The sequence below is a fragment of the Gambusia affinis genome, linkage group LG16 (genome assembly GCF_019740435.1).
Source record: "Gambusia affinis linkage group LG16, SWU_Gaff_1.0, whole genome shotgun sequence".
NCBI classification, from domain to species: Eukaryota; Metazoa; Chordata; class Actinopteri; order Cyprinodontiformes; family Poeciliidae; genus Gambusia; species Gambusia affinis.
The window spans coordinates 24,955,011-25,027,099 of NC_057883.1; the positions used below are offsets into that span (position 1 = coordinate 24,955,011).

A 72,089-nucleotide genomic window follows, 5' to 3' on the forward strand; every position below is an offset into this window, starting at 1 on the left:
TGTTCATTTAGGATGAATTCAGTGAACTGGAGGAGTTTGGATCGCTGGATTCACAATCACACAAAGAGAGTGGATGTATTTACTGTCTGTGTCGTTGTTTACCCCGCAGCATATGTCACATGTTTCACAGCATCCAATAGAGAACAACAAAACGTTTCGCATGGAGTTTGATGGAATGCAAAATCTGAAATTTGCAGCAAACTGAAGAAGAAGAAGAAGAAGAGAGGGAGCTGAGAGATTCTGCCCTGCATCGCTTCATAGCCACAGGCAGTTGCACAGCACAGGAGAAATGTGCTTACATCATCACATGCTGTCCCGGCATCCTGCAGAGGGCACTGCGAACAGAGCGAAGGAGGCAGCCAGCCGGCCCAGGAGGAGCTCACACAGGCACTCCCACACAGCTTGGATATCTGACATTCTTGGCAGCCTCTCTGAGAGGTCAGTGGTAAAATATTCGAGCAGAGCTAACCTTCAAGAGAGACCGTGTTCTAGCAAGCTGAGAGCAGAGGCTTAATTCATCACTAATTAAAGTCTACATGCGGTACAAGGATAAATCTTTCTCAGTGAGTCTCAGACTTAAGTATCCTAACTAACAGTCCTCTGATTTGGACAAGATATTTTCCATGTAAGGCAGTGGGTGATGTGGAGGCAAGGGGAGCACTTTGTTGAATATTTTGTTTCTTCTAAGTGATATAGAAGAGAAGTCAGCACCAATCTGCACACATTCTCACGCTGTGACCCAGATATGTGAATTTATGTGTCATAAATGGTGAACATAAGCAGCAGATGTGAAAAAGTTTCATACTTCTGGTTCTCGGAGGCAGGAATTTGACTGTTATGGTCGTAATTCTGCAAAAATGGAAAACAGCAAGCAGAAATGATATGCATTTATCTCTAAATTAGCCTATTTGATCCCAACAGCGCTTGTTAGGAAATACCTGTACTGCATCATTTTAATTATTGATTTAATATGTCAGTTTTCAACAGGTTATCGTCATGAAATGGCTTTAAAAACTAAAGATGTAAAAGTAGTTTAGCAAATTTATCTACTTAAAACAGAGAAGAGATGGATTTCATCTCCAGTTCATGATCAGATAAAGATCCCAGAAAATCTCTGAAAATCTTTATATTCAAATAAATGGGCTCTTCTGATTGGTTGATTCATGAACGCTTAAAGCTAAGGGTCTAACTTATAAAGTCGATGGATGTAAACCTTAGCTGAGCCCAGAGGACGAACAATGATTTTGTTGGTTAAAACCTTATGAGGTAGTACAGTTATCCAACGTAATAAAAACAAATTATTTAAATCTGAATCTCCAAATTGAGATTGGAAAAGAAAAATCACAATAAGAAGTTAAATGCAGAAACCTCTGATGGACAAAAATATCTTATTTTTATTATCTCTGTTAGAATAATTCGGGGAATGGCTGACTGGATCTGTGTGATTAGTTCAAAGGAGAAACTTCTCTAATGACAGCCCAATTACTGCTAATTGGTGATAAAGATTTTTACAGGGAGCATGTGTTTCCATTTAATCAACGTTTTCTTTTTTTCCAGAGAAGGTCTTACTTATTTAGGCAAAAGAAGAACAATGTCACAGGAGTCTTTGACTCAATGTAACATGTGATTAATTTGATAAATGGCCCTGAACAAAATATGCATTAAAAGCAAATTTCTAGAAAAAAATGGAATGAAAACAATGTTTGCACACATGTAAATGGAAAACAGTCGTAACGCATCAGAGTCGTGGAAAATCTAAACATCTTTTCACAATTTTGCTGTTTTGGAACCAAGACTTTGTTTGCAATTACTTAGATGGAAATCATGTTTTTTTAAGTCAACAGATTGAAATGTGACACAGCTGTTTTTTTTCAGTGCATCTCATAGAGATCAACAAGCTCAAGCAGTAATTTTCTGTGTGTTACCAGGATCACACAGCAGATGTCCCGGCCAGAGAGGTGTAAACTCAGCAGAGCTGCATTCTCCTCGCCGTTCCTCTTCAACGCCGCTGCAGCAGCATCTCAGCATCTGAGGCCGGCGAGTGCAGAGGAACGGAGCCGTCATGGCGTCCAGAGGCGTGAGCAGCCAGCTGTAGCGCTGTTTGGGATGCTGATTGGAAGTGAGTGTTGAGCGCTCAGGACAATTATGGAATCATTACTGCCACCACACCGCAGGCATAATATGAACACCGTGCCATTTGTCAAGCAGCCGCAGCTTTCTAATCAAGCCCGCATGTGTTTGCGTGTTACTTTTAGCGTGATGGAGAATACACGCACATGTGCCTGAGCCTGATAGCCTTGGCATGTTGGCAGAGGAAGTGGAATGTTTCTCAGTGTGTGTGTGTGCATGTTTGTTAGAGGCTGGGATGAGTCAAAGCCCTGGCCAGAGTTTTCTGCATGTTTATTTGCCTACATTTGTGATGGCATCCAAAGCACAGCACTTGGGTATGAGTGTGTGTGTGTGTGTGTGTGTGTGTGTGTGTGTGTGTGTGTGTGTGTGTGTGGGTGCATCATTTGAGAGCGAGGAATGCCCTGCCTGTGTGCAACTGTCCAAACATGTCCCTGTCAGCTGTCTCTCTGCTCCTTCATGGAAAAATAACTGAACATGAGTTATTTGTTATTTTCACCACACCCAGAAGGATCAGCTCATATTGGTGCTGAGGAGGGGAAAGGAGGGGGGGGGGGGGGGGGGGGCAAGAGGATGACCTCTGTGACCTCTTTCAGCCTGTAAGGCCTACCAGCTAATCCTCCTCTGAAATGATTATAAGAGGTCTGATGACTGGAGGATAGAGACAAAATGCCACACTTTCCTACTTTGTCTTTATCAGTATTGAGAAGTGACTGGAACCAGTACAACCAGTGATGTGAGGCTCATGAACCATCAGATCCTTTCGAAAGTCTCTGTTGTCTTTATGATAGAACTGGAGTTGGTTAGTGGGAGCCGTTCTTTGATTTTTACAACTCTGTTTGCTTCTAATGCTCTGCACACACTGCAGCAGCTCTTATTATTCCATTTAATTAAAAAAATACATTTATTTAATTGGCGAATAAATAAAGCAGAAGGAAGGGCTGAATGTTTGTGGCTTCTCATCGCTCACCGTTTGTTTTCGTCACGCGCCGCCAAGCCTTCCCTGATTTCTACATGTTGTTGCTCTTTGGTTAACGTTTATAGTTCAGTCTTGTTTACGTTTCTGCGTTGCTTTAGCTATTATATTTAACTGTGCAGAAGAAAGTCTTTATTTCTGCCAAAGCAACTCAAGCAGCTCTACTGTTTTCCTCTACAGTTACTTACTTTTTCCTTTCATTTTGTGTTTGTGGAAGGGCATATTAATAATATGACTAATATCTTAGTCATATTGGAAATATGGCTAAAATAGATGAACTATTTTATTGTAAGAACATACTACGGGTATTTAATTAAGATGATGAGTCAACTTTTTTGTGAACTTGATCCACAAAAACAACTAAAAGAACTATACTGCTAGTGAAGTTTCAACATTTCTTTATCATTTCCGTATTTTAAGACTAAAGTGGTTAAAGATTAGGGTGATGGCCAGGAGGCTTTCCAGTCTTTAAGACAATAAATCATCAAAATGCAAGAAGAAACATGCAAAGCTCTAATGGGAAACTTCTTGACTAAATTTTAAATCTAAATCTGTCTAAGGTCTGAATTTTCTTGGAAATAGTTCAACATGGTCAAAAAACGGTTTATGGGTTCAAAATGGAAGAAGAGTTCAGCGATACAAGCAGGCCATTGTTTCCAGACAGAGGTGTGTTCAGCGCTCCAGTGCAGGTGGTCTGAAACACGTTTATCTGCTTCAGTTTGGTGGTCTGTACATGATAGGACCACCCACTGACCTGACCCGACTCCCCTCACGCAGCAGAGTTACCTTCACGTCTCCTGGTTAAAAATAAACTCCTTGTTTGACGTTGGGATGATTGATCGATCAGTAGATATCAGAGCCCAGTGTGTGAGCGAGTTTCCTCTGCAGCAGGCAGTTTCTGTTGATCTGTTTTGAACCTGGTTGTGTCCTCAGGTCAGAGCTCTGTGCAGTGACTCATGTAAATTCTCAGAAAGTCTCTCTTGGTGGGAAACGACCAATCACTGCCAGGCAGCAATAACCAGGATTATGAAGGTGTAAGGAGACACTGATTTGAGGTTTTGTAGTTCTGGTTGTTTGCCATCAATCATGACCTTGATTTAAACTGAACCCACTGTGAAACAGTTTCATTCCCTCTTTGATTGTATTTTTCTATTTTTGTCATTATGCTTTGGTGTTTGGGTTTTCTTTTGTGCTTTGATCATTCTCTTTCTGATCTTTGATACGTCTAAACTTATTCAGTTTTCTGTGTTTTCATTGTTACAATGCCCTTCATCAACCCATTATTAGTTTATTCCTTCATGCTTAGTTTCTTATTTTATTTTGTTTTTGTGTTCAGTTCTTTGTACATTTAGATTGATTTTATTTTTTTTCTATCTGTGTTAGTCTTGTACTTCCTTTGAGTTTTCATTCAGCTATCTCTGTGTTAATTAGTATTTTCCTCAGTTTCCCTGCTTTCCTTCTGCCACAGCTGCACCACATCTGTTTGGTAGTTTATCCATTTCCCACCCAGGCCTCAGTAACTAAGCTCCTCATTGTCGGTTGCTCCTTGCTAGACGCTTTGCTACAGTTTTATGACTTCTTTGGATATCATCTGCTAGTAGGAGTGAAACAGGAATGAAAACTAAATTAAATAAAAATCAAATGTAATTAAAAGATTTCAGATGATAACATACAATCAAGTTAAAAATATGAGTGATTTTAATGCTCAGGATGATTTCATCGCTCAGATTGGATTTAATCCCGGATGTGTTTATTTCTAAGCTTATTTCTATCTGAATCATCAAATGCTTCATAACACCAGGTCTCTTTTCTTTCCTTCACTACTTAAATTCAAAGTTATGCAGAAACGGCACATCGCCTGCCCTTGAGTAATCCCTGTTTGACATCGCTAACCAAGATCTCTGCAGACAAAAACAAGCCATTACTGCATGTCAAAAGAGTTCAAAGATTCATCCCCATTGAAACTGGAGAGGGGACTGCAGGATCTGACAGCCATCTGCACTGATAAGGCAGCAAAAGGCATGAAGCATTCAGAGAAAAGAAGAAGTTTCTTCTTAGTGTCAGCTCTGATGAATATATGTAAGATCCTCTTCTCTTGGTGTGTTCAAGAACTATGAAGAGCTAGAGAGAAGAAAGTGGGAAAATAATGGAAAGTAGAAGGGAGGAGCAAAGGATAGACTAAAGTAAAAAAAAAAAGATTGTTCCTCAGTGGGAAAAGCTGGCAAGGAGTTCACAGTGGGTAAACATTTTCATCGCAAAGCCTGTGGAGCGATTGATACCCTGGACAAATCAAACTGTTTCACAGTTTGCCTGCATAAAACACATGAGCTTCAAAAACCCTGGTCTTCCCTGGAGCATGTGGGCCGGGCTCTGCTCCTCTGGGTTTACAGAATCAGTCTGAGAATCGATCAGAAAAACATCATTTCAAAGGATTCCAAAAACCATGAGGTCTTTCTCTCTCTCAGACGTTAAGAAAACAGACTTCGGCGTAGACAGCCCTGCAGACACTTGTGGCTGTGGAGTCCCCAAAGGCTGGATGGTCTCGTCTTTTTACTATCAAAACTAGCAACAAAAACAGTGCATCAGTCTAGTTCTACCAGAAAAACGCAGAGATTAAAGGAAACAGAGTGAAAATGATTCAAAACTTCATCAGAGAGAGACAGTGATTGGAGAATAGATGAGAAAGAAAAAAGGTTTTGACTCTGAACAGACGATGGATAACACGTGTGCATCGGTTCTGCTGACCAGGCCTGCAGCAGCTCACTGCAACATGTGTTTAGGCTATCAGAGCCATTAAAGTCCCATTACATAGTGCAACAACAGGGATCATAAGTCTTTCAGAGATTCTTTGGACTATTTATCATGTACATTTGCCATGGAAGATGCATTTACATGTGTATGAAGATGCACAATCACTTAATCTCTTTTTATTGAAAGTGCAGTGCAGAACTTCTGACATTAACTTCCAAATGCTTCACTAGGAGGGATAAAGTGAACAACCTTTCTCCAAACCACGGATACCTCACATTTTCACAAAAAACAGAAGAGGTCATTTGTTGCTCATACATTTGGCAAACCGGTGAAGTCAGTAGTTCAGCGCTGTATTCCTTACAGTGGAGACAAATGGTGCGCTGACCTGCCGGGAAGGAATGCCAACTCTCACCACAGCTGCAAACTGACGCCAAGAGCCTGTGCTGACCGTGGGATCAAAGGTCAGCGAAGATGTGACTCGATCCCACACAGTCTGTACACACGAGGTCCTAGCCTTTGGTGAGTTTGCTCTAAACGGAGCAGAGCGACTGGAAAACATGGTGAAGCAAAAACCTCCAAGAGACAGGAAGCCACGTGAGAATAGAAAACGTTTCACAGAATCTAAGCAAGAATGAGTGAATAAAGAAAAAACAAAGAGGAAATAAACAAAAGGTTCAATAATTAATTCAAATTTTAATTTTCTTTAAAGGGCCAGTATCATGAAAAATATACTTTTTTGCATCCTGTGACAATGTTAGAATGTTATTCCCTCATGAAAAACAAACCTGGAGTGTTGCTTTGATTCCTTCATGCATGAATGAGAAATCCTTTAATCTCCATGGCAACCAGTCAGCTGTGCAAAACAGCTGGATGGATCTAGCCCTGTGGCGCATTCTCCTCCTCACATGTGACTCCTCCACTCAGCTCCTTAAGACTAGCCAGCAGCAATTAGCAAACCCCTGATGGAACTGCACAGCTGCTAGGTTCATTATCTGATCTACTTCTCAGAGCAACGCTGGTAAATCGTTGTTAAAGCCTTGATAGAGGAGCCATGTTGTGATGACTTCCTGAAGGCGGAGCTTCAAAAAGAGCAGGAGTTTCTTAAAGAGACAGAGGCCTGATTTCAAGGCATTAATTACAAAGTTAAAGTCATGCTGGATATATGGCATTTTCATAACAAATGAAGGTAATATGGTTATTTGATTATGCTATAAAATGGCACTGTGTGCTGGGAACATACAAAATACTGGCCCTTTAAGATGACAGAACCAGGAGCCAGGCTTTGACTATCCTTTTGATGGGAGGCGAGACAGGAAGACATTTCTTCTGTTGAAACTTATACAAAATCCATTACAATATATAAGTAAGACAACAATGAAGTAATATAAATACAAAAAAGTTTCAAACATAATTGGCCTTATTATAAAAGTAAGTTTTAAGTAATGATTTAAAAGAAGACAAACTTTATTATAAGAGCAGATTTAGAACAACTGTGATACATTCATGAAAAAATCAGAAACATTCAGAAGCACTAAAGTCTGCTAATTAAAATTACTGCATGCAAAATGGAGCATTTTCTAGGTTTTCCAGTAATCAGTACTTCCTGTGCTCTTTCCTAGCAGGCATTAGACAAGGCAACTCTCTCCACTGATGCCAAATGCAGCTAGCTAACTAAACAGATAATGAGCAATTTTTTGGTATGGAACGTGGACTGCAGAGCGATTTAATTACAGCCTCTGGACACAAAGGCCTGTAAATAACCCAGTCATTTCACTAATGTCTTCATTAGATTCCCGTTCCATCAGCTGGATACAAAAACATTTTGGTTCTGCTTCAACACTGATATAAATTCATCAGACAGAACCAATCACAGGAAAACTTTTTGCAGTAAAAATCAAGCTGTAAATTTGGACTGTAAATGTTCCACAATGAACGACGGATCAGCAAACACAAACGCCTCTGCATTGGTGCATTTTGACACCTAATAAAGCGGTGACATATTTATTCCATGCATTAATACTCGCATGTCCTTCAAAATGGTAAAGACTAAACATGTTGAAATGATTCATTTGCTGGGTTACTTTCCTGCTTCGCTCTGGTTTTTTACTGCAGCCTTGTTTGGCATCGCTTCAGCCTGATGGTTTTTGTCTCACAGTGGGGAATGAACTCAGAATTACCTGTTGCCCATAGCTTCCTTCCTCACAAAACAAACACACACCACTGTAAAGCCTGGCTGTAAACCGCCAATGAAACAGCATGCTAACTATCCCACCTCTGAAGGGGCAATTTGCTAAAGCTTGTAATTCACTTAAGAAGGAACTTATAAACAACTTTATTTTATTCACAAGTTGCAACCTTTGAATGCGGAGGCATTCAAACTTGATCAGAATTAAAATTTGTTCTTTTGGGAGGCATGCAGACTGGAGGTCAAAAGGTTAAGCTTCAGGTATATGTGAGTCAGGGGGTGTATACGGCTCTGCTTCTTATTCCTGTCTGCCTTAATGGAATCTATAGGGGGCTTGTGTTAAACACAGCAGGGTACGTTTAGGAGTGGGAGAATGAGTGCCTGGAGTTCCACTTTAGGCTTCATATAATGACTAACAAGCCCAGCCCCCCTTCGGCTTCAACATGCCACCTCCTTCATTCCCGCTCCTCTTCTGCAGGCTGCACCCCGAAACCCCCTCATTCAGGTTCAGTGTAGGAGAAACTTCTCTTTCTGCTCTGCAGCCGAGTGCAGCGTTGCCAGATTGGAGGAGTTTCCACCCAACGGTACCCAGTGTTGGGTACGGTTTGAAAATTTGATCTGCTTCTCAGTTTTCAGGAAAATTCTTCAGAAAGGCTGAAAACTTTTAATAAAATGTTGTGTTATCAAACTTCTTTGTTAATTTAGTTTGAAATCTATAGAATCTGTTGAATGTGACATCATCAATGTTCAGTTATTGGTTATTTATTGAAAGACAAATTCCAGGGCCTAATTTAAAAGGACGTAACGCCACAAAAAACTCAAATCTCTTTGTATTCAGAGCCGGTTATAACAGTTTTGGGCTTTTCATTATAATTTAGTTTTATTTTGTTGTAACTTTGTCTAATTCAGTTAGTTATTAGTTATTATTAGTTATTATTTGCTAAATATTGTTTAGTTTTTGTTTAGTTACTATTAGTTATAGTAATAGTTTTAGTTTTTTCATACTTTGGTTAATTTTTAGGAGCAGAAATTAAAAATATCAAAGTATTGTGATTATTTTTACATTGATTGGGTTATAAACAGTCTAGAGAAAATGTAATTTTCAAGAGATTTATTCAGTTATTGATGAACGACCAACTGATTTCTGTTTTCTAACAATGTTTGCTGTCACCATGTTGTGGACAAACTGAACTCAGTTCAAAATGGAGCATCATAATTCATAGACAGTAAACAGATTGTGTGGGGAAAAATAAATCTGTTTCACATCAGTTTGACAGACTAAAACTTAAGGTTTATAAAAATGAAAACAACGGATATTATTTCTATAATTTGAAATGTTTTAGTTTTATAAACACTATATAGTTTTTCCCCAGTAATGATTTTATTTATTTCAGTTAACAAAAATGTTTTCTTAATTTCATTTTTTAGTTCATTAGTTTTATTTAACAATAATAACTTTGGTTCAGAGTCCAGTCCCAATGCGATCTGGTTCTGGTCAGAATAAAGGACAACTGAAAATGTTATTAATTCTCCAAAGTCTGAATGCAGTCGATGACACAACATCTACAGCTTTATCTGGCGCATCAACACGAGCTTCACCAGAGGTTGACATGTGGGCTGGTTTGTCAGCTGGACGGGTTTTATATTGTTTTTGGGCTGGAAACTGTCACTCAAACCTGGCAACCCTGGCTGAGCGCTGCCTCGCTCCGGCTGGGGTCGTTTTCAGAAGTCCGGCCGATCTCCCGCTGTTTTATGGGAAGTATTGTGATCTCACAGGCTCTCCCCGAGGAGATCATATCGCTGCTGATTTGATCTTCTCTTTCACGGGCCCTTTCGGGTTTTCATCAAAACTTTTTTTGGCCCTCGCCACATGGAGCCCTGGCAGAAATGTGAGTCTGCGTCCATGAAACGGACATCATACGTGAAGGGCGAGACGCTGGTCGAGAGAGCTTCTTGTGAACTGAACTACATGAAAGAGAGGAACTCTTAATCTCCACCAACTCTCACTTCAAACAGCTCAGCCAATATTTAAAAGCCATTCCTGTCCAACACACATAGCTATTATGGTTATGGTTATTTTAGTTAGCAGAATAAATCATAAATGTGCCCTTGGTGAGCTTCAGTCATTTTAAAGGAGAATTATATGATCTAAAGTTTGATTTTATTTCATTTAGCAGCTAAAGAACTACTGATCTCTGTTCACAGAAGCTTTTTATTATCAGAAATAATCAGCATAATGTGAAACTTCCTTCAGAATGTCAAATTTCTATATCAAATATTAATGTAAAGCAGAGTTTATAAGACCATGTGAAGTCTGTGGGTGAAACTTTATGAAGGCAGTCTTTTTTGTGCCACTGACTGATCGTTTTATTGTTATTATCTACATCTCCTCCGAAGTGGGAAGATTTGTTTCATAATTAGACCAACAGAATGCCTGAAAACTGAAATTTCTTGCCCTTTTTGTTTATTACTGAACTAAAATGCTAAATGTCACTGTAGCCATTAAATCGATTCATAGAGTAATAAAATGTCAATAAAGTCTTTACAGTATCTGAGATAAAATCACATGCTGTTCATGTCTAAAATAAAAGTTTAACAGAGTCAGCCTAATACGCTGCTCAGGCTTTTTTAAAAACGTTTTTTTTCTCAGGATAAGAAACTTGTTATCAGAACAGTTAGCATGTACAATGTTGAGCTCCTACAAAACCAGAGGATGTTTAACATCTGACTGGTTGATCTGCAAGCAGAAACAATTTAAACCAATCACCTTTAACTTTACCAAACGTCATAATGAATCATTTCTTACTGAAACATTAAATATCAAAGTCAGTGTGGAACCAACCAGACATCAGAGGTGACTTAATAAGCCAAATCAGTCACGTTTCCATCAAAGATTTTTAAAGCACATTAGAAAAAGTTGATGAAAATGGAAAAACTCAAAATAAATGTCTTTCTTTTTCCAGAAAAGTTTTGCACTTTCCTGAAGGGATTTTTGGCTTCTGAAAACAGAGTTAATGTGGTAAAATGGAAACAGAAACACATCTGCTGAATAAGTTCGGATGTGATGAACTTTCCCAGTTCAACCCTCCGCCTCGGAGCAGAGGACTCATTTTACTGAGGCTAGTTTGTAACTTCTACTTCCTGTTTATTACAGCCATCCGTAGCGCCAACATTTACCGAACGTGGCTGTGTCACCTCGAGGCAGTGGACAGAAACTTCTTGTTTCATTTGTGCAACATTTTAAATGTTCACTCAACATTTGCATGGAAGCAGTTAGCGAGTTTTATGTTGGAAGTAACACAAAACCTATGAAGTAAAAATCAAAACTATTTAAAATAATCATCCTTAATCATATTTTGTCTTTGACATTTGGTGAAATACTGTGTAGTGTGTTCAACTATCTTTTGCTCTTACTGGACCAGATGAAATTACTTTATGTAATTTTTAATGATAAATTAAGAGAATGAAGATCACATGTGGAGTTCCTCAAGGCTCAATTCTCAGGCCAGTTTTTATTTTCTTTGTTTTTACATCTACATGCTCCTTTTACGGAGCCCCCTAGGGGACATGGGGAATTTTTCATGTAGGCTCTGTAAGAGCCATATGAATGAAATAAGTAATTATTGATATGATAGGAGCACGCGACTTTGACACTTAGGTGGTGGGTGTGTCGATGTGAGAGTGACATCATCAAGTATGAATGGGAAGGTTACTGGCCTGCTGGTTTGTGTGTATGAGGAAACGGTGAGCCGGTTGGTCAGTTCTTGCAAAGTTTGGAGCATAATAATCAAAATGGAATAAATCGATAAATGTGACAGAACAAAGAAGTGGTTTGGAGCTAATTGATACACGGACAGATGAGATTCCCCGAGTTAACCCAATACGGCCCTTTACCATAATTAGTTTGTCGTGTTTTTAATAATAAAACGTGTTTATTATTATGAAGTCTTTGGTGCAAAAAACTGATTGAAAATCGATTCATTCACTGCATATTTATGTCTGTTAAGGTTGAGATGGAACTGAACATAAAAGCAGCTCTTTAAACCATTTAGCTAACCAACACAACAGAGACACAATCAAAACTGTCAGATGTCAGATTATTACGCCGCGATAATAACTCAGAAATATAGTTTGGATGTACAGTATTTATATTTCTTTCCTACTTACGGAAGGTTTCTGTTTATATCATAGGTTTGTGGTGCCTTGTATCCTAAAGAAAGATATAAAACTTCAGATATTTCACAACAAGATATTAACATTCATGGAAAAACCTTACATAACCTTATTTTAAATCAGAAAGTACGGCGGCCACCGTAAGAAAGTCTTACAGTATTCAATTATGCCGCATAACTGATCAGTACAGTTTTGCGAGGGAACGCAAAAGTATTGCGAGGGAACGCAAAAGAAAAAAAAAGTCTCCATGTCCCCTAGGGGGCGCCGTATCCTTTAACTCAGATTGTTGAAAAAACAAGTCAAACCACAACTGAGGCAGCTTTTATTCATGTCACATGACCAGAACAACCATTTACTGTTAATTATTGTTAATTATTAAATCAAGCAACAACCAGTGTGAAAATATGAGCAGAACAAAGTGTTTTCTATCAAAACATGACAGAAAAACTGGTGTCTGATTTTATTTCAGTGTAGAAGTTAAACTGTTTATAGAGCTCAGCTGCATCTCATTTATATCACATCTGTCCTTAAATTACATTTGTGTTTTAATGTGGTCTGTCAATTTGACCAGTGCTATGAATGACCTGGTATATTAACAGTGTCTTACAGATGAATGTGGGTTTAATATTTTATTTAATGAACAATTAGTTTCAGGTAGTTTCTGTGGAATCTGATTTTTGACTAAATTTTCTGTGACATTGTGAATAAGTGAAACGACACTTGGTTGCTGTGCTGTTCCAGTATCCTTCTGGGTAACAGCAGAATGCACAAGTTATTGTAAACTGATAGGGAGGGCTTATGTGGGGAAATCCCAGTGGCACGGCGAGCATTTACTGGTAAACCAAAACACAATGCCAATAATCTCTGTGTCATTAGGAGTGATTTTCCCCACTCAACCTAATGTGATGACAGAGATAAAACCATGTTGGTCTAACTGTACATGGGAGACTGAGAGAGGCCATTACCCGGACTAATGATGGAGCACTGACACGGAGCGACTTACAAAGGTATGTTGGAATGACAACATGGTAGCAGCAGAGTGATTAGCCTTCTAACAGGAAGAGGACTTCTGCCACTGAATGTCCGCTGAGAACTTTAAAGCTTTCAAAAGTTGAATTTTAGATTCAGGAGCAAAGCTGCCAACAGAGGAACGTTCGACAACACTAAGGTTTCACCCTTGCTTGATTTTCTTGTAGGCTAATTTAATGGGGTCACATAAATCATCATGAAATCCCAGCACAACGTGCAGAAAAAGAGCTCTTGGACAGCACTTTCACAAAGATAGCTTTTAGCACAGCAATCAGCGCTCAGCGACATGAAGGGGTGCCGTTCGGGTCATGCATTCATTTTAGAAACGAGAGGAAAGTTGTCACATGCACCAGAGAGAGAAGCCTGCTGCTGTAATTACAGATAACCCTGCTATCGGCAGCGATAGCGAGACTTCTGCTGCCGCTCACAGACCTGCAGGAGTGTCTCCAGTTTTCTCTCCAGCCTTGTTAAACATGTTTGTCGAGGTTTTGACAAGTTTCTGTTAAAAACAGACAGACAGACAGACTCTGGGGTTTGTTTGGTTTGTTGAAGCAGATTAATAGCTTCCTATAATATTTACTTTGTTCACTGCTTTTTATTTGTATTCATCCTCTGAGTCAGTATTTTGTAGAGCCATATTTTCCTGCAGCTACAATAGTTTTGGGATAGAAAGTTGTGTCAGTACTTTTGTACTGTCTTGTGACAGATTCTCAGTTGGATTTAGGTCTAGACTTTGACTAGGCCAACGGTGTCCAATCTTGAAAGAAGAAAAAGAAAAGAACAAAAATCAGGCTAATAAAGTGATCAGATTTTGGGGGGAATGTTTTAGTAAAGAAATGTTCATCTTTGTAGATACAAAACTTTAAAAGGAATTTGCACATTTTGCTGTTTTAAAAGAAAGGTGTCTAATTTCATATTTTTAGGCTCAACTGGACAAATTTATTCTCAGTAATCAGAACAGGATGTGGGTCACTTTCTTTCTAAATGCTTGCTATATTTAGCTAAGTTTAATAAATGACAGAAGCAGCAAAATTCTCTGGATAAACATTATTCTATATTATACAAGTTTGATTTTATAAAAGAACGAATCATCTCAGAAGGGAAGGAGAGTTTGGATAAGAGATGAAACAAGTGAAGAGTGAAACACTCCTTCCTGGCTGTCGTTGTCAGGAAGACTGGAAATCGACACACAGCAGCCTCCCCGCAGCATGATGCTGCCACCATCCTGTCTCACTGTGAGGACGGGAATGTGCAGCGTTAGTTTTCTACTATTTTCAACAAAAAAAAGAGAAAACATGAATCAGACGTGTTTCCATCTACAGGGTTAGAGAAAATCAATCAGGCTGACCAATCAGAACTTTATCAGATATCGATGCAACGATTGGCTCTGATAAACAAAATGGAGACGATGTAAACTAGCATAAAGCTCAGAAAACCGAGGAGAGACCCGGAAACCTGGATGTTTCATGTTTCCATCTCTCCTTTAGCTCATGAACTCTCTTACAGAGAAGTTGAAAAACTCAAGTGAAAAACAATAATTTAAGAAGTAGCATGTGAATTTTATTCCTGCTATCCATCAAACTGCATGAAAACACGGCCATCACTTTGCAGCAGATCACCTTCTACTGTTTGCTGCGTTTCCTCCACAGCTTCTGCCAAACTGCAGACAGGACTTCTTCTGGTTTCTTCCAACAACAGCTTTTTCTTGTTACTCTCCTATAAAGAGCAGATTTACGCAGTGCTGGCTAATAGGTGTCCTCTCCACAGAGTTTTACAGCTGAGCTGTAGATCTCTGCAGCTCCTTCCAGAGTTACAGCTGAACACTTGGCTGCTCCTCTGATTAATGCTCTCCTTGCCCAGCTTGTCAGTTCAGGTGGACGTTCATGTCTGCAGTCGGTCCGTCCTCTCTTCATGTTCAGATGATAGACTGAGTCCAGCTCAAAGACTGGGACATGGTTTTAGAAACTAACTCTGCTTTAAAATTCTCCACAGATTTCTCTTCATGGTGCTGATTGTCTAACAAACTGTTGGACCAAAACCAGCTGCACTGTGATGATTTATACTCCTGTTTTTATGAGGTTTTATTTAGGGGTATCCCAACAAACAGGGCTGCCGAACTGCTTTTTTCTTCACAGGATCAGTTTTAATTGTAAAAATCATGAAAAAATCTCCTTTTTTATGTGTAACATTTGAAAAAGAAGCAGAGGAGTGACAGTGTTTAGGAGGCAGTGTGCATTTAAAGTCAACATGTCAGAACAAACATCAGCAGACAGGAGGCTTCTGCTCGCTGCATGCCGGTGTTGTGCTGCATGTCAAAGTGTAGCGTAATAAAACCGGAACGAGTCACTGCCCCCCCACGGAGCTGCAGTCGCTTAATGTTTCATAAACGTCATTTGGAGGTAATTCAGTAAGCCCCCTCATGAAAAAGAGATGAAATACAGATTGCCACTGGCTATATTAACACCTGTCACATCAAGCCAATATCACATTGCATTGTTGTAGTTATGGGGCTTTCTATTATTTTGTCAACTCCCAAAACGTCACCTTGCCCTCTCAGTCTGTAATTACCTCATCAAATAAAGGATAAAAACCCAAAAAAACTAAAATGGGATTTGTGGAAGAAAATAAAAATTTCAAAAACAGAGAAACCTATCATCACACCAAACATGTGAGACGTGTGACGGTTAGACGTTAGGGGAGCGAAGCCTCGGGGGCCTACAATCAATATTACATTTTCCATCGCCACCTTCATAGCTATTGTAAATGGCTTGTGTCAAAAATAATAACAGGTTGTATCAGGAACCTTGGGTTTGCAATTTGGCTCTTTGTGCTTGGAGGCCCCATTTCTGCTCTGCACCACTTGGTGTTAATGGAGCCTCAGTGGCAGAAAGTGTTGGCACCACACCTCCCTTCGCTTATTTTTTCCTCCTCCTAATCTCTTCACACATGACAGTTGCATGAAATGTGCAGAGAATGTGCACATGTAAAAGCAAAATCTTGCTGCTAAAGATAATTAGCCCTTTGTGCAGGTTTCAGCTCTCAGCCGGTGGAATGGTATTATTAGCAGGGCGTGAGAGATTAAATCTAGTCTCACTTCTGTTGTCATAGCACTCAAAGCAGCAATAAGCAAGATGATATGCAGTAATATGCACACTGGAGGGACAAACTCCTCTTCACTGGAATCAGAGCTACTTCTGCTCAGAGAGGGGTACTTAACTAAATTCCTCTTTTTTTTAAAGACGCCTTGATTGCTTTGTTTTTTCATCCAGCTATTTTCTGGTGTTGATCATTCACTTTCAGTCACACAGACAAACATCTAGAAAATCTGCTCAAGTCTCAAAAATCCCAAATAGATGTTTTCTTTCTGCAACCAGCAGACGTTTGTGTACAGAAGATCTTCAGATTATTTATTTTTACTTAATCAAGCTGTAAATTTAGTTGGTTTCAAATACAAGAACTATTCCAGAAGTCCTTTTCTCTTCAGTACTTTGATAAGTACTTACTGAAGTACTGAAGTGAAACCTCTTCATGTAAAGACACTGAAGCTTGTAGCAATGATTTACTAATTCATTGCTGCAATGATGCATTTGGACAGTTTAAAATCTACTGGTGTCCTGTGTGTTTTCTGCCCAAAGCATTTCTGTTGATAATGTGACAAAATCAGCAGCAGATTTAGCAAAACTCAACAATATGAGTGAAAAGTTTCACAAAGAATCACGTCCTGCAGAGTAAACCGTACAGGAAGATCAATTTGACCTTGTTGACTGTTTTCGCTTTGTTATGACATGTTGTGTCATTGCTATGGTGACTATCAACACGGCTACAGTTAGCCTCTGACATTAGCTTCTGTTGGTGTACCATGTTAGCGTTAGCACTAGTTGTTAAGCATTACCACCACCAACTGAACCATAAACAAATGCATAAAAATAAATACATAAAAATAAAATGTGATCTATGTAATTTAGAGCACATGTAATTGTGATATGACTTATTTTATCAACACTTACATTCCACAGTAGCGTCTCAGTTCACTCTTCATACTGGAGCACATCGGTGATCAGCGTCTTATTGTGAAGTGCAGAAAATGGCCGCCAGGTTCCCTGAAACACACTTCATTAAAATACTGACTGCTTATCACATAAATGAGAATGTACCGACATATTTCAACAAGTGATGTGTATATTTACCGATTTTCTGCCAAATCTGTCTCCCACAGATAAAACACGTACAGTTCACATCCACGTTCAACACGTAGCATAGCAACACAGGAAGACAACAAGATGCATTTCCTGCCCCGTCTTGGGAAACAGCAACCACCTTGAAACACTGCTCTCTGGTGGTCAAAATGTGCAGCACCCGAGACCAACTATATTTAAATGTGAAAAACAAATAAAATTACGTTACTGAATCAAAATAATTCAATAGCATTGTTACTGTAATATAAAATAAAACCAACACTTTATAAAAGTGTTGGTAGCCCCTTCTGAAGCTGCTACCCCCGTGACCCGACCCCGGATGGATGGATGGATGGATGGATGGATGGATGGATGGATGGATGGATGGATGGATGGATGGATGGATGGATGGATGGATGGATGGATGGATGGATGGATGGATGGACTTTAAAAAAGTACACTCAGTCAACCAAACTTTACCTACAATATTATAAATCTTCCATTGTTTAGAAAATCAAACAGTCTGATATTCTATAAATCATAAATCAACAACGTCCAATTTCATTTTCATATTACCAAGGTTATTAATTAACTAGCCGGTTGCACTTGATTTATTTAGGAGCGTTGGAGTAAAAAGGGCTGATTTTGTTCAGATTATTTTTTATATTATTTAAAGCAGTTAGGTACAACTTTGTTTCAGTTTATCTGATCAAATCCACATAAACATACTGAGGTTTGTTGTGTACAGTAAAAATATATATAAAAGAAATTCAAGGATATGAAAAGTTTTACAAGCACCACTAGTTTCAGTAGAGATGCCAATATAGTTATATCAGCTATAAGCAAAGATCCTGCGACTAATCATCCCAGATCAGCCTGGTGGCTGACTTTTTCTTTTTTTAGCTTCCTGCAGACGCTCTTTCGTTCTCGTGCTTCTGTCTGTTGGGGCTTTAAACCTGATTTCTCCTTATCTGAGGAGGAATCTGCAGGAAGTCAGAGTCCCTGCTTGTCTCAGCTAATTGTGCTTGTGTGTGTGTGCGTTGATGTCTGTGTGTTGTGAAGAAGGAGGCGAGTTGAGCGTGTGCCAGCTGCCGCAGGATGCAGCAGAGCACGTCAGGACAAGAGAGGCAGACACACGAACAAAACCGACAGACACAACAGCAGCATCTCACAGAAACAAACAACCAGAGTGCAGACACAAACACAGAGGGCAGAGGTGACATTTAACCCGCTGTCATATGTGTCAAGAACGCTCACGCTGCGTGTGCTGTAAACATCTTGTCAAACGGGCATGAATGAACTTCTATAACATCCAGATGTTAAGGAACGTTTGTGAAGCAACGTCCAGTTTCTCCTTTGGGCTTTTTAATAGCCTGCAGAAACGCTCAGACCTGCTCCAGCTGGAGGTTCGCTCCGTCGTTTTGCAATATGAGATGCGGCTCCAAAGGTCGGCTGAAGTAGATGACCTTCCCTAAATGAATGCTGGCCCTTTATTTCCAAGCCTGAGAGTGTTGTCTGCAGAAGTGAGAGTGGGTGGTCTGCTGCTCGGTTTATACACATCTCTCCCCACAAACAGCTCAAATTTACATCTTTTTAATGGCCGCTGTGTTCACTGGCTATTGTAAATCAAGAGAGGAGTTTTAACCTGGAGGACTCAGTGGGGGGTAGCGCTGAGGGCAGTGGCTGCTGCGGCTCAGTCTGTAAAACACCCTGGAGAACAAAATGCTTCAGATTTCTAAAGGTCACCCATTGAATTTTGAGTCATTTTAGGCTTAGGTTAAGTCTCAGTCTCAATCTTTAAAATAGAACGAAGGCAAACAAATAATGTCGGCTTCCATCCACCTTCCATACCTGCTTAATCCCTGTCTGCTCAGAGGAGCTGCTGCTGTCCTCCAGCAGCCTCTGGCTTTGCTTTAAAACAGACCGGTGGCCAGTCCGTCACTGGACAGGCGACTGTCCACATCTACACCTGATTATCCTACAGACAGTCTGTGCATGCCACAGGAAGAGCATGGAAACTGCACTCTGAAAGACCCTGGTCAGGAATGAAAGGATCTGTTTATCCACAAAGACAATCCTTGTAAATATAAAATTAATAAATCTATTCTTCTCATGCTTTCCAGTCTGCTTTTGGTCAAACTGACACACAGAGACTGTATTGTTTTGCTGCATCTCAGTAGCTGCATCCCTTTACTAATGTGCACCAAACATTAATATCCTGCTGTAATGAAGGTTTTCATTACTTGTATAAAAACACTTAAAAGGGGTTGAATGATGAGACAAATACAAAATTGAAGTATTTTATTGTTTGTGTTTTGTGCAGTGGCACCTCAGCTGGAACTGATGGCGTCCTGTTAAAATAAAACAAACAGATGGATGGGTTTTGTAACTGTCTGAAATACACTGAAATGTTTGTGGAAATGGTTTACCTCTGTCTCTTCCTCTGCAGGGTGTTCAGGCTAAAAGATTCCCCCGGGGGCCTGAACACCTTATAAAGGTTCCAGAAGAGACCAAGTGCAGATGGAAGAGGGGGAGCGATGAAACTATGTATTTTAGAAGTTTAATGATTGGATTTATATTTATAGAAAGGTATTTTAGAGGTGAAGTGGCAGCTTAAAAATGAAGAGTGTTATTATTATGTTGAAGATTTAGTTGTTTTGTCAAGATTGTCTGTGTATAGGTATTTTGTCCTACCCTGTTTCTTGGTGGGGTTGTTAATGGGAGCAGCCAGGGACTATAAAAACCTGCATGTTGGCCACATTGCAGGTTGGTAGGTGTGGCTGCTGCTGAGACTCGTGGCCATTGTAAGCAGGATTGTTTCTATGTTAAATGTTGGAGAATAAACACCTGGTTCGTCTGCACTATTTCTCTGCCTCAAGACTCCTCTGTAAACCAGCCGCTAAGGGCCGTCCTAACACCTGCTAATATTAAAAAAATGGTGCCTTTCCTACTAAATAAGAAAAACCATTAAAATCACAAAAATGTCATCTTCTTGGTATGTCTGCACCATAAATGTAATCTATTTTCCACCAGCAGTAACATCTGTCTGCTGATCACTTGACTCTTGTTTCCAAAAACCTCCTTCTGCAAAAACGTTTTATGAAAAAATCACAAGTTTTTTTAAAATTTCGAGTCTCCATTAAGCAAATTTATTTTTGTAATTTCAGTTTGCCCATTTACATGATGAGTAGAAACGCAGCTAGTGCTAATCTGTATGCTGGTTCTCATCTCACTGGGAAGACTGGGTGCACTGTGCAGATATCATTTGGCAATTATGAAATTATGACAAAACAAAGATGGCTCCTCTCTCTGGTCACTAAAAGCTAAACAACTGAAAACAGAAACGTATTCAAGTCGGTGGTAATGATTCTTTTTACATCAATATTGTTGTTCTAGTTTAGCTGCATCCCAAGGTTTTCAAACCCACCCTCAACTGGATTTCAGTATTTACTTTGACTAGACCAATCCCAAACCTTCCCTTTGCTTTTGCAGCCATTCAGGTCTGGACTTGCTGCTTGCTGTGGATCATTGTTCTGCTTCATGACCCAAATGTGTTGAGTTGAGAGACACAAATTGATGGCCTAACATTCTTCCTCAGGAGTTCCTGAGAGCACAAATTCATGGTTTCATGGGTGACAGTAAACTCTCGGAGTCCTGAAGCAGCAAGGCAGCCAGACCATGTTTGAAGGTGGGTGTGATGCTCTTTCTCTGTTTGCTCTGTCAGATTTGAGCTGGATGGTTTCTGATGTGGTGTTAGAGTAATTCTCAGAGGCAGAACTCGTCTGCAGTTGTTCACCATTGTTCCATGGATTATGGTTCCCACAGCCTTGGAAACAGCTTCCTAACCCTTTCCAGAGTTTCAGGTATTTTGTTTCACATCTGTTCTTGAATTCCTGCAGATTGGGGCAAAACTTTGTACTGTTTGACAACTCATTAAATAAATTCTCACTGTTGGGTTTCTCTTTTTGAAAGACATTGTGCATAAAATACTGTCAGGGAGACAGTATTTTATGCACAAGGGGCAAGTGGAAGCAGAGGTCAGTGAGCCAACGCTGCCGTCATGTTGGGCATTTATACAAAGTAGAATTTATTGGCAAAAATAAAAAATCAGCAAAAGAGTAAATTGCTGAGAGAGTTCTTTTGGGTTGTTGTTTCCGCTGGATTTTAGTAGTTTATTCTCATTTGATTGACCAAAAAGATCCATACCTGACCTACTGCTGCTCGAATCTGTCAGGAGCAAAGTTTTATTGAATATTTTAAAGGCAAATGTAGATAACATTACAGTTTGATGAAAAAGTAAAGGTAAAGCAGTAACAGCAAAAATACAGCTGACTTTACACTGTAAAATGATGGAGGTCGTGATTGAAAAACATTTTTTAAAGTGTCGGTTTTCATCCGTCATCAGTGTTGATGAGATTATTTCTAAACCTGTTTCCATAGAGTGAGAAATATGGGCTTGACCTTATGCAACCGTAGAAAACATTGTTTCCACCCCAGTCTCATAATTCTCCATCTACATGTAGTGCGGCTGCAGTGAGGATATCGATTATGCTCCTGCAAATATGGTGAGGTACGGTACGGCACTTAGGAACCGCTGCACAAATCCATCCTAAATCACAAAAAGGGAGAAGGGCTAGTTATTGGCAGACTGTCGGTCCTTGGAAGGGTGAGTACTTGTGCATTCACTCAGTGTTTAATCAATGGATAAAACTGTCTATCCATCCAGTTATTGATGTTTCCTATGACAACTGCTTATCCACGTGGAGCAGGGAGACACCAGAGGCCTTTCAATCATCTGCCAGCTGGAGGAGGACAGAGGAGAGCCGGTGAGGTGACACTGGGTTTCACTGCATGCTCAGTTATGCCACTGCCACAATGCAAGCTAAATCAGAGGAGTCAATCACTGTACACACACACACACACACACACACACACACGCACGCACGCCTGCACACACACACACGCACACACACACAGGGTGTGAGAGCACGGCTTGGTCATTCCCTTTTAGTGGCAGTTAATCAATATTGCTCCACTCCGTCTGATCTGCAGCCTCTGACCAACAACAATAACTAACAATGGAACGATTGCAGCCACCATAATGGAGCCCATTCTTATCAGAGGAGGAGGGCCAGGGCCTAGGGCCGGGGATGAGGGCCGGCGCTGAGGGCCGGGGCTGAGGGCCGGGGCTGGGGGCCGGGGCTGGGGGCCGGCGTTGGGGGCCGGCGCTGAGGGCCGGCGCTGAGGGCCGGGGCTGAGGGCCGGCGCTGAGGGCCGGCGCTGAGGGCCGGCGTTGGGGGCCGGCGCTGAGGCCCGGCGTTGGGGGCCGGCGCTGAGGGCCGGCGCTGAGGGCTGGCGCTGAGGCCCGGCGTTGGGGGCCGGCGCTGAGGGCTGGAGCTGGGGGCCGGCGGCGCTGAGGGCCAGCGGGGCTGAGGGCTGGCGTTGGGGGCTGACGCTGAGGCCCGGCGTTGGGGGCCGGCGTTGGGGGCCGGCGTTGGGGGACGGCGTTGGGGGACGGCGTTGGGGGACGGCGTTGGGGGCCGACGCTGAGGGCCTCCGCTGTCTGAATCGCTCGTCTGCATGTGAACACAAACAGGTACAGTAAGGACTCGATACCGCATCATCATGCAGAATGTCTGCTCACCTTATTAATGTCATGTTTAGACGCGTATCGACCTCGCTGCAGAGCTGATCAATCTGTGGTCGGGAAATACAGTCAGCCAGATCTGATTTCTGAAGTACATGAGTGAGGAAACAATGTTTACGTCGGCAGACATGGAGTTTACTGCTGAGCTGTACCTGCAGAACCAATCTGCTCTGTTTGGTAAAAATCATATTTTTTGAGGTGAAAGAGCAAAACAAAGTAGTGTATAACTGTGAATCTGAGCATTGATCTAAAAACTTTTCTAACTGCTTTTATTAAAACCAAATTTACCTTAATATTCATTAATATGAACATCTTGCTACGGCCACAGACGTTAGCATCCATGGCTCATCCTGACTCTGCGTTTGAGGCTGTAGCCAATCAGCAGCAACAAATCTGAATGGTGTTTCTGGATTGGACGGTTTGCGAATGCCAGCCAATAGCCTGTTAAGTAGCATTATGCTAAGTACTTTAGCTTTCCAAACTGCCCTTTTTTCAGAATATTTCAGATATTCATGGAAAAAAATCTTAGAAAAGTTCATGATTCAGTGAATCCACAAATACTGACCTGTTAATAATAATCCAGTTTATTCCAGCTGTTTTCAGAAATCCTCAATCTGTTACCCCTAAAGAAAAACCACAGCTTGTCCTGAAACAAGATTCAAACCCAGGAACTTCTTGCTGCTACCAACTATTTTCTAATTGTCTCATGAATATAAATCACTTTCTGCTTCTGTCTTTTAGCTGCTAACATGATGATGAAATCCTGTATCCATTCCACCAGCATCACTTAACATTTCATGAGTAATTTTGCTGTTTAATCTGTGCGATGCTGTGAAAGATCTCTGAGAGGATGGCAACACAATGAGGGCACAAATCTTCTCACTCAGCATCCATATTAATATTTTCATCCTGTAATAACTAAAAGTCATTTCATTACTCATTAATCAGCATCTGAAGCTTTTCAGTACACACAGAAATATGATCCTATGATTTCACAGGAGGAGCAACGTCTAATGTGACAACAGCTGGCAGGGTAATGAAATGCCTCGATCATGTTGTCTGTCAAGGTTCCTTTCATGAGCGGCAAAGCAGCAGAATGGGCAAAATGATGAAGTGGCCTAATTCCAAGCTGTGGGATACAGACGTTGCATCAATGCAGTGTGTCTTCCAGGCCTTTGTGACAATCAATACTTAAAACAACAGCAGGAAAATATGTGGAATCAGCACCTTTGGAATAAAATGGCCTCAAAATTGATTTGCAGAAGGTTCATTCAAGCATTCAAAGGGATTTAAACTGTGCACAACGTCGCCAGTCTTATTACTCATCAAACTCATATCAACCTGTGGGGTGGGGGGGCTCAGGGTATATTAAAGTGAATAAGTGGTAAATAAGACAAGTCAGCATAAAACAGAACATTCTGAACTAGTCGAAGCGTTTACTCTGATTTATGCCTGTGGTCATCTGTGTGAGAATTTGTTTGTGTGGGTGCATACATGTTTGTGTTTTCTATGTGTGTTTAAATCAATGGTCATCCCCCTGATGCATGATGGCCTCATAAATCATTGTTTGTTGATCACTTGTCAGGAGGCAGGAGCCTTATAGCGTTCTCCTAATTATTCCAGCTCACAGCCCCGGCGGATGAATAAGGACGGGAATGCCAAAGCAAATCAAGGCAGACATGCGGCCGTGAAGGTAGTTCTGGTTTGAACGTGGGAGGCTGGGGGGGTGGATGAGAGTTTCAGGCCACTGGAGGAGGAATGGGACCTGAGTGTTTCTGCTTGGGTTAGGGTGCAGCAAGTTGAATTCTGGGATTCACTGAAGTGAGAAATCCACAGTATAAGATATCAGTCACGCAATTTCAATGTCCTAGGGAACCCTGTCACGGCAGGAACAAACCGCTTCCCTGATTGGCCGAGCAAAGAAGCAAATAATCCATTCCTGTGACATTTAACCATCTCTTTAAAACTATTATGAACAGTTGTTATAGCCTGGTTCTTCTCTCTGCAGCCTCTGTAACGCTGGGCTGTTTCTCCGAGTTAAAAGGAAACATGCAAAGGCATCACTTTTTAAGCAAGGAAGTGTGCAATGACAAATCCTGTCAAATGGTTGGACTAAGTGGTCAGAGTGTAGTATTGGCTTTCAGTGTCATTAACTTTTCCAGCAGTAAGCACGTTTCTGTCACCACTGACCAAATTGCTTTAAAGGTCCAGCAATTAGGCGGCTGAGGCTGAAGCTTCGAAGCTGAGCAGAGAGCGTCTACAGTAAGTCGTAACAGGATTATTAGAGATGTTATGTGAAGGCAACTTCCTTCTTACTCTGATATTTGGAATTACTGCATTTTTCTGTGTCAGTCAACTGATCCACAGGTTAATTAGTGGATTACACTTTATAATTACCAAATCTGTAACACAGAGTTGAAACATTCATTTAATAACAGGTTATTTTCTACTATTCTGTTTTCTTTAAGATGTTGCGTCTCTGCAGCCATGGAGAGTGAAGCCATGTTAGCTTCAGGCTTTAAGGGTTTTAGCATGTTTGGGTCCAGCTGAGCTCTGAGGGTCAATGCAGTCTCTGCTTTTTCATGATGGTTTCAGCATGATGTGTGTTTTGAAAATAAACGAGCAGAAATCTTTTGATCTCATCACTTTGGTGCAGAGTTTGAGCGGACCATCTCTGTTGATGCTTCTGGTGTTGAAAAATCCATTTTGCCAGCAGTTGGGAGCAAATGTTTACTCACATACTGATTTTATTTTTAACATATGCAGTGCATAAAGTATTCATACGCAACATTTCTCTGACATTAAATCTTTGAGTTCCAGTGATGCAAAATATGCAGTGATTAAAGAGCTTTAGTATAGATGCATATTTTATATACTTATCCATAACATCTGTTCAATGTGAGTGAAATTTCATTTTTTTTTTTTTTGCAGTAAATCTTGGCCCATAAAGTTGATTTTGATTTTAATATATGAATAATAAGTGAAAACATTTTTAAAAAGACAGCAACCTTATATATATATATATATATATATATGTTTAGTTTTTTCTTTTTCTTACACATGAGTGTGAAGAACTATAGACATTTCTTGACAGAGCTGGACATAGAAGGCAGCTTTCCTCATTTACATAAAAATGCACACAGACAAAGAAAAAGGAGAGGAAGTGATGAAAAAGAAGAAATGTTTGTATAAGGAAAAGACAAAACAAAATATCTACTTTTCTTGACAGAAATGTATGTTTAGGAGAAATGAAAAAGAAAATATATACATTTCTTGATGGAAACTCATGTGTAAGGACAAGGAACAACTACTATTAGCCATTCAAGCTAGTTAGTAGCTAATCTTAAGCACTTTTGCAACATGTTGCTGTTTGTGATACATTTAATGAGAAGCATGCCATCAGGACGGCTAATAAACTGATTTAATTGCAGGTTATCGCTGAGCTTATGCTGGGAAGCCATGATGAATTTTCCACTTGCTATGAGGCAGAAATCTGAACTTACAACTTGAGAATCTTGACTTGTGAGTGAAAACAAACTCGAAACTTCAGGCTTGAGTTACTTCTGCATTGCTAAAGGACAAAAACCTTTTAGTGTCTTTTGTTTTTGATTTCCCACTTTTATGTCACAATAAACTGATAAACTGCAGTTCCTGTTTTACTGCTTTTTTGAACGCCTGCTAGTGTTGTGATGCCAGGAACACTCAGTATTTTATCTGGTGATACTTGTTATAATGGTTTAAATCTAAAACAATGTGTATCAAAGCAGTATTTATGTGAAGGAAGGGCCCAGTCAAAGCCCAGAATCAAATCCAGTTTAGAATTTGTGGAAAGACTGGACAATTAAAATCTGCTTTAAATTAAGACCTGAAAATGAAGATCCAGTCGGTGCGTTTAGAGACCAGAGGTGGACGAGTTCCCAAAAATGACACTCAGGCAAGAATAGAACTACTTTATGTTTTTACATAAGTAAAGTACAAAGTAGCTGTTCAAGAAATGACTCGAGTAAGAATAGAACCATGTCTGGTAAAAATACAACTCAGCAACTGAGTAACTGATCAAAACATCAATCATTTAATATTTGAAAATGACATCATCATACGGACCAAAACTTGGGTCAGCGCCTGCAGAAGCTTTGGGGAGTCTTGATGCTGGTTGCAGAGCTGCAGCCTCTCCTCAGAGGAGATGCTGGTTTTGTTGATCAGCTCAGCCTCCAGCAGAGATCTGCTGTTCCTGAACACACTGACGGTTCTTCCCAGAAACCAGAGACGAGGGTCTGCATCCCGTCATTGCTGCTGCAGCACCACAGCTTCCTGGGTGACCTACATTTCTCCCCAACACCATATTTCTTAATGTCCCTTCGTAAATCATATCACCAGAAAATGTTGATTCATTTTGTCATCTGGCAGATGTCAGAAATACACAGACGTATCCGTACTGCTGCAAAGCTAAAAGCAATTTCACAAACTCAGCGTCACAGCAGGGCATGCTCTCTAACACAGCTGCTGCTACTTTTCATGCATGGTTCTGTATGTAAACATGCAGCAGGATGCTGTCATCCAGCAGACGAGTTCAGAGGTTTTTATGTGGGTCCACATGCAGAAAATTGATAATTTAACAATCTGAGTTCCATTTCTGACTTCAGTTTGTTGTGCAGACGTCATTCTGGACTCGTTCTGACACGTAACATAAACAGCTTTACTCAGACATATTTCACAAAGGTGATCACCCAAATGCTTTAGACAATGGATGGATGGATGAAGTAGAAATATCTTTATTGTCCTTCAGAGGGAAATTAAAGATGGATAGATGGTGATGGTTTCATCTCACCAAGTTGGTGCACAACTTCACACAAACACACACTCAGCCCCGCCCCTCTCATTCAATCACTGCAAGAAAGGGGAGGAGCCTAAAAACAAACCCTAAAACACAAACATGACAATAAGAGGGCATCCTTTAAACCTGCATCCTTAAAGAAAACATTTCTCTGAATGTTTTCTTTAAACATTCACATGCTGTTATTCACATTAACAGCATGTGAACACATAATCCTTTAAATTGCCTTTAAACTCATTCAGTGAGAGCAGCACCTTCAGTTTTGTTTGTTTGCAGTTGATTAAAAGAAGACAAACAGCAGGTTCCCTGCTAAGACATTAGTAGCATGTTTTGTAACATCCAGCATCATTGAGCTCCATTTTGTTCATGAGAAATTGGCACAAAACAAACAAAACCACAATAATGGAAAAGCAAAATGAAAATCTCACAATACATTTACATGGATTAAACCCTGGTTTATGTATATTAATAAAACCAGAGTAAACACATGACATGCAGTGCACTGGATGATTAGCATATTTAGAAATATAGCAAATTTGTTCTAGAAATGAACTGTTTATGCACTTTAATGAATGCTGTTGAGCAATTTGCATTTCCTGGTGTTTAACAAGAGCAGTGAAAATAATTAGGGTTTGTGGTTGTGGGCGGGGCTTGGAGCGCCGGCCTCTCAGATCCTTACAGGAACTCTGAAAGTTTTTGGGCTCCTCTGGCTGGACAGCGCCGGTAAAACCTACAAGCAGTTAATGGACTTTTTGGCAGGAGTTGTCATGTTATAGAGGCAATCCTGAGAGAACATTAATGTGTCTGAGTGTCTCCTCTGCTAATCACTGAGGTCAAGCATCCAAATGAAAATTGTTTGATCTTTCCATTTCAGCGAAATATGCATTACTTTACCAGAAAGTCCAAAGAATGAAGCTGCAAATGCCATCATGGTTTGGACTAAAAGTTTTCTAAAACTACTGACTCAGAAAACACAGTTTGGATTCAGGTGGTTGTGAAAGTTGCAATCATGATTTACAGCATATGAATCTCAGTTACAGTGAATAATAATTCCTTGTGCCTCTTTGAATAAGTAAGATATGAATAACTCAAAAACTGAAACATGGGTTACCTTTCTGGAACTGAACTATTTCATAAACAGTTCTAAAAACTCATCAGTTCAGGAGCAGGTTTCATGGTTTTACAATCTCAGGTCAGGAAAATGTAAAAATCAACATTAGAACGACTTCTTCCTGTTATCCAAGTGCCCTAACCATAATAAAAACATAATCTGCTAGAACATTTGTGGTGAAAAAACCTGTCAGGAAGAACTGAGTTGACAAATCTCGACACTCCTCAAAATGGCTGCTGTTGAAAACTGAATCAAATCAGCTTTACAACTAAAATAGAAACGTCTGTAAAGCATTAATAGAACTGTAACAATAAAAAACCCAGTAAAGTTTTCAATAACATTTAAACTCTTCTGCAGGTAGAAGGTCTGACTTTAACCAAGTTCAAAAAGTCACTCTAAAGTTTAGCTTCTCTGCACCGGAGAAAAAACTGACCTTTGACCTGACATTTAGGGAGACCAAACCCTGAACTCTCTTACTAAGATTTGTAGTTTCATTTCAAGAGGACAAATGCATTGCTTTATCTTCTTATTTCATATATCTTATTTAAAAATATATATATTAGAAAAATATTATCATAGATGGGAAGATTCTTAAACAGCAGAATGATGATCAGATCCAGTTGCTGCAGCTTTTCTATTTTTAATATTTTGCATTCTTCAGTTGAAAATGTCAATTTTAACAAGGGTGTGTTCATTTTTCTAAAATGTTTATTACAAACCAACAGTTGGGCTTCGTCTGGACTGAAATGAACTCCAGCAGGTCAGTGGTTGAGTCCGTCCTAAAGAGGCTGCATGGAGGAGCAGCGATAGAATCACTGCAGTCTCAGGCCCAGTAGTAAGCAGGCCATGCTTCCTGTTTGGCTCCCTGGAGGATTCTGTGTGCTAATTATTTACCGAAGCCACAAAACGGATCAAATGGGACCCAGTGTGGAATAAAGAGGGGGTACGCTGATAGGGCACGCTGGGTTACATGGGTTACCAGGCGAGAGGGGGAGGGGAGCAGAACAGGCAGGAAACATGAGGTGTATAATGGTGGAAGTAAAGTGGAGGAGTGTCGTTCACTGGTGAGTCAGGAAAGGTGGGGCCACTGGAGGACACGGCGGTATTAGATTTCAGATGCATATGAATGACCAACTGCTGGCTTTGCTCTAGCTTTAGGGGGAAATTGCATTGGCCATCCTTCAGCTGCAGTGCAGAATCTGGATGACTGCTTGTCTTAATCCCCGGGTGGGAGGCAGGGGGTCATGAATGTCTGTTGTTTGTATCATTAAAGTGAAGAGTTCCAGGAGACTAGGCTACCTTTCTTTCTTTCTGTCTTTCTTTTTTGTGGGGGTTGGTTTCAAAGCTCCCTGCGTTCTCCATAATTAGAAACATTACCCTCATGTGACTGGCTTCAGATCTGCAAGGAGTTAAAATGATGTTCAGTTTCTTTAAAGTGGATTTGCTTCATTGACCTAAGAACAACTAAAAGGTACATACAGTGGAGGCAGGCCAAACAAAAACACAACTCTGAGCCTGAAATAGGTGGGGGAGGGGCAGGCTGCTGCTTTAAAACTGTGGGTTTGAAATACAAGCAGACTCCAGGGAAAAAACCCACTGGACTGAGACATCCCTCAGTTTTTACAGTTTTTAGAACACAAACTAACTAGTGACGCTGCATGCAGAACCTGATCACATTCCATGGGTTTTAATCTGATTCCAACAAGCAGAATGTGCAGCTTCTGGTATTTTGAATGATCAAAAATCCTAAAAGTGTTGAGTGTGTTTGTGTTCAGAGAGAAAACACTTTGTAGGAAATCTTGTAAAACTGCTGAGGTTTTGTCAGATTGAATGGAGAGCTTTCCTTTTTATGTCATGCCACTGATTCTCATTTGGACATGGACTAGGCCATTTACCTCTGCAGTCACACTGAGGTAACAGAGTTCCAGTGAACAGAGTTGGAAAAGTCAGGATTTGAACAACGTTCATAATTCCTCTTTCAAACATCGATTGAAGCCTCAGCTTTAATTTCTGAAAGCAAACAGCACTTTTAATTTGTTCAATTTCATTTTAGATGAAATCTTACATGTGTATTTAGTGAAACAAGTTTCCACCACAGATTGTTGATGTGAGAAGTGCCCATATTGCCAGTCAGCATTGCAAGTTGTAACTGGGGGAAATCAGAGTTTGTTTGGAAAATGCACCTTTGTGGGCATTAAAGGTGAAGTTCTGACTCCAAATGGAAACCACCTCAACAATATGCCTTAACATTGGAGCTCTGGCTGCTTGTTTAGGCTGGTTCTCCTGTGGGAAGGTGAACCTCCATCCTTCTGTCAAGTCTTCTGCAACCTCTAAAGGTTTCCTTCCAACAGCTCCCAGAGTTCAGCTCCAGTCACTTAGATAAGAAAAATCTAAAAGATTTAACAATCAATACAGGAGAAATCCACAAAGACCAGGAGGATCAGGAGACACACTGGGGGTAACAATAGAACCTGACTTGACTGAGACATTTGAGCTGCAGAGTTGATTACTCAACAAGGAGCAGGTGGTTGGTTAGAAACTGGGTGCAGCTGCGAGGGAAGCAAAGGAACTAAAGCTGAACTGAGAGAAAGGAAGAAAATTCACAGAGAAACAGAGAGCAGATTATAAATCCCAAAACAAAGACCAAGCAATAAAAAAGACATTTTATGGCTTTCTTCAAACAACATTTTTATTTTTGCCACTCTTCCAGAATGGCCTCATGCGGTTGTCTTGCCAACAGATTCCTCCACCTGAGCTGTGAATCGCTGCAGCTCCTCCAGATCTCCATCTTAGAAAGGCTCTCCTTGCTCAGCCCGTCAGTCATGATGAACATCTTGGTGAGTTTTTGGCTGGTCTATTTTCTCCATATGACCAGATGATGGGTTGACCTCTGTGGGATTTTGAATGTTGTTTTATGACTTAACTCTGCTTTAAACTTCTCCACAGTGTTCACACAGCAGGTAAATGTCATCCACATTGGACTTTTTCACCACAGTCTGAACGACCCAATTCCGATCTGTTCCACTTCCATGTATGGAAGTAATTTGGATTTGTATCCCAGAGTTTCCTGACTGGTCCTGAAGACAAACTGCCCTGAATGTTTTCCATGTTTGAAAAGGAAACGGTTGGGAAACGTGTATCCCACAGTTTTCAAACGTCTGCAGTCTGAACAGTTATGTCACATTTTATCCGACTTTTACATCATTGACGTGAAACATGTGTCATAATTCTGCGCCAGAAAAAGGCAGATGTGGTAAACCAGGATGTAAACAACTGCTGAAAATGATAATTATGAATTTATGAACTGTCTGTGTCGTCCCAACCCCACCACTCATCTCTGACTGCACATCCAGACAGACTGCTCTACTCAAACCTACACACACAAAGAAATGGGATTTTAGCAAAGAATCAGAAGCACCAGGTCCTGCTGTGTGAACGCAGCCTTCGTCTTCATGATGCTGGTTGTTCTTTAAGAAGCTCTGGGTCCAGAAACAGAACAGCTGCATTTACTCCGAGCTTAAATTACACACAGTCAGCCTCCACATGCTAACTGGTTGCACTGGACTTTAAGGACATCAATTTAAAGAGGTTGACTGCAAGAGGAAATCACACTATACTTTTCTTCTGTTTGTTGAAAATGTGTTAAAGTGCTTTGAAATTTATGGTTCTAAGCTGAATAAATGTGAAAATGTTTAGTTATTCTGACTTTTTTGCGCTACAATGCAATTTTATAACCTTGTGATGCTTTTTCAACACTCTGTTTGAGAGTTTCATGTGATTTTTTTCTTGGAACAGTGTACACATTGTGATTTAATTGGGATGTAAGCAGTTTTCGACCCTTCACTTACATAAAATAAGTTCCTGCTGCTGTAAAGCTTTAAGTTAAATATGGAGTTCAGAGTCCCAATTAAATCCAAACAAGGTAATGTAAATCCTAAACTGCCTGCAATCAGGCAAACCGGCTTATGTGATTCCACTCTAAACAGAGCTTGATGTCCTGACAAGTTGGCTTAAATTACACTGAAAAGGGAAAAGGCCCCTTTCATTTCCTCCCACTCCCGGAGCGGAGCCAGCAGCGGCTCGCAGAGGACACAGCGAAGGCCCCACCAGCACAACGTCACAAACCCGACTCAGCCTGAAGCCACTCAAACATGCAGTTTAGTTCAGAAAGAGAAGCAACCCAGTTTTTGACTTCAGCGCCAGATAAAGTGCATGAGTGATGTGCGACCTCCAGCAGCTCCTCACCAAACAATAAGTGACCTTCTCCCGATGAGGTCTTCCCACGTGTCAGAAGGGATTCTACTGGGAGTGACTGAACTGTTTGTTTCCGTGTCGACGGGACAATGGCGCTGCCTGCTTCAGCTGCGCCCGGCGACCTGCTGGGTGTCCTTTCAGCTCCTCCAAACTCTTCTCAGCTCCCTGTTGCTGTCTGTGAAAAAATGGAAGAAAGATCTGGAAACAGCAAACCATGCATCACAGCTACAGGCCTCTCATCCATTACTGCCCGTCTCTTACAGAACAGAACTCGGGTTTTACACGCGGGGTGCTTCTCATTGTGTTTATTGCGCTTTTCTCCCTCTTCATTTGCTCTCAGTCATTACGTTCATGGATGTGTGTGTGTGTCTGCCGTGGTGCTAAAACACCATGAGGGAATTAGGGCTTTTTGCCACCCCCACCTCTCATAAATGTGAAGGGATAGTAAATATCAGGCAGCAGATGGGGCTGATGCTCCCCCCGCCGCTGGAGGAGAGGGCAGAGCAAATGGAGAGCCATCAAGAGCAGCAGGAGTCGCCCCGGGCCAAGATGGGGGAGCAGAGGACACGGACCGGACTGCTGCTCCGCCAGACAATTTTAGAGACAAATTCTCCCCATCAACAAGGGAACCAACCACACCCCATTAGGAAGCAGCGCCCATAAGGTCATTTTCTATCATACACAGGCATGCCAGTTATAAACAACACGACTTCTCTGACGTAGATTTACCAGACAACAAATAACAATGATGGTCTGCGTAGTTTTTATTTGGAACTGGTTTCCCACTGGAACTAAAACCACCTGTTATATTTTACTGATTTAAATCAAAACAAAATACATTTTTCTTGTTTTATTCAGAAAACCTTCATATTATGTCTGACAAGAAAAAAGTGTGATGCAGGAATGTGATATAAATTTGTTCTGTACTCTCTGGGCTCCTTCCAGCCTGTGTTTCTGCCTCCAGCTCATCTTCATCGTTGCTTCTGGAGACTCGTCTTCCTCCTGACAGCCTGCAGATTCTCTGTGGTACATCAGCCAAACTCGAGGCCCGCGGGCCAAATCCGAGCCGCCAAAGCTTTTTCTGTGGTCCTCTAGAGTGCAAATAGAACTTCAAAATAACAGTTGTGTGCTTAAATATAATTCTTTCTGTCAAATCAAAACCATTTTTATTTGTATATTGCAAATATTATTTCACTTTTAGAAAGTTATAATATTTTAACAGTTTCTTGTTGGTACCTTTGGAGACATTCATGATCTCGGTGTGGCCCGGATTGAAAGCATGTTTCACGCTCCTGCTTTTTGACGTTCAGGTCAGGCCAGTTTGCTGGTGTTACCATGGTGACCAACGCAGGCGGGCCGGTACCATTTTCAGCTTAAAAAATAAACCAGCATCTTCATGAAGCTTGTCCAAGCATGGAGTGCTCTGAAATGTCCTGGTAGACGGCTGCTCTGCCTTTGGCTGTGATGAAGCCCGGTGGACCAGAACCAGCATGAGGTAACTCCTCAAATCACCGGTTTTGTGTTAGCAGGAGAAATGGCTTGTAGTTGTTGTTTGTTTTACTTTTATACCAAAGACAAAAAGGGAAATCCTACAACTGCTAAAATCTGACGCCTCTCCATTTTTGTCTTCATTTCATAAAGAAGGAAGTTTCACTCAGTTTCCTTCAGTGGTTCTTGGTGCAGCGCCCCCACAGGTGAGGAGGGGAACAGGTTGCTCCAATAGTTTGTGAAAGAGCTGAAATGTAACAAATGTTGCAAATTTGGTCCCCAACTGAACCGAGTTCACCAGACTATCAGGTGGAAAAACAAAAATAAAGGCTTAAAATATCAATTGGAGATTAAATTATGCCTTATTTTAATTAAAGTGATGAAATAAACAACTTTTAATGGTTTAGTTTATTGAGATGCACAGCAAGCTTCTGATAGTCATAACTGATTATATAAATGTTGCTCTCTCATCAATTAACAATCTGTAAACAGGTCTAAATTTATGCAAGCTGCTTCGTTGTTGTTGTTATGAAACCACAAGCATGGAGAATATATGCCAGTATTCCCACAGCAGTATTAGACTGTCTCCCACTGGGACAGGAGGAACACATGTGGATCAACGATGACACAACACGGGATCTTACTGCGCAGCGGCATGAACTGAGCGGTGATGTAATGCATCCACGCTGCCTGGATGAGAGGCAGGAAACCACAACAGGCCTTATTATTACTGGATTTAGCATCTAGTCTGAGATAAGGCCCGGTCACAGTGGGGGGTGGGCAGAGCGGTTCTTTGGATAGATCTCACGTCCAACTTTTCACTGCAACATCCGTGCTTGTATGAATGATTTAAGCGTTCAAGAGATTGGAAATGACTCTTTTTTTCCTCTGCAGTAACCCCCAGCTGCTGAGTCGCACGGCTTGGTGACTCAGTCTCAGACCTCCGACTGATCTGCATTTGCATTTATTTATTTCAGGCGGAAATGGAGGCAAATTTCAACGGGTCACTAATTTCATTTCAATGTGTACCGGTGACATTAGCCCCGAGCCAATATTTCAGAGGAGCACAAAATCAATGCACAGAACCAGCTGGGAATAGTCCTGGAACCCATTAGCAACTTTGACCAATAGGTCAGGTAAAGTAATAGCTAGATAAATGTTTTATTACAGATTTGCAAACTGACTTAATGTGGAGGTTACTACCTGTGCGGCCACGCGTGGCCAGCATGTACCGTTGGACTGTGTGTCTGCTCTGCGTGAGGCGGATCCGCTCCTGCTGGCCTCATGACACCCTGAAGACGTAACCGATGGTAACCATTGGCCCTGCTGCTAATTATATTCTGCATGACATCATAAACGACGGGATGTCTTATTGATGTTACTGAGAGAAATCACAGGCATGTCAGATCAGCAACATCTCTCCACTGATGATAGAAACAATCTGAATCTAATTTGATGATCATGTTTTGCATTAGTTAAACTTGTAGTATTACTGCTTTAGCATCCTCAGAACTACTTTCATTTATTAAGGGATCGATTTGGTGAGGAATAAAAAGAAAATGACTTAAAATTAATTTAAACTTTGAGCAATTTGTTGCTATTTAAATTGACTAAAGACAAGCAAGAGCAGAGAGCCATTTCTGACCTCAACCTACTAAATGAAATTTATCTGTAGTCAGAAAACCCACATGGATCTTTGAAAAAAAATTACCTAATCCAATTTTATTAATACTATTACAGAAAGTTTAATTTTTTATGATTACAAAAGAAACAAGTTGTATGTTTTATAGCAAAATAAGGGTTAATGAGAATATTTTCTTGGAAAATGAAGGGCAATGCTAACAGTTTTTGTGCTAATAATCATAAACGATTCTTGACATCTTTTGATCTATTCTTTAAATATATTTCATGACAACAACAAACAGCTGAATCTCTTCTTTTCCATGAGCTTATATGTAAAAACAAAACCTGGTTTTTGCTATTTTTATCAGGAATTATTTAAAAAGAGCTTCTGCAGGAGGACTGAAAAGCAGCAGATTGCAAAACCTTGTCTAAAACATGATTATCACTGACTCAAAATTAAGAATGAGCAGATTTAGATGTCTTTTAATTTTTTAAGCAATAACTAAACATCCATTATTTTACATTTTGCCGAGAGTAACCAGCTTCCCTTCCCCCAGAGCTGCATTCAGACATTTCCTGGTCTGATGTGAAGCTGCTGTGTGCTGAGTGCTTTAAGAGTGGAGGGCTGGTTTTCTGAATGAAAGCCAGACAGACTGAGAGCAGCAGCTCCTGTTTCCAGCTCTGTTTCCAAGGGGACCGCCACGGCAACCAATCAGAGCTCTGACCACTTACAAGCGGGCAATTCAAGTTCTTAAAGAGGCCTCGTCTGTTTTCAGGCTAAGTGAAAGAAAGAAAAGAGCAGAGAACACCTCAACAGTTCAGTTCAAAACATTTTTTTTGTTTTTTTTTCTCCTTTTTATTAAATGTGAATTCACATGTTAGTTTGAACCCATCCATTTAAGATTTCTGCCTACATACAAAAACAGGCTTAATTCTGTCGTCACATCCTTTTCAAAACCGCAAGAAATAACATCTGTGTACATATATTCACAAACTGAAAAGACAGTGGATGGTGGTAGGTACTTATTTATTAAAAAGATGAGTCAAAGACAGATTCACACTTGGAATGTGAAGTAACTACTGCCCAGAACTTCCAACAAAACGTCTCGGCATATAATTAAGCCATATTCCAAAAAACTCGTAATTAAACAAACTTCATATGTAAGAGCCACATAAAAAATAAACAATATCTGCTTTTTTTAAGTGCAAGAAATAAAAAATACAGGTTTGTGGTTCATGTCTTTAAAAAAAGAAGGCAGTCTTCAGTTTTTAAAATAAAGTTTCATTTCATGAAACAGGACTATGGAATGTTCTTTTTTGCTTGCTTGGTAAAATAAAGCCAGGCCACCATTGAATCAGACTTTGCCCCTTTTTTCTGTGGAACTCTTATTTCCCCTAATTTGCCATCAAGTGTGAGTTTTTTGCTGTCAGTTCTGCCCCATGATGAGATCCGAATAACATTCAAATTGATGTATGTGTTTTATTAGCATGCATCACACCACCAGGCCACATTACAGTTGTTTTGTATCAGTTCCAGCTGATTCTGTTTATTTCCCTGCCCAGAGAGGCTTCAGCATCATAATCCGAGATGATGTCGACAGTGCACGAGTCTGTTTTTCCATCACTTGCTACAATTGTTGATGGTCTGTATCTCAAGAGTATATATTGCACAAAAAAATGAGAAAGGGGGGGAAAAAACAGTATGTGCCATAAAAAATACCAAAAAGAAATCCAGTTTCACACCTGCGATCGGGACCCATCCACATATCACGAGTATGATATACATAAACTCCTAACTTTACTATATTACAGTACATATACAATCTTGAAACTAGTTCCAGCTCTGAGGTATGTGTTCCCCATGATGCCATTGTATCGTCTACAAATACTCAACAAATCTGCTCTACAACTGTACAAAACCTAGTTTAAAATCACAAGGCATTTTTGATGCAAGTCTTCTGTTTAACTTAATCCTTAAAAGCAGGACTCACCTTGCATGCGTAAAAACAAAGGATAAAGGGAAGAAGTGCCTGAAACTCACTGAAAGCACAGTAAGAACATTCCCTTTTCAACTGTACAAAAATATGCCTGAAAATATCTTTTTCTTTTAAAAAGATGAGGTCTGTTATGTATCAAAATGTTTCCTCCGCACCTGCATACTCTGCAGAGGTTTTAGGCTGCTTGATTTTTCCAAACCAGGAGGTAAAAGGAATCAGTTACAAAAAGGAAAAACCGAACCAAAAAATCAAAAAATAAAAACCAAACCATTTTTGCGGCATTTAGAAATTACACAAACCGTTGAAAAGTAGCATCCTGAACAATCTTCAGTTCACAGATTTGCTTTGAGACAGTCCACAGTCCGAGTTCAGCTCCCTGCAGTTTGTTTTTGTTTGTCTTGAAGAGGATAAGATGCATAGAAGTTCTTCCCTTTGTGGTCTGGTTAAGCTGAGCAGTAAATGCAGACCTATGAGGGAAAAAAATCCAGAAAACCCTGTCATGCTGTCAGATAAAAAAAAAAAGTCTGCAGACCTTGCCGTTATTTTCTCCTCTTTTTTTTCTGCTACCAGCTTCAGAAGCATCTCACTCCTCAAACCTCACCTCCGATCACGGTCCTCCTCTTCCTCTTCCTCTTCCTCCTCCCTCTGGTAGAAAACCCACAAGAGGCAGGGCTAGGGACAATCTGACCAGGACATATAATTTCATATCTTCCTTCTCTGTTATTACTAGAGGAACAGTTTCTGTGTTTTTCTTCAGTATGTGAAGACTAAGTCGGAAAAGTTCGCCTCCAGCCAGTCCCCTGCGATCATCTCGCTCAGTTCTGGCGTGCAGTAGTCTGGGAATTCAAAGTGGGAGCCCAGGCTGCCCTCACTGAACGAGTCCAGGTCCTTATCCACCAGAGACAGGGACAGGTTTCCTGAATTGGGGTTGCCCAGCTCGGAGCCCGCGGCGCTCGGAGCGAAATTCAAACTAAAGTCAAACAGCAGGTCGTCCGCGTCCTCCCCGGACGAGGAGCCGCTGCTGCTGCTGCTGCTGGAGGAGGAGGAGGAGGAGGAGGAAGAGGTGGACACCGACCTGGAGGATGCTGGTGAGACGGAGGCAGCGTGCAGCGCGCCCTGCTTGGAAATGCTCTTGATGTTGTAAAACAGTCTGTTGTGGCTCCTCACCTCTTCATACATGCTCGCCCCCTCCGACTCCGCCGAAGAGCTGAGAGTCGGGCTCGCCGGAACTTTGGCGACGCCGTACGGCCTCAGGCGCTCCTCCTCTCCCGCCTTAAAGTCCATCCGGTAGTCCTCTTCATACTCGTCATCGTCATCCTCATCGGTGAGCTCACTTTTCACAGTCTTTGCAACTTTTATGCTGGGAAACACGCAGTCCTCCGCGTAGCCGTGAGCGGTCTTGGAGCCGCTCTTGGTCTTGATCTTGGAGCACTTCTTGCTGGGAGTCTTGGCGATCTTGCCGCACTTCTCCGGTGACGGCGCCGAGGGTTTGGAGCTGTCCAGCTTTGGTTTTTTCTTGGGTCTGTACTTGTAGTCGGGGTAGTCGGCCATGTGTTTGAGCCGCAGCCGCTCGGCCTCTCTGATGAACGGGATCTTCTCGCTGTCCTTCAGCATCTTCCACCTCTTGCCCAGCCGCTTGGAGATCTCCGCGTTGTGCATGTCCGGGGACTGCTCCATGATCTTCCTCCGCTCGATCTTGGACCAGACCATGAAGGCGTTCATGGGTCTCTTGATGTGGCCGGTGGCCGTCTTGCACCAGTCCGGGTTGATTGCCACGGGGCTGCATGCCATAAACTCGCTCTCCTCCGAGTCGGTGGCCTCCCTGGACATGCTGCCATCCGTCTCGCCGTGGTCCGTGTGCTGCACCATTGTCCACAGTTCGGAGTCACTTTGCAGTCTCTAACAGCTCCTCACCGCCAGGACGGCTCAGCTTTCTCTGGTTCATCCACGTCCTCTGCTTAACGTGTCTCAAGCTCTGCACTCTTTTTCCAGAGTTACAAACTGCCTTCTTAACTAGTTATCAGCTTTTTCATGTCCCCTGCGTCACAGCCCAGTCCTCCAATCCCGCTCCTTCCACTCCGCCCAGCAGACTCCGAAGACTCCGGTTAACCCTTTTGGTTCCTGCCTCCTCTGCTCTGTGGAGGCAGGAGGCTCTGAGTGGAGGTGGGGATTTGTGCTACATAGTGTCTGGGGCAACACGCCGGGCGAGACAAGCATATTAAACACCCAGTCAGCGCCGCGCGCTCCGCACAGCGGCTTTACGCACCGGAGCGTACACAAGCCTGACTTGTGTTTTCTAATATTTTTCCTCATATAATATCAGGAGGTTATTTTTATGATGACAAACCATGTTTTCCACGTGAATTGTGGGAAAATATTGACTTATTGTCCTTCCCCCTCCTCCCTCAGGTTGAAAACTGAAGGTGGCGCTTGGACACTGTTCCAGGCGCCTGCTGCGTCGATGCGTCTGCTTGTCTGCTAACCAGTCTTATATTTTTACAGCTGGAAACAGCTTCTTATCGGCGCTGTGGTGTCATTACCGCCTCATACATTTTACTCATGCATTAATGAAGAGCTCCGCATTCTGAACCTTCACAGAAACTGATATAAAAAATAAAATAAAAAAAAAACTAAAGAGGAGTGGTTTTTTTTCCAGATTCATTTTAGAATACAAAATGTAAAAGTATTTTCTTATTCAAAATATTAAAAACGTAAAATCACTGACCTTCCCTGACCCCTCCGGCGGCCGGCTCCCAGTGACGTCACTGTGTTACGTGCATACTTTCACACTTGGATGCTGTCATCAAAATACAGTAAAAAGCAAAACAAAAAAATAAACATATATTTATTTTACTTTCTTATTAACATAAAAACCATTCAGTTGTCAAACGGGCTGCTTTGAAAAACAATTCCTTCATATCCAGAAACATGAAATCTTATCATTTCAGTCATAACGACAGATTTTAATTAAACTATTTAATTCCAGTTTAGTTGCTAAATGTATCAAGTCATTGACTTTGCAGCAATCCCTCCACCAGAGCAAGCATGTGGTGACAGTGGAAGGAAAACGGATGAGTTGAACTTTAAATCAGGTTTTTATAGTAATAGAAACAGAAAATCAAAATAAAAATCTATATTTTTTTCATTATGACTCCACCCACAATTTAATGTCTACTGTAGTGATAAGGCTCCACATATTTACAGTAGAGTCATAAATTTTTTCTTTTTTTCATTTCTGGGTCAATTTGATCATTTGTACCTTCACATTCCTATTTGATCATTTTCTGCCCACATTTTACCCTTTTAAGGAAAGTATTTCTTCCTCATGCACTTAAACCATCTTATTTTCACTGTGGTTAAGTGTTTTCATCAATTATTGAAATATAATATAAGGCATGACTCTGGTCAAACCAGGATAACGGAGCAGAATCCTGCTGTGGGTTTTTTACTGGAGTCATAAAGCATCATTTGCCGAAAGCAGGATATGATTGAAATATGGAAAATTACTTTAAGTTGTCATTTGTTGAAGGTGATATGAAATGTCCAGCTTTAGTCAGCTGCTTTATTTATAATAATAAGTTTGGACTGAAATGAGTGAAACTGTAAATATGGAACATGATGAAATGGAGGAAGAAGCAGAATAATGAGTCTTTGGAGGTAATCTAACATTTTTAAAGTCTTTATTACAAACATAACCTCCTGCAGTTACCATGGTTGCAGAATCAGGTGTTTGTTAAGGAAGATGAAAAAGGTCAGATATTTTTGCATCTTTGGAGGTGATTCTAAGTTTTGTGTTTCAAATGCTAATATAGTCAACATAAATGTAAATTTCTACTTATTTTTTATTTCAATTCAATATTTAACAATAAGCAAAATCCAAAATATATATTTTTTGTTTGTTTTTTAAGGGTCAGATTGTTCATTAACGTGTTCTGACCATGAGGCCAGCTGGTGCCTCATTTATTCATTTGCTTTTTTTGCGGGTTCCTGAGGATTTTCTCCTGTTTGTTTCCATGCCTTCATTTGAATGAAGAAAGTAGGTCAGTAGCACATTCTGCTAACTTCCTGTTTACAGTGAGCAAACACCTGCAGCATCTCCTGGAATAACACGTCTCATAAAACAGATCACCTCATCCAAATGGGTGATTTGTGTGAACTAATTGAGGCAATGGATGAAAACCAAAATTACAAGATAAACAAGCTGTTATTTTTTATTTATTTTCTTTACAATCTGGACGTTTTCTCGTGTGGAACGTAAAGCAGCGGCGCTCATTCAGATGGCAACGTTTGCCTGTGCAGCCGCTATCTGAGCCTGTGCTGGCAGGAGGAGATGGAAGGAACCCTGCTGAGTCTGCTGTGTCAAGAGGCAGTGTAGCATCGAGCTGGCGTCTCCTCCATCCCCTCCACACGCCTCCCCCGTGGCTCTGGGTGGGAGCCAGCAGTGCTATTGGAGGCTTGGGCGATAAGGCGTCCTGCTTTTTTCTCTCTGCTTCGTCCCCTAGAGGGCAATCACTTACCCTTTTGAAACCCTCCCCCCACCAAGCCGCCGTATTCTCCCCCAGCTGGGGCTTAAGAAGTGCCTCAACTGATACAGACCGAGCCCAGAAAGCAGAGACAGGATAGCAGGGAGAGAGAGGAAGAAAAAAAGAAAAGAAACACGAGGCTAAAAGAGGCATGGCTCAGGAAAGTGGTTCAGATTAAGAGAGAGAGACATTTTGGGGAATAAACAGGGGCTTATTCCTCTCCATCCTGGAACGTATAGAGACAAACCTCTGACTCACCCACCCAGACCCAGACAGAGCTGAAATGCTTTATCATGGCCACCCTGTACTGATTAAACTTTATCAGATGTTTGCTCTCAGGAGGTTCCTTCATGCAAATACGAGTCACAGTATTTTCTGTCCTGATGGATGCATCAGAGCAGCGGTTCTGTTCCTTTTCCAGATGAACTGATGGTTCTGTTTGGACTGGATCCAAACACAGCATTTTAGAACAGAATGGAAATATCCTTTATTATCCCACAGTGGGGAAATTCAGGTGTCACAAAGTAATTGTGATCATGCATATTAATGCAAAGGTACAAATTAAGAAGAGACTGTACAGAAGATGAAACTGTACTGTTATTAATAAAAGTGTCATACTCATATTAAAAGAAAAGTTCAGCTGATGAGGAAACAAAAATGTAATATGTAGAAGAAACGTCTCACTGTTTTCAAGAAGTGGAAAAACTGCAGACAGGGATGTGCAAACAGCTGCATGAATGTTGTCTGAAATGAGAAAAAGTGTAAATAAGAGCAGATTCAAAAAGATTTGTTGAGTTTGTTTGGGGCAGTGGAGGTTGTAAAGTCCAACAACAAGGAGCTGCAATAAATCTCTGAGCAGTGATGAGAGACTCTGATCAACAGAGACGTTGTTTCATCTGGAGCTTCTTTTGTTTTCCCTGTGAAGGGCTGCAGCAAAACCCAGATTATCAACTCTTCTAGAGATTATTCTGATGATTCATTGATTAATCAGATAAAAAAATTCACACATTTAGAAAATTTTTCACTTATCCTTTTAAGCCTTCTGTAGCTATAAAATATTAGAAATACATAACATGTGCAAATTAACAAGTAATACAACTCCTTCTTAAATAAGAAAATAAACATTTTACTGCCTGGAATACAATAACATCATCCTTATAATCAATGCCTGACCGTTTGGAGCAAAGGAAGCATCTGGATCTAAAATACTTCTTACATGTGCAAAGCTCAGATCTTACTGATTGATTCATCAATACAGAACAGATCTGATCTGTTGACTATTTTTTGAATTAACTGATGAATAACTGGATAGCAAAATGTAAAAAATTTTATATATATATATATATATATATATATATATATATATATATATATATATATATATATATATATATATATATATATATATATATATATATATATATATATATATATATATTTTTTTTTTTTTTTGCAGTCTTTCAACAAGATGCTGCCAAAACTGCCACTTCAACATTTTACTGACAATTTTTGTTAATCTCAACATGAAAAATGCATATCTTGTACTAAAAAATGTCCTTTTTCTGAGTCTGCATACTCCAGTTCACAATGAATCAATTGCTAAGTTAGTTGACGATTATTTCAGCAATCGAATAATCAGAATGAATGTTTTCAGCCCAAGTCGTAGCACAACAAAGTAAGGCTCTGAGTAGAGAGTAGTCCACACTAACAGAGTCACGCTGTGGAAGGTTGATACAGAACGGGATCAACTTCACGCCACCTGTCCTGACATGAATCACAACGCTGTTTAATGATGAGCGCTGCGGTGGCTGTCCCACTCATTAGCATGCCTCATTATTGGCTGGGAATGAGGCGCTGCTGCGGCTGGTGAGTCATCCAGGGAGGGTCTCACGCTGACCCCCCATCCCACCCCACTGCACTTTATCTCAGCCCCAGTAACGCTGCTTCATTCAGTGCCTGGAAGTGTAGGCATAGCAACGAAGAGAGGATAGTTGAGCAACACTGCAACATGTAGAGTTTTCCTTTTTATTTCCACTCTGGAGACTACAGATGATTAAACAAGAAAATCCAAAGAGCTGCATATCGTTGTCTGATTTCCAAAACTCGTTCCAGTTCCCTGAAGGCAGATGTTTTAATGCTTATTTGCTGATTTTAATGTCAGGGGAAAGGACATTTTGTTCTAGAGCGATGGAGTGTTGAATTAAGTGATGGTTTTCATGTGTGCAGGCTGAAAAAAAAGAGGTTTTAGGAGAAACAATTCCCTTTGCATTGCTTATCTAAAAGCCCCCGAAAGCAGCTGCTGCTCTCACAAAGGCCCAGTGAAGCGTTAGATCAATACTAACCCTTGCTAGCGGCTATCTGATGCTCAAAATGCATGCATCCATCTCCTCTGCATAGCCCTGAGACAGGTGTGGACCTCTGGAAGCCACTATCTGATGGCTTCACAATGGGGCGGGCCAAGAGGAGGTGGGGGGCTGAGGGGAGGAAACGGGGGTGTTTTTGTGGCACATGAAAACGCAAATTAACTTTTCACCTGGCATACACATCCTCAACCATCCTCTATACTCAGGTTGCAATGTTTACTGCCATTCTGTAAATTGGAGTCCTCTGGCCCATTTTGAGGAGTCACTCAATGGTAATCTGGAGCTATACACAGGATTTATGTAACAAGTTCCAGCAGCAGGTAATTTAAGACAAATCCACCCCTGTCTGCTTCCCAGAGCAATCTTTGTCCAGGCTTTTTCTGAAGGTGAAATCTTATATCAGCTCCGACTTTGAGGATTTATAGTTTGCACATGTATGCCGGTTACTGAAACCCTTTTTGTTATCTTAACTTGTGAGATGATACCAAAACGAGCCTCGTCAGCTGGTCCAGCATTTGTCTTGCAGGCTGCCTGTAGCTACGTTGTCATTCCTCAAAGATCTGCCTGTCCTGCCTCAGATAAGAAGAACTTTGACAATAAGGAAGATTTTACAGCCGTTTGGAGGCTGTTGTTTTACCACTTAGGTGTTTGCTGCCTCAAAGGCACTTTTATGCCCTGCTGTTGCTTTACATTCTCAACTCAATGCAAATGTATCTCCTGAGTGTCGGGTTCTTTGTTGACCTCCTTGATGTGGCCTCTGTCTCTCAAGGTCCAGTGCTTAGCAGATACTTGAGAGCGGAGGATCTTGTCGTGAATGTAAACAGCTGATGTTTAAGGAACTGTGCTGCTGGAACTGTTTATCTCAAGGATACAAACAAATGGAATCAGAGGCCAAAGTTTATGTCTGCACAGGCAAATCTCGTTTGAAAGGAACAAACTGGAATTTAAGGCCAATGCAAAAGTTGAATATTTCATTCTGCAAAAAGGACGTGCCATGCTGGAAGTGAACTGAAGCATTTGAATAAATTATAAAGGTTGTACATGGAAATAATGTACTTTGAAAATTTACTCAATTCGTATCATTTTAACACGTTATAATCACAAACTTAATGTATTTTATTGCAATTCTATATGACAAACGGACACAACGTAGTGCATGCTTCTGATTCTTGAAAAGAAAATAATCATTTGCAATTGTTTAACGAAAATGTTTTTGTCCAGCAGGAGCAGAGCATCTGGACAGTAAAATGAGAAAAATCCTGGAAGAAATCTGAGACTGAGGTGGAGGTTCACCTTCCAGCCCCCGAGCAGCCAGAGACACAAAGGACGGCTCAGATCTAAGAATATTCTTGTGCTAAATGGCCCAGTCAAAGTTCAGACTTCAAAATAGATTTTTACAAATCCTCTGTTCTTAAGCTACTTTTTGGAGTAAAATGGGAAAAATCTTCAGTCTTTCTAAAACTCCTGTAGACTTAAAGATGTGCAGAAGTTTCAACATGATGTGGTTCCTCAAAATGTTGACTCCAGCAGGATGGATGCAAACACAAACATTTAGAAAATAATATAGAGTTAAATTATATGGGATTTTATTACAGTCTATCTCAATAAACAACAAATAAAACTAAAGTGACGTAGAATCGGTAAGATAAACAACTACAGAATGGTTTGTTTCTGGGAATGAAATGGAAGTAGGAAGAAACTAAATGGTGATACTGAAGTGTGAAATGGGAGAATGGATTGTTGGTCATCCCAGGATGAAACAGTTTCAGTTTCACTGTTTACTGATACTAACTGACGCTTTGTGACTGCTGGACTAACGCCACTTATTCCTGCTTTCCATCAGTCTCTGACATCAAGTTCCCACTCTTTCAGCTGGATTTTTTTTTTGTTTCATGTCACTGTGCAGAAACTCAGGCTTTGACTAGACCCAGGACTTTTCATTTTGTACGTCTCAGTCAGTCCTCAGTGGATTTGCTGAGGTTTTGACCACATGTCCTCATGTTGGCATTTATTTTGAAAAATGTTTCAATGTGGACTATTTTCTACGCAGATTTCTAATGTCTCTTTAACTTCAAGAAGAACTCATCATTTATTCATATTTTAACATTTGAATTTATAGCTTTATCAGTGTATTTAGCTGTGATTGGCTCTTTGTGTTCATTCTTGATACTGAAGAGGCCAAAAATAAAAATGAGTTTGACTTTCCCGCTTTATAGAATCAGATGCTGTTTAGTTTTCCTTTCTGAAGTTCTGAGACGTTCACTCCATCTTTTGCAGCTAGTAGCAAAAAAAGTAAATGTCTGACTTCTAAATTGGATAAAACTTGAAAATTGAGAGTAATTGTGTCTTCATCATATGATTTCAGTCATTTCATTTCATATCCTATTTTTTTCACATCATTGAATGTGATTGTGTCATTTATTGTTTTCCTACTAAATAAATGTGCTGAAATTAACGGGTATATTTTTCCACATTTTTAACATCATGTGAGATTATGCTGTGAAAAAATGAATTTATTTTCTGGTCTTCTTTTCTGCTCGTCTTTATACAATAATTGGAGAGGATGCTGGCTCTTGATTTATTCCCGCCTTTCACTCTCCTCACACCACAGACGTGGGTCCACAGCGGCCTGAAGAAGATGACGTCATGCTGGAGCAACTCTTCTACACACGGTACAGCATGTTCCACAGTAATCATATTGCCATGTCATTCCCAATAAGCTCAGGCCATTTAAATCCTTTAATTATATACCAGAAGCACTGAAGGGATGTTTACTGTAAAAGTCCAGCGTACCCAGGTTTGGTATTGTATTTTGTGTCTTGTGTTAATAAACCTGTGTAGAAGAGGAGCCCTGTGGGCACGCGCAGCCACTGTAATGAGAGTGTGTTTAGTCTGGGGACTGTGTAGGACTAATGCTGATGGATTGTATGGCTGCAGGTCAGGTCTTGCTCTCTCACACACTGCTGGAAATAACAGAGAAACCAAGGAAAACTTTGCATTCTTTGGAAACGCAATGCTTCATGTGCCAAGGTGTAATAATTTTTTTACCTTGTTAAAGCAAACGAGATGAAAAACACATTTTTTCTGGCACAATAATGAATAGAAACCATGTTTATAGTTGCTTTCTGCTTGGTGCTACAAAGATAAATTAATGAATTAGTCGAGCTGCTGTGTTCAAACAAGCAGCTTAAAAAACAAACAAACTCCTGATAAAGTTGCAGTCAAGGACTTGATTCTTAAGAAGTGCAGAGCCGTTCCCACTGAAGCCACCCCAGCAAGCCCAGACTTGCCTCCACTTGAGATAAGATGATTGACTGCTAGCCAGTGTGTGCAGAGACTCGCCACTGCATATAGTCACCCTCATCTGTATCCTGTGCTGTGAGGTTTTCCTGGTTTATGGGGTTAGCACTACCATTTGAATGGTGACGGTTCAAAGCAGCATGACAAATTGAGAATCCATGCCCTGTGGACACATGTCAGGCACAACACGGTCAGGTCCAGTAAAACTGGACGGATAACCCAGAATCAAAGTCACCAGCTGTAAGTTGCACATTGATCTTATTTATTTGTTTATCTTTTTTGTCATTTAACCCTATCATTTTAAATATTTTACATTTGATACAATAACTTTTGGAAGACCTCTCCCTTTTTGACAGTTAATATTTTCTTCAGAGACCTGATGTATCAAGTTAATATGTCGTTATGTATATTCAACACATGCAAAATGTTTAAGTGTACCATTTGTTGTATTGCAAACAAAATCTATGTTACAGGCCATGATAAATACTTGTCCACAAAAAATACCAATAACAAAACAGAAACATTAATAAAATCCAGGCCATAGTAAAGAAGTATTTTCTGTGAAAAGCATAAAATAAACATTTCAATTAGTAGTTTCTAATGATAGTTTCTTGTGTCAGCTTTAAAGGTTAAGTGTGTATAAAAAAATAACTAATTTTATGACTAAAAACTATTGTGCTGAAAAAAACTCTGATAAACTTTAACTTCCATGAGCAGCAACAGAACTGATATCAGTAATAAATTAAAACTACAATTTTAAGATCTTCTAAAGGAAATAAAAATATTTAATATTTAATATTTTAATATAAACAACAACAAAACATGAAGTTTGATAGCACTCATAATTAATACTCTGTGTTTATTGATGTCATGTAAACTGGAAGTGAGAAGTTGTGACGTTACAAACGGTTCCACAGCTTTTATTTGATGTTCATGTTTAATGGAAAACAAACGAACTTTGATAAACCATACAAATGTTAGAAATGCTCCAACTGACAACACTGAGACCAGCTAACGGTTAGCTGCTAACAATGCTAACCGTAGCTTGTACACATGAGCTTCTTATCATCAATTAACGACCGTTTCAAAGTATTTCTCTGTAAAGAAAAACAATAAAACACAATTTTACTGACGCAGAAGAGACTATTAATTACACCTGAGCCAGTCAGAAGTTGGTGTTTCCTCTCTGTTTCATCTAAATACCTTCTCCTAGCAGCTGTAAAAACAAGGAGTCCTGCTAATACTTTTTATGTTTCATGCATATTATTTTTACAATATGTGAATCAAGAGTTTTTACATTTTTTTTATTCTATGGTTTGTCACATGATCCAACAACAGTTTTGCCCAATCAGTCAGGTTTCGACCTTGAAAACAAGAACAGGAAGAAACGGACACATGGAGAGACAAACACCTGAAGCATTCACTCTTGTTTGAGCAGAAACCAGATAAGATAGCTCAAAGTTATCAGCATGAGATGGATCCCTGCCAGTGCTTCCCCCAGGAGGGGTTTCATCAATGTAGTAGGAAGGAGAAAATCAATCCCTCCAATCACATACTGTGACAAATAACCTCCTAAAACTGGAGCAAAATTAGTTGAACCTCCAACAGTTTCACTTTACTAGAAACCAGTGAACTGAGAATCATTCAAGTGTCATTACTGAGTGATAAAACAGGACAAATAAAACTTTGAGATCATAATATACTGTAACATAAGTCAAAAAATAACAATAATAATAAAAAAAATGTAAATATATAAATTTTTTATGTGACAGAAATGCACTTCTGACAGAAAAGTCCAGACTAACACAAGATATTCATTTAGATTTTTGTTCCTGTTTACACTTAATACTTATATACACAAAACTGGATGTGTTTAAACTCTGTGGTGAAAATATGTGGTGTAGTTAAAGTAAAATTATTAAATGTAGTGAAATAGAGGCCAGCTGTGCACAAGTATTTTAATGCTGTGGTCCAAATGCACTTTCTGCCTGTGCATTCACAGGTTCACTCTGGGTACTTTGGCTTCCTCCCAAAGTCCAGATGCATGTTGGATTGATTGATTTGTCTAAATCTCCTTTAGGAGTGAGTGTGTGCATATGTGGTAATTTGTCCATTTTTTAACCTGTGATAGACTATTGACCTGTCCAGGGTGTCTCTTGCCCAATGCTGCTGATAATTTACCCCTTTATCTCTGTCATTAACTTCCTTCTTCCATTAGAAAATTACAAATGAACAGATGTGGAAACAGTATTAAAATGTCACTGGTGTTGTGGTTTCTAGCAGAGAAAGCCGGACTGAAGCTCCAGGTGGTTTGAATGAGTATTTTGTGGATATTTAGCTCAGTGTTTACACCATAAACAAATATTTTAAATGTTTTCACTTTTAGAATCCTTTCTGAAAATCACCTAATACTGATGGTATGTAGCTGTTTGCTGCAAAGGAGAAAAATATTTGCTTTTCAAAATATGCACAGTAGTGAGTTCTCACCATTTTATCAGTTTCTTTGTCTAAACTCTTTACATTTTACTCTCTAAGTTTGTGTTGCACCTCCTGCCTCCGTTGCATGTGTACACAGCCCTCAGCTGCTCATTGAAGAATTTCAAACCTTCACTGACGACTTTGCTTCAGTGGTGGTTCATTAGCTTTAGCATCTGGGATCAACACATCTGGGGAAGAAACAAATAGAGTTTATGTACAGGAGATAGGATATTAACTGCTTCTAAAATTTAAACCTCACCTTTAGACTATGAGGACTATTTCCTGACCAGTTGTTCAGTATCAGCTTTTATAAACTAACTGAATCACAAGTTAATGTTCCCAGCTGTGTATTTATATTCTCAGTGGACGTCTTGAGACCCAGAGTGCCACAGAAAGGTTTTTTTTAATGGACTCCTGTGACTTCCTTTTTACTTTGCATTACATATGCACATATAGACTGGTATTTTTCCCAGCATTTCATCCATATTAGATTCTCAGTATGTTCCTTCCATATACCGACTCCCTGTCCTTTCCTTCATGTCTCCTAAGGATTTCTTAGGGAGGCTTCAGGATAGATTTTCATAAATGTCCTCTTTTACAAATCCTCCACATCCCTCAGTGTGCTTTGAGAGCTTTCTTTATCTTAACAGTAAAGGTCACTGGAGGAGACTTAGGGATGTGGGAAGGCTAAGCTGTGTGCATGGGAGCCTCACTCCCACTAAAATCCATTTATCTATCTATCTAAAAATCAATAGCAGAAGGTTTGGTAATGAATGTGTCAAATCACAGCCCCAGATCCAGTCAGGTAGAGCAAAGCTTGATCACACTTTGGTCTCCTGGCACCTTTATGAGGTGAGCAAGTTAACGATGTGACTTTTAGAAACTCTCCTCACTAACAGTCACATGTGAAGTAAAGTGTCAGAATGTCAGTAGTCACAGCCTCTCACCCTGCAGCTCCATGATTAGATTCTGATTATGCTAATAGGTTTGTGTGATTTTCTTTACTGATTATGTTAATCTGCCGAAGCAGAGGGCTTTATCCCTTTGTGTAAATTATTATTACAAGACTGATATCAACACAAAATCTCTGATTGTTATTAATTCCAGTCCTTTTTTGCTTGTTTTTGAGTTCAGGATTACAAGATGAGAGCTGTAAAACAATTCAGATAATCAGTAGGAAGGCAAAGTTTTGCAAAAACCATGTAGAGAAGAAATTTAGTCACAAATCTGTGAGCGGATTAGCGCTTCTCTTATTTCCAACATTTCCTCTTTGATACGTAGCTACACTAATCTCATTATAAGCGTCTGTCAAGCATACATGACAATTCATTTTAACAAGGTAGAATTTCCTGCCCTCTTTAAATTCAAAGAGTTTCTGCACAAATGAAAACACATGAGGGGGCTCCTCGGAGCTGGCTCTGACTAACAAGCAAGGAAGAGAGGAAAGTTCAGAGTTTCTGATTAGCTCGAGTCAAATCCAACAAAAATCGTTAAAACAAAAGAGCTTGACTTGAAAATAAGTTCAGTGCAGCCATTACATGGGTTAGTGCACAGGAGGACGGAAAAGTAAAATTATTAAAATAAGGTTTTTTTCCCATTTCTTGTCAGGTTACTGTCAAATAAAAGGCCAATAGAACCACAAAATCTTTAAGTGAATAGTCAAACTGCTTGTAGCGCCCCCAAAGATGAGCCGCCCTGGGTAGGTAGCCAAATGAAAAACCTCTAATTCTTACTTTTCAGACTTTTATTTTAAGATGTGCTGCAGATTAAGATTTTCTCTGCCTTCTTATTTATGGAACTATTATAATAGGATAAAACATATCAGGGTAATTCTGCAGGTTTCGCATGAGAGTATTGGAAAAAAAAAATCAATAAACAATAATAAACATTGTCCTCCAGATAAAGCTGTAGAGAAAATGGCAGATAATTATTGTCTTGTTAATTACTGAGAACTATTAAAGCGTGTTGAGTGTGATTATAAACTAAACTGTTTGCCAGCGTAAAATAATGACTTTCATTAGAAAAGACTGTTTTCTTTAAATAAAATGTAAAACATAAGCCAGAGTATTACACTGACAGCTTAAATATTACATTTGTTCTCCATCTGCAGTTTGTTACACCCCAGTTATGCCGACTGATGCAGCTTTAAAAACTTTCCCTTGTCATCAGACTGGCTGCCTAGAAATATTGCAACCTCTGCGATCTTTATCGGTCGATCAGTCGGTAATCTGACCGTTGTGAATAAATACTCTGAGCTGTTGAAGCACCAGGATCTTAATCATGTCTAATCCCTGTTAGCTAGACGTGTCTTAAGGGGACACGGGACTGTACACATCACCCCAATTAGCAACAGCTATAGCTTTAAAAACCATCATTAGGAAAACATAACCTTCCTGTCACTCAGCGTAGCGGCTGCCTCTGCTTGGCGCCCCGTTCAAGTTTTCACTACAGCAACGTGGATGTGAGCACATGGCAGGAAAAACACCTTCTGGCTCACACTCCTGATAGAAATGCATTCATATGAAGAGTACTGACAACAAAGCAAAAACAGAAGAAATCTGTATGGGGGGCAAATACTTTTTCATAGCAAAATAAAGGAAATCAATGCAGATGCAGTATTTTAAATGAGGTAAATTAGACCCACAGATAAACTGCTTGAGGGCATATAAACATGACATGCTGATTTATGTTTGATGTTCCTCCAAGTTTGACTGAAAATACACAAGGAATATATAAATGTTTGATTTCTATATATCCTGACAAATTAAAGTGATGCATGTATATTCACTGCCTTTCTTTTGGCTGATTAATGACAGAAGAACATATAGAGATACATATACATGTCAGCGTTGCATGCAAATAATGTCCCTGGTGTTTTATTCTAACATAGTTTTCTGCTTCAAGACAGTGAAGCATTAACTGTTATCTCAGCAGAAGCACCACCATTAAGTCTGTAACAATAAGACCAGGGTCAAGGATGAAGTTGAATGACAGCTCTGGATGAATATATTTTCCGGCGAACTGATAAAAGGGTCTTGTACTCGCACTAAAAAGCAGAATAATATTTTTTTTCAGCAGCTTGTCCATTCTTTCACATTTTAATACTTTGCAGGGTTTTTGATTGAAGAGGTCAGATATGAGAGGACAATGACCAAGACAGTGAGATTGATGGTGAAGCCGAGCAGCTCCAAACTAAATCAAAGCCATTCACTGTTAATGAAAATAAGAGAGAGACCGCACTGTAAATCATCTTATGGGCTAATGTATTAGTGATAATGAATTCACGCTGCCACGTTTAACCTTAGTTTTGCAATTCATTATATTTGAGATTAACAAGGGAGGGAACTTAAGTGAACTGTCTGTGGGGAATTACAGCCAGGGCCTCATTGTCAATCAAGGATTGTGTTTCCATGTCTTTCATTAGGGCTGAAGGAATTAAATAAGGCTTTTCTTTTAATGGTGAACGGCTCTGCCATTTAACGCTCCTCTTGCTCTCCCAAGATGGTTAACTCTTCATTACCCAAATTAAAGGCATCCATCTCTCTTGGCTCCTGCCACATTGCCGTGACCTCTACCTGTCAAAACTTTCATGTAAGCTGTTGAGTGATGGATGACACCCCCCCGAACTCTATTGTCAAAATTATCCTGTGACTGTCCGACTCTCTCTGATCCATTCAATCCATCTCCCCAGGCCACACGCCACCAGCCACGATTCAACAATGAAGCCCAGCTACTAATTTACTTCTCATAGAAATTAGACGCTACCTTTTAATTATATGGCTGGGAGTGTTTTAAGAGTTCACAAGGATCACTTGGAAAGCTTTTAACTTCACTTTGTGGGGGCTGATCATCTATATTCTCTCAGCGCATTGTTTCAGGGGTCTGTCAGCATGCTGTGGTCTGGTGGGAATGAAACCAACCAGTTAAAGAAGAGAAGGAAAGTGTTGAAATACTTGTTAACGTTTGAAGGTCGTTGCTGCTGTTAAATCATGTGATAAGATGATAAAGTTCAATTAACCAGAAAAACAAAATGTTTCAGAAACTGTCCTCATCATATTTGAAAGAAAAGAAATCGGTAGGTTATAATGAAGTGGTTAATAGTCTCCAGAATGTTAACATGCACCTGCTTAAGACGGATCAATAGATTGGAAAGTTGCCAGACTTGCAGGTTGAGCTACAACATTGCATCACACTGTTTACCCAGAGACTTTGTTGACAAAAGGAAGCAGAGTTCTCTGAACTTCTTCCCCTTGTTTTCCTGACTATTTGCATCACCTTCAGACACATGTAAATATTCAAACACATGCCACATGTCATACATAAAACATGATATAAGTGGTCCCCTACTTGTCTGACCTCTTATCCTCCTGCTTCTCACTCGGAGAGATGTAGATAACGCTCCAGACACACCTCACTTCCTGAGAGGAGAGTTATGGCTTCCTGGGAGCGGCGCTCCGTCCCCGGAGCCCCCAGCAGTTCGACAGCTACCTATGGAGAGGGCACAACTCTGACTTGTAGACCTGCTCCGAGGCTTCTCCTCTCTCTTTGAGATCCTCCGTGTACCTGTCAAGGGGTCAAAAGGGTACACTCGCTGGAGACAACAGAGCTGTGTTTGTGCTTCTGAGTGGCTGTGTGTGTGTGTTAGGCCCTCCTGCTGTGACAGATGCCAGGCTGTTTCTGGGTGAGATGTGGGAAGTGTTGTGTGGGCAGGAAGGTTGACATGCACGTGCATGTGAGAGGAAGTGTGTGTTTGTGTGTGTGCATGCGGCCCTGTGTGAATTTGAGAGACTGTACCTTGTCAAAATGAGCATAAATGCATGAGGATGCATTTGCATACACTGGCATATGTATTTGCATGTGTCTTTCTTGCACATACAGGGTCTGACTGCAAATAGACTTAAATAGGTGCTCATTTTCAGGTCATGTAAACAACATTTGAAAAATATGTCAAGCTTGAAGCAGTCTAAATTACAATGAGGAAAATAAGTATTGGACACATCAGTGTTTCTCTCAGTGATTAGTTTTCCAATGTAGCTTTTATGAATCTCACACCAGATGTTGGCAACAAACCAAGAAATCCAAACAGTGAAGCATTTGTTGGTAGCCTGGATGGAGAAACTAGTTTTAGGCACTTCTCAAGTTTAATTTCACACAAATTCTCTTCAAATCTCAAAGGTTCTGGGTTCCTTAGTTTGCACTCTGATCTGCAGTTCATTTCTTTTCAATTGATTTTTGTTGGGCCATCCTAGCAGCTTTATTCTCTTTTCTTTCTATTTTCTTGAAGCCGTCTGAGATTTTCCTTTCCTGTGTGCTTGGGATTGTTTCCTTCCTGAAAAGTCCACCCTGTAGAATATCTTGGGACGGTTCCCGGTTCATTATCGCTTCAGCTTTCTGAAGTCTGCCGGCACTACATGCTGAGAAACAGCCCACATCAGGAAGGTCTGACCTCCTGACTGATGGGATGGCTTTCTCTAAACATTAGCAGCAAATGTAAGACACATCAATATTTTTCTTCAGAAGTGGAGTTTTGTGTGGTGACTTCTGCTTAGAGGCCATTCATTCATCCAGATTGATTTGCTTTATTAAAACACCGATTTTGAAAAAAAAAAAAAAAAGACAAAACAAAATGCATTGTTTGATTAAAACGTTTTTGTGCTTTAATGATATGGTTTTTCAGCTGTATCAATTTCTGTATTTTGCAAAACTGCAAAGGAAACCATTATTTTGCTTCTTGCCAGTTTGCATACAGCAGCGATGCTGTTATTTGTGGACACTGGTCTTTTTGGACGATGCACAGCTGGTTCCTCCAGCATCACACAGCTCATCAGAAGCTGCTACTGTGGCAGAAATATGAATATATCTCATGTAAGTGTCCTGTGTGATTTCTATTTCTTGTTTAATGAAATCATCATGATTTCATAGTTGTGTTTTTTCAACATTAGCAGAATATGAAAAAACAAGGAAAACATTTTTACACTTTCATAGGGAAAGTTTGAGAGAGGAAGCAGGGGGAATCCTCGTGTGCCCAGGCCTCGGTTTGGCTTTGGACGTTTTGCAGCTAAGCAACTGTGCTACCAACTGCAGGACTGTGCAGCTGTGCTTAGAAGCCATGGCATTTATGGTTCTTGGCTCTTACAGCACTCTTCCAATTATCCTGTTGAGTCGTCTGTCAGAAACCTTGGTTTGAGCACCTGGTTGTGTCTGGTTCACAGTGAAATGGTGTTCTTTCCACTTCTGCGTGTTTCAGACGTGAAACAATGCTCACTGGAGCATCCAGACGTTTAACCAATGCCATCAGTATGTATCCCAACAATAAGGTTGTAAATGTCTTGAGAGAGTTCTTTACTTAACCCATCATGAAATTGTTCCTGTGTTACCTTGTTAATGAGAAGCATTTTTATTGTTCATCAATTCGGACTAAAGCATCCAATATTAACTGGGACCAGATTAAGAAAGTAGGAATTCTTTTTGAATGCTAACAGGTTTCAGATGGTTTCTATGCTTCTAATACCTTTTGTGCTTGTTTTTTTTTTTCCTCACTCTTCCAGTACTGGTGTGCCATTCCACTTTCTTACCCATAACTCGATTTATTAATGTATTTGTTTTGATTCCTTTTTCCGTGTGGATTATTTGGGTTGTCACCATCACCTGGTGGTGGGAATTTTATGTGAACGGATTCATTAGAAGGATGTTACTGGACAAAACCACAGACATGTTCAGTGATTATTTTCCCCAATGCCTGGGCTGCAGACCGTTGTACTTGCATTCATGCAGGCGATGAGCTAATTGCAGAGAAGGAGGTGACCACACAGCTTATTTAGGATTATGACTCAATCATGGGAGATTATGGCTCTTAGGTAATTATATAATCAAAGAGTGGACATGCTAGTAGAATTTAACAAATGATTAATTGTAATTTGGGTCTGACTTAAAATAGTTGTCTTACTGGTCTTACTGGCAGACATGACAGGATCATTTGGAGGGTGAGTGACTGCTCTGTTGGAGCAGGAATAATTACAGTGGCATATTTAACACAATCTGACTCTTAGCATGCACACAGATCAATACGGTGCTCTCCTTGATTAAACTGCCTAATTAGCAATTATAAAGTCAGATATGAAGATAAGGAAGGGGAATCTGTTATATCAACCGGTGTCCTGGCAGCTGTTGCTCTGAATCTGCAACAGCTTTTTCCTCCAACTCACTTTTTATATTATATGACTGCAAACCCATACAAGCATGTTTGCATGGGGGAAGGTGTGTAAGAGCTCAGACCTCTCTGACAGTCGTAGGACAGGCAGCAGGCGAGGAGAAGGTGTGTGAGTCACCAAGCCTATCTTTAGTGACCTGTCATTATTTATAGCAGCTTGTAGGAGGAAAAAGGGCAAAGCAGAGTTTTCTCTTTGTGATCTGCCTCCAGCTTTCAACTAATAATTGTCATTTCTTACTGTATAGGAGCTTTAATGTTAGAAGGAGTGGCTTCAAAGATTGCATTAGTCTTAAAACAGGCTGCTCTCAAATTATTCTTTCACTTCAGACTGATGAATTGACAGGGAAACTATTGAATTTAAAACCAGCTCCTGGTTTCTCTGGCTTTTATGTGTAATTATTTAAAGATGGGTAATTGTTTATGGGACTGAGCAGTCAGTGCCTCCAATGTGATGGAGTAATGTAGTCTGCATAAAGGTCTATATAGGGCCTTGTAAAAATAGTCACACCCACAAACATGTTCAGATTTAGTCACTATTTCATTTCAAATCGGTGGTTCAGTATTTGCAGATATTTCTGTGGAATGTTCTGTAACCCCAAATTATTCTTGGGGAAAATCTGCCTGTTTGTGGATTTTTCTCTTGGAGCATTTCTTTAAATATCCTAAAGAAAATGCAGCTTGGGAAGCTGAAATCCTTGGGCACAATGCTGGGATTGGAAAGCAGCCAATCCAGGAACAGCATTTCTATTCATTGGTGCTGATTGGCTCCAAGAGAGGAGATAAGAAAGATTGTTAATCTTAAGACAATTTGCATTGTGTATTAATGTGTATTAATGTGTATTATGGTATATTTGGTGATCAAACTGTTAAAATATGCAGTTCTCAGTGTTTCTAGAGGGTCTGAAGTTTTCTGTGGTTCCTAACAACCGAATATCAGAGGTCCACTGTATTTAGTTAATATACAGAAATATATCTCCCATTCAATCCAATTCCAAATAATTTTGTCTGAACCAGATGTAATTTCTAGAGAAACAAAGGAAACTGCTTGTGACCCTGTGGTTTTGCAGTTGGCTCTTTTTTATGGCAAAGGCCAATAATGGAGTTTTTTCTGCTACTAACTAAGTGTAACCAACCAAAAAGAAACCCCAAAAAAACAGTATTTGTTTTTTTCTTTCCAGTGGAAGGTAAAACTGTCCTACTGTCTCTTCATTTAGTTGTGTTTTTCCTGAATGCAGCTGTTGGACCTGTTGCTGCCTTTAGTTTAGTGTTTTTACTCAAAAGGTACTCATGGACCAATGCTTCTGTGTTTTTTGTGTCTGCTTTCAGTTCTCTCAACCCCAAAAAGTCCCTGGCAGATGTGCAGTGATACTGAGCTTGGTTCTGCTGGAGGTCAAAGGTGAGTCTTTCCTCCCCACTGTCACTAAATGATGTGTTGCTGCAAAGTCAACGACTTGCTGGGCTTCTTTGAATTATGTGCTACCAAATGGTATTATAAACCTAATTTGAGTGTATTATAATAATTAGAAAGAAACTAACCTGTTAACCAAATTGGATTGATTTAAATTTGGATTCTCTAAGAAGTCACTATGAATCGGATGTAATTTGTTCTGAACTGGTTCTACATACATACATTAGCTGAAATGAATAAATGGTGATATGAGATCTGTTGTTTTCCACCCGGTTCACTACACTGACCAACAAAGTGACCTACCATCTGGCATCGACGTGTCCGTGCTGCAGACAGGGAGCTGGACTGACGTCCCAGCTGGTCGGCCCGTCGTGCAGACGCACCGGAAACAGACACGGTTTGAGGGCAGCTGCTCTTTGGAGAAACTGAACTTGATTCTTCTAACAAATGCCAACCAAAGTTTGCTTTTTGTGGCTTACATCCATGTGATGCTCTGAATGTGTTAAGTCTACTCTTTTTGGGCTGGCTTACAGTAACTCACCTCCCACATGATTTCAGCATGGACTTTGACTTTTTATTGGGCATTTATTGGATCTCATATCATAACAACAATCCGACTCTCTAGGGGCGTATGAGTGTGTTGATCCGCACCGAAGAAACTAGAACTTGTTCTTGTTTGACATAAATCCTAACATATGTGGGTTCAGTTAAATAAATAACTTTACAAATAAACATGTTCAATCTTGAGTAAGTCATCTAAACATTTCAGTCCTCTGACCAGTCTTTGTTCACAAGAGAGGATTCGTGCTCTGTGGATTGTGGAGCATGCTGAGTCGTGGGATTCCCCCCCTGTATTTTACTGAGTCCTGCTGTTTTGTTTGGCTGATGGAGAACAGGATGTGAGATTTACACCAGCAGAGACGAACGGGAGCAAGTTCAGACACAAGGATGGACTTGGTGGTTAACTCCCTGATTGTGTCACCAGAGGAGAGAGATAAATGGTGCAAAGAAAACAAACGAGGGGAAGCTAACTCTTTTTCCTGAAGCTGCACGGAAGTTTCTAATTATATCAACTCTGAAGCCTGCAACTTCTTGTTCTGAGACACTCAGCCACCCACTGACTAATTCACCAGCTCACACACGCACATGGACACAACCTGTATCTACAGCTCCTGCTTGGAATATTCACTCCCCCAAAGAGTTCAGGAAGATATTGATCAGGATTTCTTCAGAGTAAATGCAGCTTTAGATGACTTCTTTGGGAGTTGAATGATGCAGTAAAACTCATTCAATTTATGTAGCAAAATACGTTTTCAAGACGACCATGCCTCAGTTATTTAACCTTGGTATAAAGCTGTTTTTATCAGTTTTTATGGCTTTAAGAGTTGATTATTTCATCAGGCCCTTGACTATAAGATTAAAAAAAGGAATAATTCTACAAATGACCCTTAAAACAGTAGAAGTCCTGCACTTGTATAATGTTTTATCAAGTCTGAATATTTGCTTCACAGTAATCAGTCATTCAGCCGTTCATTCAGCTACATTGTAGCCACAGCTGCCCTGAGGCGCCACTGAGCCCTCTGACCACCATCAGCAGGCAAAGTCAGTGAAATATTTTGCCTAAAGACAAAGACTTTTGACCAAAAGGAACATTAAAAGTCAGCTTGAAATGCCAGACGGAGTTTAGAAAAGATTAATATGTTTTAGGAGACATTTACATGGACTGATGAATCACCAAACTGAAACTGTTTGGATACATACAGTAGCTCATTGATATGTACAGAGTACAAAAAGCCAAGTTTATGACCAGAAGAGTACTTTCCTTATGGTCAACCAGGGAGTGCACAGTGGATGACGTGGGGATGTTTTACTGCAACAGGAACTGGCCGTCTTGATCTTCTACATGCTGCAATTCATTTTACATAATGACTTTTGTTCATGTGGGTGAATACTGGACTCTCCAGTAATGGTACGTCCAGGCAGTGGTAGAGAAAAATAATGTTACACATCTGGAGTAACATCCTTCTCCGTCATCAAACCTGAATCTAACAGAAAGTCTTTAGAGAAGGTAGTAGCAGCCAGAAGTAATGAACGACACTGAGCTAAATGCTTTTGCACATGAAGAGTGGGTCATTCTGACGCTCATATTGAGCGTCAACCAGCCGTTTTCCCCGTGTCTGCAGGTCTAAATGCTGCTGCTGCATTTCAGGACTGTGGAAACTTAATTTGCTCTTTGTGTCAAGAAGCTTTGAACTGGTTTGTGATTGTTTGCATAAGAAATGTTTTATGCTGTTTCATGAATTTCTTTGCAATTTATCCTTTCTTGACGTGACTACAAAGTCTTTGTGGTGTTGGGATACTTCTGATTGCAGCTGCAGCCTTTTCTGGCCTTTTAGCACCTCCTAAATAAGCACCAAATTAGAGAGAGAGACAGACATTGTCCTTCCTCTTTGCTGCGGTTAAAAACCTCTAATCTCTCACTTCAACTGACATTAAAGAGAGACATGATTCACTCTGACATACTTCTATCAGTAAAAAGGGAAGAGAAGAAAAGAGAAGAGAAGTGGAGGTGTGTGTGTGTGTGTGTGTGTGTGTGTGTGTGAGGTTGATTGAGGGGAGGACTGTCATGCCTACTAATATTGAGGCTAAGCCACAGAGCCCCCTCCAGCCCCAGGCGGGCAGATGGAGGGGTGGGCAGCACAGGGCTGAGGGTCTGCTATCTCCAATTCTCAGCTGCACTTGTAAGATATGTGCTATGTATGAAATGTGTTGGCACAGATCCATGTCCTTCAACTCCCTGTGCACCCGAGCAGCTCCACCCAAGCCAGCTGTGTCAGTGTGAGCTCACTGGGCCCTGACAGCAGGGATCAAAACAACTGTGACACAGACCGCCAACAAAACAAGAGAGCACCTACGATAAGCCTCCCGTAGCGACATCACACGGGCCGAGGTGTGTTCTGAGCGGCGCCGGGGAAACTCTGTGTGTGTGCGTTCCTGCCTCCATCAAACACGGCGATGGCTAATGCATTAGTCAGTCATTGTGTCACCCTGTGATGTTGCTGAACACAATTAGCTCCTTAAGCTTAGCTGGAAGCCAAACGTGAACTAACATGAACCTCAAAGCTTCGTATCCAGATCAAGAGAAAGCTCAAACACATGAGAAAACTGTTACCGTTCAGCGCGAAAGTGAGTACACAAACTTCACAGAGACGCTGGGGAATAAGAGTCAAACTAAACGACTCAGCGCCAGAGTCTGTGAATGTTACTTTTCAGTCCATATGGGCCAAAGGCAGGAAATGTGTGCCTTCCTGTTTGATTTTATTGGAATAGAATCAGCCCAAAGAAAGACGTGAGCGAGTCAAAATAATATACAGCTCTGCTTATTTTAACTGAGCAGGTGTTTTCAGTGAGGAACCGCAGTGATTTAAATCTCCATGAGAGTAAAAATTGGAATAAAAGGGGAAAAGAAATGAGTAAAACATCAAAGCTGTGACACATGGAGTCTGAATTCATAAAGTGTCTTTCATGTGTGAGACCAACACAAAGTAGCAGATAATTGTGAACTCGAAGGAGAAAGGACACATGGTATCCCAATTTTTCTGCACAAATAAAACCTGAGCAGTGCTTTGCATTTGTGTTCAGGCCCCTGAGGGGAGAGTTTTATAAAACCACCTTCATTGCAGCTACAGCTGTATTATGAAGTGAGTCTCTACCAGCTTTGGAGATTTAGGTTCAGACATTTCTGAAAAGAGCCCAAGCTCAGTCAGGTCAAATGAAGAGTTAACCATCACTTCTCACATCACAGATCCTCAGTTAGGATCTGTGATGAATGAATGTATTTTATGAATGTATTTTATCTAAACTATTAGATTAAAATACATTATAGCTCTGGTTGTAATCTAGGATGGCTGTCCTGTTGGAAGGTGAACCTGGAGCCTCTACAGTGTTTTCCTCAGCGGGTTCACTCCACTCTGAGGAAAACCTCTGAGTCGTGTTCTCTGTCACTGTTTGTGCCACTTCCTGCAGTTCACATCCTCTCTACTGCTGGGTTGAAGGGGAGCACTGGATAATAGCAAGTTCAATGATCTACTTGATCAACCATTTCTTTGCCATCATCCTTGTCAGTTTGGTGGAGAGTCGCCATGGTAACGCGCTGTATCAGCTCAGTGTCTCATAAAGAGTAGTCGTCATTTTCTTCTTCTTGAGTTAATTGGTTTCAGATGTTACAAATTGATATTTGTTTTTTAAGTTGGGCTATTCCTATTGGTTCTGTCAAAGACCAGAAAAAAACTTTAAAAAATGAACTGAAGCATCAGTATTGCTGCTCCTCTGTAACTCTGTTTACCGGTTGGCTACCAAGATGGCCTGTTACCACGGTAACCAACTTCTGGTCTGATTTTTTGGGAACTATCGATACAAATTCTTGCCACTGTTTTCTGACTTTTATGTGCTACTTCCAGCACTAATGTGACGTTTTAAAGGTGAATACGTATGAACACTCTGGTATTCTACCTGAGAGTCTGAGGAGACGGGATTCATCCACATGTTCCCTTTGCCACAGCTGAACCGTGTTGCTCTGTCAGCAGTGTATTTGTGGGTGACTGAAACAGATAATCAGCTGTTTGGTCGTCCTGTTCCTCCCACAGGAAGGAGCTGACAGCTTTGGGCCATCTTTCAGGTCGTGGATGAGAGGCCCCCGGTGTCCGCAGACTCACACCGACACGTCGAGGTCGGTTGAGTACCGTGTGGCTCACACAGCAGATGGAGACCTGAATGGCCCGTCCTGGCAGGAGAAGGTTACATCATGTAAATAATGTGATGCTCTGCCAGACTTTAATGACATCAGAATTTAATTCAGCTTCCGTGTTTAATGCACACCTCGTTCAGCTCAGTGCTGATCTGTGCATGCATCTGTAAGCCTCAGCTGGCACTAAAATCTCATTTATGTTAATTATAAACTTGATTATGACGTTTTAACTCAATGTATTCTTAGCTTTAATATACTTACTTACTAACTGAAGTATTTTGGCAATATTATCCACTTTACAGTGCAGCCCTGCTAACCATATGCTGTTTAAAACCGATTATCATATTTGATTAATGTGAATTATACAGAATTACTACAGTATAATTGAACACAGTGGTCGTTTCTGGCTCTGCTCCCCGACAGTGGACATGTGCTGACATGACTAACAGAGCTAAAAAAGGCCAAGCAGCTGCTGAGGCAGACGTGACTTCTGCTTGAGCCAAATGGGGAAAAACGTCGACTTTTGGAAGAACATATCACTGTATTGTTTACTTAGAAGCTCGCAGATGTTGCAAACATGTGGAGGTTTTATGTGGTAGTTAACAGCAGGCCACGCTTAGCGTGCCACTCCCTCAGAAACAATTAACTGTAAACAGCTTAATGTCCTTTCCGCTGAGTATTCAGTTCATGCCGCTTCCATGCAGTGAAAATCTGCCCTCGGTCCAGTGGGGGGGCAGATTTTCTTTCAAATTTTTACAGTTTCTCTCTGCAGAGCTGTAGCTGTATAAATAAGACGCTTCATTTGACCAGCAGAGCGGAGATGTCGCAGTGACGGAAAAGTGATCACGATGCTGAACTCTGTGACTCGGCGCCTGCTGCTCTGGATGTTTGTTGCTGCGCGGAGACTCCCAATCAGAAACGGAGCAGCAGTTTGTTTTGAGAGAGGCTTGCTCTGACATGATACGAGTAAATATAGCTGTTGTCTGGTGGCGCCTGATCTGATCAGTGTGTCATGAAAGGATCCATTGAGCGCAGGAATCTGGTTTGTGTAACATGCCTAATTATAACTATAAATGGATGAGTGGATTTCCTTTAAAGGCAGATGGAGAATTCATGACACTGAGCAAGTCTGAGCAATTTAGCTACTGCTTGTACTTTCCTGGCTCACTCTTTGTATTAAAGGTTATACATACAGGTGCAGCTCAACACACTAAAACAGCGTTGAAAAGTTTATTTTATCTCAGTAAATTATTATTATTCAAAGCTAAAACTCATATGATGTAGATTCATTATAAGCAGATGGATATATGTTCATCCTGTATTTCCATCAATTTGGATAATTCTGAAGACATCAAAATAAGAAAAAAAAATCATTTTAAAGCTCCATTATGTAATCGTTTGTTGAACTTTGAGTTTTCCATCTTGTGCTTCGTTTTATTCAGTGTTTTAGATCACTAGTGTTCCTCTGTTTCCTGTTTCCTGTTTTCTTGGTTGGGGCTCCTTTTGCATGAATTATGCATCAATACTTGAAGATCAACCTCTGGTTGCTTTAAAAGTAACCTTCAGGGTGTGACAGTGGTCCCTCAACCTGCACTTGGTTGTCACAGGTTCGAGTCTCAACCTGTTGACCTTTTGAATGTCTTCCTTCTCTCTCACAACCAACTCTGCTGTCAAATAAAGGCCCCAAGAGCCAAGAAATCCTTCAGACACATGACCTTCAGCTCACCTGGATTGTGTGTTTGCTGCCTCTCATCGTCTGCTTGATAAAACCCCCAGACACCCTGATCCAAATCTCTCTATGGGGTTTTTGTCAGGTTAGCCCATCAAGAGCAGGTCTTGGTACTTTTGGCAGGAAGGCGTCAGTCTTGCTGGAAAATGAAACCAGCATCTCTATAAAGCTTGTCAGCAGAGAAGCATGAAGTTCTCATAAATGTTTCTTGTTAGTGAACTGCTCTGGCTTTGGACTTGATAAAACACAATGGCCCAAAACCAGCAGATGACGTTGCTCCCCACAGTGTCATTGCCTTTGGAAATGTTTTAATATTTTCTCAGGTAACAAGGATTTTGTGCCTCTCCACTCTTCCTCCAAACTCTGGGACTTTGATTTGTAAAAACCACAAAGTTTACTTGGATCTCAAAAGAGAACATTGAACTACTCAGGAACAGTCCAGCTCCTTTTCTTCACAGCTCAGATAAAAGTTGCTCAGGTTCTGAAGTGGCCTAACAAAAGTAAAGAATCTGGGACAGTTATAGACCACGTCCTGGATTCATCTGTGGCTCTAAAAGAGTCAAACTACAGAAAAATGCTTGCAAAACTCTGCCAAACTCTAAAATGGCTTTTGCTTTGTTGCTCAACCACCTTCCTAGCACACTTTTTCCTTTCATTCAACTTCCCATGAATTTTCTTGGATACAGCACCCAGTGAACATCCAGCTTCCTAATCAGTGACCTTGTGGCTGTTTGTCTGTTGGATAACTGTGAAGTAAGCAGCCTCCTACATGGTTGTGTAGGTCATAACATCACAGATCTGCTATAAAAAATGATCATTCTGATATAATATTCTAATTTTCTGATAAAGCTCTGGTTTTTATTAGCTGCAACCCAGTTTCTCTACAAACAGAAATAAATGCACTGAACTCCTAATATAACAAAACCTTTTCTAATTTAAGTTGCAACTGTATTAAAAAAATCCATCATAAAAATGTCAAGTCCAACAAGTGGAAGTACGCTCACAGGTTTGTTTATAACTCGGCTGCTGGTGTTCTCAGTTTCATCTTCGCAGATGGCTTATCCCTTCCTCTGGATCCTCAGTCAGAGGTGAAAGGTCATCCAGCCATCACAGGAAACCATCACTGAGTAACTGACCCCTCCTGTGGCCCCCACCTTTCATCTGTCTCTTCGATTCGTTTGCCCAAGTGACAGGTAGCAACTTAAAATGAAATACCCTACAGTCACACTCCTGGGAGAATCTCTCAAGCAAGATATATACACACACATTCTTGCTGCTTTGCTAGTGAGTGCACATTCAATTACAAGAACAGGGTGGGCCTTTAGATGTTCACTTTTCAGAGATCTGCTGGGTCTCTTGACTTCTGGAGAGTAAATCCATCCACTTGCCTTCAGCGGCGTATCAGGTGTCCTCCAGCTTGTCTCTTATGTGTGATTAGTGTGCACCTACCCTGCAGCAACAGATGGGGCTCTGCTTGATGTGGTGGCATCCAATGCTCCTTCAATCTACAGATTATGTAACGGACAGCTAGTTGAGGTTAGAAAAGAAGAAGAAAAAAGTCCTATATTGGCTCGACTTAAAAAGCCGCAGGGAAAAGTTTACATTTTTAAAGTTGCTACTATTTAAAGATAAGTTATTATTTTAATTTCAGTAAAAACAACAAAATCCTGTTTTTATGATCATAGGGAAAAACAAAATTACAACTAAAGATTTGACTATGCTAACCGTCCAAATATGTGAGATCCTCTTTCAAAATGCCTGTAACTGCCAATTTTAATTCACAGTGGAAACCATCTTGTTGGAAACTCTAATATCTACAGTCTCACATATTTCCTAGATTTGGGGAAGCAGACAATCAGCACCAAAGAAAAAACCTGAGGCCAGCCAATATCGTGTCAAGTAGAATTACGCCTGGTTGTTTTAGTTTCCCCAAGCTGCATTTTCTTTCTAACATTTTGCATAAGCTTTCCAATAATTCTGTAAATACAGAAATTTACTACAGAAAAATCTACAAATACTGAATCATGAATAGACAGAAGTATTTCATGGAAATTACTTTGACCTTTTGCTTAAATTCTAATCAGAAAATGCGTTAGAAATACTTAACTTAGTTCTAAAAAAATTATATGACAATAAACAGACACATTTTTGAAATATCTATCATATAAAGATAATGACAGTGAGATGTGAAGTCAAAATACCTTCCTATGCCTTGTGCATGTTTTATTATTTTGTTATTAAAATGTTTGCAGACATTAACACTGGTAAAAATGTCTGACCAAAAGCCACTTTTGGTTTCATCAGACAGTCCTGCAGCAACGATTCTCATGGCTGAAGCTGGTAGAATGTGACTCAGCGAGGAGAGGTCAGCTGTCCGGGTCCATGGTCCTGCTGACCACACCGGGGCATTTCAGAGGCAGCTGGCAGACCAACCAGGCCTGTACCAGTTCACCCTGGGCCGAGCCTGGGACTTCCCACACAACGCAGCTCAGCATCCCAACATGAAAATGCAATTTGCAGCACACATTTTGCTATGACATCACCACCCCGGGACTAACGGGGAGCAGTGCAACTCCTCACTGCTGCTTGATGAGTCTCAGTTTTTACACACCAGTTTACATGGAGGTTTGCATGTTTTTGTGCTCAATTCCACATTGATTAGGATGTGGAGAGGAAGTGCTCCTAGATCTCTGTGTGCACACAGTTGCACATATAGATGTGTTTGCATTTTTGTTACTTGTTTCAGTCAGAAATCCATACTAGTGTTTGTCCACGAGGCCCAAGGTTTTTCTTCTCTCAGGTTTATAGGAGCTCTCATTAAATTTCAACAAGCTCCATATTTCCAGTTGTCAAGTGAAAACAAAACTTGAGTATTTTTTTGGACTAACATCAACTCTAAAAACAAATGTTCATACAGTTGTGGATTGGTGGCTTTTCCCACCACTCCAGTAAATCTTTTTTGAAAGCTGATGTGCTTTCCATGTTGTTCTTTCTATTCTATTTTTTGATATACAAGCTGAATATGCATCCTGTGTATGACTTCATGGTAATATTCTGTAGTCCTGAGTAGAATAACAGAAAAGAAAATGAAGTGCAGCATCGACTGAAGGCTCTCTTTGGACAACAAGTACCATTGTAAGAGCTGATTTCAAGATTCCACCTCAGCCTCCACTTAGTGAAGTGTAGGCTGCGTCTTGATGCAGTCATTAGAGGGTGATTTGGTTGATATACGAGTAGACCTATTGCTCATCAGAAAGCTATCCGCCATGCTGATTGAGTCATATGTAGAGCTGCTGGGATAATTTGTCACAGGGCTGGAGGGTCAATGGTCTTTGATTGGAACACGGTATGAACTGCAGGATTTCCACTGAGTTGAGTACTCTCATACCATCACACTCTGGCTGGTGACCTCTTCTCTCCTCCAATAACTGACTATTGAGCTTAAACTGCCACATCATTTCTTTATTTAAAAAAACCAAACAAACTCACTTTCATCTTTGGTTTCTGTGCCTCCCAAAGCCTTTTCTCCCTTCATTTTCCCAGCCTTTGCCTGGAGGGCCGCTCTGCTTGCTGAAAGGTAACAGAATCTTCTGGAATGACCCACTGAAATCGCTGGGTTGATTCACTGATGTTTCTGTCTGAGTGAAGCACAAAGTACAGGACTGTATTTCACCCACATATCTGGGGGTGTCCATTACAGCTGGGGTCTGAGTAAAGACAAAAAAACGGGACACTCTGATCCTGATTGACCTGTTTTAATGTGACAGAGGGAAGAGGAGGTTGCCACATACATGAGCACATAAGAGAAACCTTGTTTTAAACACCTGTTCATTTGCTGCTTGAAAGTTTAAAACATGTGGCTTAACGAGGCTCTGTAATGCTGCCAGATGCATGAATATACAAGTTCAGCTGCGTTCTGTAACTTTTAACACATCAGAGTGGAAATCACAGCCTTGGCAACTCAGTTCCCCTTCATTACCTCGTGAAGGAAAAAAAATGAAAAGGGAAAAAGGAGGAAAGACAGCAAGGCTTGAAAGGAAAGAAGAAAGCCTGAGAAGTTCCAAAGAAATATGGCAAAATACCTGCAGTGACTTTCAAAAACTACTAGATCTTTCATCTGACTGTTTTGGCATTGCCAGGTGGGAGCTTCAGCACTGACCATAACACAGGTATGCCTAATCCTCTTTCATCTACAATATCACACAATGGGAGAGCCTGTCCGAGTGGAGCAGGAGATTCATGCAGACATAAAAGGCCGTGTGCATGTCTCTACCAACATTGTCCTAGTCCTTATTATTCTTTTCACATAGCTGTAAGTCTAAACAAGACCCACTTCCTGAGGAGGACTGCTGTGCACTCGCTGCACCCACGCTGGCCCTGGTGTTGTTCTGCTCCAGCGTTTGCGTGTGTTTGTGTGTGCAAGGCTGCTGCGCCTGAGATGACCCTGCTTTCCTTCTATAGGGGCTTTCACTCTGCAAGAGCTCAGCCCCCGTTAGATGGGAGCCCGTGCTGGTACCTCTCTCTGCCTGTCGTTCTTGTGCAGACATCTCCCCTCTTTTCATTCTCTCGTTCCCCTCTCACCGCAGCAGCAGCTTGAGTACTTCCAGCTGCTGACACAAAATACAAACTCCCGTCCCACATGCACAGTCTGAAATGAGATTTACAAAAAGGTGGTATGGCTGCCCTCTGTAAAAATGCATCTATCTATATACACGTACCAGCCACTTTATTAGACACACCTGTTCAAATGCTGGAATGGCATGGTAGCAAATTCAAACTGAGCATCAGAATGGGGAAGAAAGGGGATTTAGGTCACTTTGAATGGTCTGAAAAAGGTGCAATATCCAGAGTGTGAATGAATAAGCATTGCTGGTGCCAGAGGTCACAGGAGAATGAGCAATCAATTAACTATCAGTTACAACCGAAGTAAGGAAAACACAATCTCTGAAGCAAGAGAAGCAGAACCTAAAGAACCTAAAGAAGCAGAGAACCACGTCTGCTAATGCCTGATTCACACCGTAAGCTTTTAAAATTGTTGGCTGATTGTCATTTAAGAGACCACATATGACTAAAAACACCTTCAGTATAAAAGGTTTGGTCCTGCAGTGTGTGGTGTCCAGCTATACACCAAACACAAACCGCTTTCACTCGCCAACATTCAGATGTCAGACAAGAAGTCCTGCCAAACCTCTTGAGACCAAACTGTAGTTCAGAGTAAACAAACACGACTGACTGGGAAGAACCAACAGCGATAACTTGTAGACTATCTGTAACGGAGAACAAACAATACAAAGGCAACAACGTCCACCGGATTATCTGGTGCGTCATGGCCGTTGTTTTGTCTTGTGTGTATTTTTGATTCTCCTCAGTTTTGAGATCTGTCGTCACATTCAACAGATTATGTTTTCATTTGTCCTCCGAGAACACCCCACACTGTGGAATCATCCCAGGACAATCTGACATGTTGAATATTCCTGATTTTAAATTGGAGCCATCCCATCGTCCTTTGACAAACGGCAGCAGTGGTCATCCCAATAACCTCCACATCCTTAAGGTTGTTGGAAGAGGAAAATCTTTGCAAAAATTGGCACGTAAATCTTGCTGTGTACCATAAAGAATGAACAAGAAACAGACGTTAGATTTCATAGACTGACCAACACTTCACAATAGATTGGGAAAACATTGCCTGGTTCAGTGATTCTTGCTCTCAGAAACAACATTTAGGAACAAATAGCCAGGCGAGAAGATGCCATAAATATCCTGAAAGCACAGAGTCAAGAGTTCAGGCTGGTAGGTTTCTTGGTAAACTTGGTATCGTCATACAACTTCTGATGGGTAGTTCCAGCAGGATGATGCACCGTGTCACCAAGCTCAAATCATCTCAGTTCATGGCTTCACTGTACTCCAGTGGCCAGGAGTCACTAAGTCTCAAACCAACAGAGCACCTTTGGGATGAGGTGG

General features: G+C 40.6%; 2 protein-coding genes and 2 long non-coding RNA genes across 4 annotated transcripts; 1 reads left to right on the top strand and 3 right to left on the bottom strand.

Annotated features, from left to right (window-relative positions):
• Positions 1–12,655: 12,655 nt before the first annotated feature.
• Positions 12,656–17,509, bottom strand: LOC122845883. The gene is made up of 3 exons (XR_006373152.1): positions 17,429–17,509; positions 17,249–17,341; positions 12,656–14,474 (listed from the first exon to the last, which is right to left on the bottom strand). It is a non-coding gene; the product is annotated as an uncharacterized LOC122845883 (long non-coding RNA).
• A 5,045-nt stretch (positions 17,510–22,554) lies between these two features.
• LOC122846641 (proline-rich protein 2-like) lies at positions 22,555–23,040 on the bottom strand. Its single transcript, XM_044143707.1, has one exon. The coding sequence runs from the start codon at positions 23,038–23,040 to the stop codon at positions 22,555–22,557; it is 486 nt and encodes a 161-aa protein (XP_043999642.1).
• An 8,506-nt stretch (positions 23,041–31,546) lies between these two features.
• On the top strand, positions 31,547–32,703 carry LOC122845884. The gene is made up of 2 exons (XR_006373153.1): positions 31,547–31,845; positions 31,955–32,703. It is a non-coding gene; the product is annotated as an uncharacterized LOC122845884 (long non-coding RNA).
• Positions 32,704–37,190: 4,487 nt separating this feature from the next.
• On the bottom strand, positions 37,191–40,387 carry sox11a (SRY-box transcription factor 11a). The gene has a single exon (XM_044142414.1). The coding sequence runs from the start codon at positions 40,237–40,239 to the stop codon at positions 39,124–39,126; it is 1,116 nt and encodes a 371-aa protein (XP_043998349.1). The 5' UTR covers positions 40,240–40,387; the 3' UTR covers positions 37,191–39,123.
• Between the last annotated feature and the right edge of the window lie 31,702 nt (positions 40,388–72,089).

Excerpts from the sequence above, each read along its gene's own strand:
- LOC122846641 (XM_044143707.1), bottom strand. The coding sequence starts at position 23,040 with ATGATGCGGTATCGAGTCCTTACTGTACCTGTTTGTGTTCACATGCAG.
- sox11a (XM_044142414.1), bottom strand. The coding sequence starts at position 40,239 with ATGGTGCAGCACACGGACCACGGCGAGACGGATGGCAGCATGTCCAGG.